This window comes from Canis aureus, chromosome 25 (genome assembly GCF_053574225.1).
Source record: "Canis aureus isolate CA01 chromosome 25, VMU_Caureus_v.1.0, whole genome shotgun sequence".
Classification (NCBI taxonomy): domain Eukaryota; kingdom Metazoa; phylum Chordata; class Mammalia; order Carnivora; family Canidae; genus Canis; species Canis aureus.
Window position 1 is genome coordinate 7,033,172 of NC_135635.1, and position 62,068 is coordinate 7,095,239.

The following is a 62,068-nucleotide window of genomic DNA, read 5'->3' on the forward strand; positions in this document are numbered from 1 at the left end:
TTGGAAAGATTTCCACAGGAGCAGCAAGGGACTAGGAGCGCATCATTTGTGGAGGAAACGTGATGAGCCCAGGGGAGGGAACAGTAAAGCAGGAGGGCACGATGGGAGCAGACAGCAGCCCAGGTTAGCTGAAATAATCCGAAAAATAGCAGCAACTAATATTATTGAGCACTAAGCCCCAGGAGTCAGCGAGAAAAAAAAAAAATAGAGACGGAGATTGAGGGAGAGAGAGAGAGAGAGAGATGTTTGCATAGTGTGCACCATGCTGTGGGAGGGCTCGGGTGGCAGGCGAGGAGTTCGAGGGGGTAAGTTAGCAAGAGCGGAGGGGCTGGGTGGGCCTGCTGCGTGAGCCCTGGGACAAGGGAAGGAACGAAGTGGAAGGGCTGCTGCTCAAAATCCCAGGCCCCAACAAGTGGTGCGGAACGAGGGTCTGTGGCCAGAAGCTGGGCCTTGCCATGGCCAAGCCAAGCCCTCCTAGGCCGCTGCGGACTCTTGCCTCCCAGGTGGCATGGCTCTGCCTCTGGCTCTACCTCAGTTTCTCCTTCTAGAATGGTGAGACTCTTGGGGTCCCTAGGACAGAGGGAGGCAGGCTGGGTAGGAAGCATCCAGCCTTCCGGAGGCAACGCCTCCCAGGGCAGAAGAGCCTAGGGCTTGGGGCTGTGGCCCCCCCCCCTTCCCGGAGCCAGCCCCTCCATCTCCCACCCAGCAGCTTGCCAGAGGCCACGGGCCGACAGGCCAGGCCGGGAAGCACAGTGGTGAGGTCCTCGGCCCCTGACCCCCGCGTCTGACCTTCTGGCCCCCTAAAGAGGGAGGGGGGCCGAGAGCACTGCTGCGCGAGGCCGGCCCGGAGCCGAGTTTATTAGCTGAGGGAGGGCTGGAGGCGGCTGCATTCCGACTCACAGACTGGAACATTTCTGTGATCCGCTGTAATGCACTGGGAGACACTGGGCACATTGCTGAAGTTTGACTCATAGGGACCGGGAGGGGGAAAGCAGGGGGGAGGGTTGTGGGGGGAGAGAGGAATGGGGAGGAAGAGAGGAAGAGGAGAGAGGAGGGAAGGAAATCCCTTGAGAAATTTCTTTAAAAAAAGCAAACTTTCAAAATCGGCACCACCCCCACCCCCTTTTTCTTTTAATAGGAACAGGCTGGACCCTTCTGTTCCCCCTCAGCAGGCGTGGGGCGGGGGGGGGGGGGTGTGGGGTGGGGGGGTGGGCAGTGATTCAAATCAGATCCTGGAACTTTCCTCAGGCAAGTCGCGTCGGGGAGGGGGGTGCGGGGGCCGGGGGTGTCGGTGCGGGAGTCCTCGCCCGGGGCGCGGCGGGTCGGGGTGCGGGGGGCCCCCACGAGCGTGCCGGGGGCCCGTGTGCAGCTGCGCCGCCGGGCCGTGCGTGCACGCAGTCGGAAGCTGTCGGTGCGGCCGACTGCGCCCCCGTGCAAGGGGGCTGTGCGCTCGCGGACGCCGCGTGTGCAGGGCTGCGTGCGCCCAGGTAGCGGGGTTTCCGGGAATTGCGCGCGGGTCTGCGCGCCGCGCCTCGGGCTGGGCGGCCTCGGGCGGGGCGGCCTCGGGCTGGGCGGCCTCGGGCTGGGCGGCCGCGTCCCGCGATCCGGGCTCGGCGCTGCGTCCCGGGCCGCGCGGGGAGTGTCGGCGGCCGCCCGCGCGCCTCGCCGGCCGGGGTGTGCTGTGCGGCGGTGCGTCCCCGGCCGCGAGCGCCGGCCCCCTCCCTCCCCTCCCCCTTGGCCCGCTCGCAGGCTCAGATAAAGCATTTCCTTCCATTGTCATCCTACCCTGCCGGCCGGGCTGCCAGGGCCCTCCCCCTCCCGGCCCCCTCCCTTCCTCTCGCCGTCTCTCAGTCGCTCTGCAGCCGCCGGCGGCCGGGGGGGATGTGAGGCCGGCGCCCCAGCCCCCCGCCCCGCCATGAGCCCCCCGCTCTGAGGGCCCCGGCCCCTGGATGCACAGCCCCGGCGCGGGTGAGTACCGGGCGGCCGCCCCCCGCCGCGCCCGCCCCGCCCCGCCCTGCGCGCGGCACCCGGCGGGCTCCGCTCGGCTCCGCTCGGCTCCGGCTCCGGCTCCGCTGCGGCTCCGCTCGGCTCCGCGGGCCCGCAGCGCCCCCCCCCGCGCCCCCGGCCGCGCCCGCCCCGCCCCGGCTCCGCGGGGCTCGGTGCAGGCCCCCGGCCGGGGCTGGTTCCGGGGCCGCAGGGCTCGGGCCTCCCGCGGGGCGCCCACATCCGCCCGCCCCGGGGCAGCGCCAGGCCCGAGGGCGGGAGCCGGAGGCCCCGGGCCGCGGGCGCGCAGGCCGGGCGCCCCGTCACCCCCGCGGCCGGGGAGCAGCGCGCGGCGGCCCCGGGCAGGGAGGGACGGCGCCGCGGCCCCGGGAGGGGGCGGTGCTCGGGGCGGAAGGTTTGGGAGCGCGAGGGCAAAGGGCAGGACCCAGGGAGTCGGGGCGCGCTCGGGGCGCTGGACATCAGCGCCCCCATCCCGCGGGTCCCGGGAGGGCCGAGCGCCCACCCCTCCCCGGGGGGGTGGGGGGGTCGGGACCGCTCTCCCGGAGGCCCCGGAGGTTTGCCGAGTTCCGCCCCCACCCTGGCTCACCCCTGGGGCGAAGAGACACCTGTGCCCAAGCGACTGCTGAGGTGCGGGCAGCGGCGCGGGAGGGGGACGGGATGCGCGCCCCCAGGCCTGGGGTCTGCCGGCACCGGGGAGGGGGGGTGTGAGCAGGGGGCGAGTGTGGCAGCGCGGCTGGGCTCTGCCGCCCCGAGTTCTAGGCCTGTGGTAGGAGGGAGCCCTCTGAGCTTGCGGGGGGGGGGGGGGGTCCCCCGGGCCCCCCAGCCCCCCAGCCCCACGTCCTCCTCTCTGACTGCCCGGTGGGATGTGACCTCGCCAGCCACGGCCGCTCCTCCCCACCCCCGAGTCCTGGCCGTTCCCTCGTCCCTGCTGGCGTCCTGCGCACACAGGCCTCCTGCTGCAGCTGGACACTGGCTGCCTTGCCGCTGCCCATCCCTCCCCACACCCAGATTCAACATCTGCTTGAGGCCCAGCCCTGCCTGCCAGCTTTTAGGTGGAGAATGAGGCATTGGCCCTCAGCGGCCCTGCTGGGGACTCAGGGTCTGGACTCATCAGCCCGATCGGGACTTGCAACAGGACCCATGGGGACCTTCCTCAAGACCACTGCCCAGCCCCTGGGCTGAAAGAAAGGAGACTGTGGCTCAGTTCCCTACCCCCTAATGGGGTGCTTTGGCAGCCCACATCTCCCCAACAAGGACCCCATAGGCCGGGTCCCTAAAGTGGCTTGGCTGCCCGCACACTTCTCTCCCCACTCCTCATGCCAGCCCTCTTGTACTGCGCCGGCTCCGTCTCTGGCTTCTGCAAGCCACCCTTAGCTCCTCGTTGCTTGTCAGCTCACCCCCCTCACTCTCTGTGTGCCCTCTGCGCACCTCAGTTTATAAGTAATTTTCTTCTTCTCTGTAGTCCCTTTAGAGGGAAACTAAGGCACAAAGCAATCCCGCTGTGTTGTGCCCAGCGAACCTAGACTGGAACCAGGTCTGGACCGGTTGCGACTCCTTCCCTGCCGTTCGTCCCCTGATGTTCCTCATGCTGGGTAGGAACAGGCTCAGAGCTGCCTCTTGGTGTTACTTCTAGAACAGCCCCGGGGCAGTGTTCTCCTGAGGCCTCTGCGTTCTCAGGCTCAGCACCTGGGCAGGTGTCTCTCTGGCCACTTGGTCTTAAGCTGGGATCCTGAAGCTGGCAAGTTTGCGTTCGGGTCTTGCATCGATCATCCCCAGAATCTAGACTGGTCGCTCTGCTTTGACACTGAAGCTCAGTTTCCCCATCCATAAAATGGGGACAACATTTCAGGTGCGCTTCCCAGAGGAAGAGAGGTTGGCTCGAAAGAAATGGACCGGCGTCCAGTGTGGGGGGCCCTTGGACTGCCTCCAGCTTCCTTCAGGGATGATGGACGGACCCCAGCTTTCATCCTTGGAATGGGAGTTGGAACCCTTTCTTTCTCTGTCCTCTCCTCCGTCCTCATTTACAACCCTTGGGAGTGATGAACTCCTGTGTGATGGGGTGGGGAGTGGGGCCCCTCCTGTAGTTGTAGGCCTGCTTGCCCAGCCCAAGGCCCTGGAAGGCAGAAGCTGGTGCAGCCCCAACCTCCTCTTTCTCTTTCTCCTGGCCTTTCATTAACAGCTGGGAATCTTGAAGTTGGCGGGGGCCTGAGAGAAGATGAGCTAATGCAAGGCCCAGGGTCACCCAGCCAGGGAATGTAGGCCGAGTGGGCCTGGAACCAGACCCTCTAACTCTGTTGGTGCCCATTCCCCTGGCCTTCCCCTTCCCTGGCCTGGCTCAGGTCCTGCCCATGCCCACCTGTCAAACGTTGGCCCTGGCCAGACGTAAGACTGGGGCGTGCAGTGACGTGAGGTATTGCTAGAAGCAGGGCCAGAGTAAGGCCTGGGAGCTTGGGTTGGGGGTGGGGGGGCATCTGTCCAGGACTGTGCATTTGTGTATGTTGGATTTGTTCACTAGATGGGGCACTTCCTCTGGGGCAGGAAGCTTTGATTTCCTGTGGTGGGGGCGTTGGTAGGATTAGGAGTGGGGGGCTCAGCTCTGGGCCATCCCTGATGTTGTTGAGAACCGTAGAGGGGCACTTTCTGTCTAAGGCTGCTTCCCCCAGCCCAGGGGAGGCAGGAAGGAGAGCAATGGTGAGGAGGCCCAAGCTGAGGCCAGAGGAGGAGGCCATGAGGGCCGTGAGATGGTGTGTGTGTGTGTGTGTGTGTGTGTGTGTGTGTGTTGGGGGGGGTAGCGGTGGGCAACACAGCAGGAAGCCTGGTCAGCAGGTGACCCTGCCGGCTATTGTGTTTCCCTGTGATATTTCCCCCCTGTTTCTGTGGTAACCTTCCCCGGGGACCCGGGCCTTTGGGCTGCAGGAAGGTGCCCCCAGACAGCCCTTTCCTTAGAAGCCTGAGTATTAGGAGGAGTCCCTAGATCGAGCCACCTCCCTAGCCCTTCTGGCTCCCGAGGACCAGGGCCTGGGAATCTGGGCGAGTGGTTTGAGTGAGCACCAATGGGGGTGCCTGGGCGTAGGCCCCTTTGCATCTCCTGGGTTGGGGGGAGCGGAAGAAGAGGAGGGGCTGCTGGATTTTGGGGAGGACTCTGTACCTCCCCTCATTCCATCTCTCCGCTGTGCTCCTCCAGCAGCCCTCCTTCTACCAGGGGGAGGCAGACAGCCTGCTGCCTGGGGCAAGGGGTAGGAGTGGGGGTGGCAGAGGCGGGAGGGATGTTTTCATCAGCAGAGCATAGCTCCTTTGGTCCTGGACCAGTTCCCAGAGGCAAAATAAATTCAGGAGAGCGTCTGTTTAGTGTGGGTCAGCATGTGCTGGGTGTGTGCGCGCACCGGGTTTGTGGTGGGGGGTCTGTCTGTGTGCCCCCGGGCAGTTCCAGGTGATCCGTGTGGTGGCTCCGTACTGGGTGTTTGGGGAGTGGGCACACGTGTAGTGCAGATGTATGCCAGCCGTGTGGTTGTGCACCTTTGCAGTTTATTGCTCTGTGTGGGATACGTGGACCTGTTTTGGGGGAATGTCTACCTGGGTAAGCGTGGCTTTTTAATAGAAGTCCAGCTGTTTGCTGAAAAGCACGATCTCATCCGCGGTCCTCAAGCGCCAGTTCTTGAACCATTTGCTTCAGTCACCTGGGAGTGTGTGAAAAACAAAGAGCCTTAGGCCCCATTCCAGACCAACCTAGAATCTGCAGGGTTGGGGCCTAGGAATCTGGATCATAGCACGTGCTTCGGGTGATTCTGGCGCAGAGCTGCGTTTGAGGACCCAACGGGGGACCGTCCTTGTCGTTTTTTTTTTCTTTCTGAGAAGACTGAGACCCATAAGGCTTTGTGGTTTGTCCAAGGACACGGGGCCATAAAGAGGAAGATCTGGGACGAAACTCAAGTCTTCCAAGACCGGTCCAGGACTTACCCACGCATCCGCTCTGGGTGCACACGTGCACAGGTCCACACTCGGCATGATGCAGTGGGCCAGATGGGGATGGTTGGTTACTGACTGGGCCTTGACCTTTCCTCGGGGGGTGCCAGCCTTCCTGACCTTGCTCTTCCTGTTACATCCTGCTTTCTCCTCCCTGAGGAAATCCTGGAACTGTCGAGCATCTACTGCAAAGGTGCTGTTGGCAGCCAGGCGGCCCCATCTACCGAGCCCATCATTCAGCTATTTTTTTATCCAGTGGAGGCTTCCTGGCCCTGCTGGGTGCCAGGTACCGGGCACAGATATGCACTGAACACAAAGGCAGAACGTCTGACCTCAGGGAACTTCCACTTGAGGCCAGGAAAGAAATGAGTGTATGTATCTAGTTACACATTGTGATAAGCCCTAAAGAGGAAATGAACTGGGTGCAGCAATAGAGGATAGCAAGGTGGGACACCCTGAGGTAGGGTGGCCAGGAGAGGCCTGCTTGAGAGGGTGACACTGATGCCTTCTGTCACCTGTCCAGACCAAAAGCGAGCCCTCAGAGCCTCTGAGTGTGCCTGGGAGCTGCCTGGATCCAGGTAGGGGACCTGGGTGGAGCACTGGCCGAGGACAAGGCCTGTTTCCTGCCCTGGCAGGCAGCAGGGTCTCTGCTCCCCAAGTAGCCCCCAGAGTTTGGCCGAGGGGGAGAAGAGGAGGGGCAGCTGGACAGGGCTGAAATCCAGGCTGCTCCATTGCTCCGAGTAGCAGGGGCCTTTTCCTTCCAGCCTGGGTGAGTCCAGGGCCTTCCGCAGGCACCAGACACATGTTAGGGAGTGGGGAAAGGCCGGGCCTCACCCCAGGAGCTCTCAAGCACCACCCCATTCCTGACGCTCCAGCCTCACCTTCCTCCCACCTCATCCCCTTCCTCCCCATCTCCCCACCTGGGAACTCCCGTGCCAAGTCCCTCCTCTCTGGGTCTAGCCTGGCTGCCTCGGTAGCCACTGAGATTTATTTGCCTGGCTCTGGAATCACTGTGGAGAGGGTTGAGACTTAGAGAGGACCTGGCCCTGGAAGAGACAACAGACCAGAGAGATCCAGGGCAGGAGCCAGAGAAGACACAGCAGAGGAGAGGGCCGTGGCTGGCCGGATCAGGGGTCCGGACAGGAGAGAAGGCGTGAAGGAGTCCCTTGACCCGGTGTCCCCAGAGCCTCTCCTGGGCCCTTGGAATCTGCTCCCCAAAGTGGGTGAGACTCTCTCAGCCCAGGGCACAGACATCAGCTAGCTCCCCTGAAGTCCTACCCCTTCCCCCTCTCAGGAGGCTAACATGGGGGCAAGAAGCCCTCAGACCCTCTCATCTGCAACCTCTTCCTGCCACAAAGGGAGAGGGTTTTACCTGGGGGGCTGAGAGCTGAGGCTGCAGGGAGCTGGAAGCTGTTCCTTAGAGACCTGAGCCCTTAGAGACCTGAGCAGCAGAGGAGCCCCCAGGTAAGAGGAGAGCCCTCTGCCCAACCCCTTCCCACCCCACTGCCTCAGTTGGCACTCTACCCTGGGCCTCCTTTAGACTGCTCAGTGCCCAAGCCCCCTGGCCTCGCTGCCTCCCAGGCCTTCACTCCCAAGCTTAACCTCCAGAACCTCCACAGCAGGATGGGGAGGGGACTTTTAGTAAGGAGGGCACAGGGCTAAACTCACCATCCCCACCATGCTCCTCCCCACTTCCTTTTTTCCCCCATGTTGCCTGCAGGGATTGGAAACCCTGGTAGCCCGAGCCCTCGGGCCTTCAGGGAGAGCCTCTGCCCTGGGAAGCACGAGGGGTCCCCCATTCCTGCTCGGGAGTGCAGCTCAGCTCCTGCACAGCCCATTCCCAGGAGCCCACCTGGGGCTTCTGCCCTCACTCCCAGGAAGTCTCATTCCTGCCTCCCCCAGCTCCCAGGAAGGCTGGGAAAGGCGGGGCGGCTGGGAGAGCCACAGGTTCGGAAAGAGTCCGGGGTGGGGGAATTCGGCAACTGGGCTGTAACCGTCTTGTTTTGCTTGCCCCACAAACCTGCCCGGGCATCCGCTGCACCCGCCGGGGCGTTCAGGTTAGAGAACTGCTCTCAGAATGACGGGCTGGTGGCACCCGGTTGGGGCAGGGGGTGGGGGTGGGGTGAAGGGGGGAGCCCCAGGCCAGGGGGAGCTGGAGGGTTAAAAATAGCAGCAGCCCGGTTTCGGTTAGCAAATGTGGAGGCGGGGAGCTGGAGGCGGGGCGGGAGGCAGGCAATGTTTGCCCGCAGCAGCAGGGCTGTGTTTCCCCTGGGTCCCAGGAGTGAGTCACGGTGGAGACGCCCGAGGAGGTGCTGGCACAGCACCCCCACCCCCACCCCCACCGGGGCGAGGGGCTGAGCGCAGGCCTCATCTCCCTGGTTCTAGAGGACCTGCGTCTCCCTTCCCGGCCTGCAGAACCATCTTCAGAGATGGGCCAGGCGGATTGTAGGATCTAGGGGAAGACATGAACCCCTCCTGAGGCCAAAGACGCGGCTTGGTTCCCAATGGGCTTGGTTCCCAATGGCCGGGGACCCTTGTGCCAAGCTGCACAGGGCCCTGAGTCTTCAAGTGGGAGTTTCCTCCGATGCGATGCGTATGCAAACGCATGGTAGGCTCCGAGGCCCCCTACAGATGTGAATTACTGCCCTTGGATCCTTCTGTGCCCGTTGCAAGGCCTGGCACCGGAGCCTTCCAGTAAGGACACAGAGGGAGGAATGGGATGCCCCTTCTAGCTTCTGCTAGTCCCTCGTTCTCCTGCAGACAACCTTGGGCACGTGGCTGGCTGTGTTTGCCTCAGTTTCTCCATCTCTGTATGGTGAAGATAATAATAGTTTCAACCTCATGGAGTTGCTGTCAAGATTAAAGTACATAATGTCGGAGTCATGCCCGGTATGAAGCCAGTGCACACAGAGTATTCATCATTATTGATGTTATTGTTCATATTTTTTGAAGGTCAGGGATAGGGAATGTTAAAGACACGAAGAACAGAAACTGGGCCCAGCCCCAGTTCACAGAAGAAAACCAGGCCAAAATCACTGTTCCAGATTCCTCCACCCATGAGGGCCTGGAATAGTGGGAGTCCGTAGCCAGAAGTCACAGGGTGGACCCCTTCTCTCTTTCACTGCACCGCCCCCCCGGCTCCTCCAGTGAGGCAGGATGCAGGAGGACCCAAGGGCCTCCGGGCCAGCTGGCACTGGGGAGGGTCTGGGATGGGACCGCCCTGATGGCCCTATGTCGAATACCTTGCCAGCATCTGCTGGAGTGACCTTTATTTTCGCCCCTCCCTGGCAGCTCTTAAGAGGAGCATGAAGCAGAGGAGGGATGGGAAGTTCAGTGATGTCAGCAGTGAGTATTCCCAGCACTGTGGCCCTGGAAGAGGCAGGAGGCATTTCTTTCAGGAAATGATCATTATTCAGCCTACAGGCATTCATTAAGTAAGACCTGACATGGTGCCCGGCCCTGAGCTAGCCCCTCTGTGTGGTTCAGGAGAGGCAGGGGACACTAGATTGTAAATAATACAGAACCTCAAACGCAGGGAGGGCCCGAGCATATAATGCATGGAGTCCAGGAAAGCCTGTTGTCCTAGCTCCCATGGGAACCAGAAGTTGAGCCTTGACTTCACTACCCATTGTGACATCTTTATCTGTGTGTGTGTGTGTGTGTGTGTGTGTACATATATATTCAGTTTTCCTTTTAAGGTTTTATTTATTTATTCATGAGAGACACACAGAGAGAGACAGAGACATAGGCAGAGGGAGAAGCGGGCTCACAGGAAGCCTGTTGTGGAACTTGATCCTGGACCCCGGGATAACGCCCTGAGCTGAAGGCAGACACTCAACCGCTGAGCCACCCAGGCGTCCCTATATTTTGTTTATTATTATTATTATTATTATTATAGATGTAGGTCTTGTGCATTGTAGATGATTGGACTACACAGACAAGCGAAAATTTAAAAACTGAGAAACATTCCAGCCCCAGCGGTCAGAGACCACTGCCACAATACCTCTTCACACCTCCCTGTTCCCTGGCCTGCCCTTATATGTCATATTTCCTACAAAAATGCGATGACACTGCACATGCTGCCTTTTCAGTGATCTCCACCTCCCACGATCGTACATTTTCATCTCATCCAATTCCCAGTTGGCCAGAAATTGTCCTTCCCAGCTGGTTTGTCCAGATCAGTACCCAGGACCACGCATCTGTTTACTGAGTTCCCTGAAGGCTGTATAAGCACCCTGGCTGGATTTTGTGGTCTGGAAAAACTCTGGCCCACCGAGTCCCAAGGGCAGCCGCAGAACCCTGGCTGCAGAAGGGAATCGTGTCGCTGGGGAAATCGCCCTGATAGTAGACCTCTGCCATCTTCCAAAAAGGAATAGGCCAAACAAGGGGGATACCCAGGCGCAACTGGGATGGGGATCTCTGGGCACTTACTGTCATTAATATTAATGTGGCATCCTGTGAGTGCCAGCATTCATAGCTTATTGCTATTCAGGGACTCCTCTATCTGCGACGCCCCCAGGCCCTGGAGCAGGCCCCGGCCTCTGCGGTGGCCTCTGCCTTCCCCTGCCCCAGGTCCAAGGGCACTGATGGCCTTTGGCTGTGTTCCCAGTCCCCAGGAGTCCGTCCTAAAGGAGGGTGCTCTGTTCTGCACCGGTGGGGGCCTCCATCTCTCCACCTGCTCCGGGCCTGCCTGTGTGTCTGAGGCCTGGAAGGAGGGGGGAGGTGGAGAGAGAGAGAGAGGGAGGGAGAGCAAGCTTCTTCTCCCGAGGGAATTCACTCCCAAGTAGCCGCTCCACGGGTGACTTGCTCTGGTTATGCAACCTGCGTTTTCTACAGTGCTTGACAGCTTCCAGAGTGCTTTCACGCAGCGTTTGATCCTCCATGGCAGCCCTGGGAGGTTGGCTTGTTCGGTTCCGTCCTGCTGGAGGCCGCTTGCTTACAGGAAACAATAAAACGGTAACATGTACATTTAACAAAACAGGGAAAACATAAGATGCAAAAGGAAGTGAAGACGGGTTTGGGAGTGCCTCCTGGAGACAAAAGGCATCTGAAGGGCCCAGGCAGAGATGACTATCTCGGTTTTTATTTTTGTTGCAGGCGCTGTTTTCTGGGTGGAAGAGTAGCACACTGTGGGAGTCCCGCCGGGGCCTTCGGATGCCCCGATCCGCTGTGGCCCCTGGCCCCCCGCTGGCCTCACTCCCCACCTGGGGAGGTGGGTGCACTTGTGCACCCGCAGCCCCAGGATTAGGAGCTTAGGTTCTGGAGCCCCAGAAGCCCACCCACAGAGCTGTGCAGCCTCCGCAATTTCCTTAAAAATGCTGCACCTCAGTTTCCCCTTTGTGAGAGGAGGCTACTAACGGTACCTTCCACTTCCAGACGGGGGTTTTAGTGAGGACCAACCGGGACACAGTGCAGGTCAGGTGTCACTCAGCGGTAACCGGCGCGCAGTGGGCATTCAGGACGTGGCTATGGATCGTTGCTAATCTCATTCATTAGCAATTAGAATAAGATAATAATAAGGATCATTATTAATCTCATGATTTCGGGGCCCCCCGGGCAGCCTCTGGCGCGGACTGAGGGGCCTCCTGGGTGGCACTGGAGGGAGCAGCCAAGGAAGGCCTGACTCCTGGCTCCCGGGCAGGTGGCAGAGGCGGAGCCGGTGGGCGCAGGGGACAAGATGTGGCCCGGCCGAGGAGGGGCCCCCCCAAGCTGAGGGAAGGAACAGGAGAGCTTGGAGGGGAGAAGGAGCAGCCCTGAGAGCAGCCCCGGGGCGGGGACCGTGCTTCCTGTTGGGGCAAGCGCTGGCCCTTGAGAAAGACTGTCTGGGGCTGGCGGCTCAGAGGGAGCAGCTGGTCTAAGCGGGCAGCGGGGCCTGGGGGAGGGCAGGGCCGAGGCCCAGGAGCCTCCCCCCTCTCCCCACCTTGCAGATGGGGCCCCCACCTTGGCTGCTCAGGTCGTCTTGCTTGTGATCGGAGAGATGGTGGTTAGGTATCAGGGCGAACTTCCTATCTCCGGGGTTGGAGCCCCGGGCGCAGGGCAGTGAGGGTAAGTGGGAACCGGGCTCCGAGGGCTCCGAGGGCTCCGAGGGCTCCGAGGGCTCCGGCTCCGGGTCGGGGTCGGGCCGCGCCGCGGGGGCGGGGGCGGGGGCGCGAGCTCAGGGCTTCCCGGTGCTCGCCTGGGCCCGGGGGGGAGGGGGGGGCGCCCGGGGACCGGCCGGCGGGGGACTGGCCAGGGGCCCGGAGCCAGGAAGGGCTCTTTTCCCACCCCCGGGAGCCCGGGCGCCGCTGCCATGGTTACGGCTGCTTCCTGTTTGATTCATCTCGCCCCGCAGGAGGGGAGCCGCCTCCCGCCGGCCGCTGCGTGGGGCTGTTTACAACAGCCGCGTGTGGGATTCCCAGAAAGAGACTCCAAACCGGACATCCTGCGGCTGCAAAATACCCAGGTGTCAGGAGCTAAAAATAGGCGGCCCAGGGCCCAGGGCCCCAGGCCAGGGGAAAGGGGCACGCGCGGCCGGGCGGGGGGGGGGGGGGAGCCGGGGGGGGGGGGGGCGGCGGTGGCCTCCCCTCCAGGCCCCCTCAGCGCTCCAGGGCCCAGGCTCCCCCCCAGGACCGGCTGGTGGCCTCCCCTCCAGGCCCCCCCAGGGCTCCAGGGCCTGGGCTCCCCACCCCCAGGGCTGGCTGGTGGCCTCCCCTCCAGGCCCCCCCAGGGCTCCAGGGCCCAGGCTCCCCCCCCAGGACCGGCTGGTGGCCTCCCCTCCAGGCCCCCCCAGGGCTCCAGGGCCCAGGCTCCCCCCCCAGGACCGGCTGGTGGCCTCCCCTCCAGGCCCCCCCAGGGCTCCAGGGCCCAGGCTCCCCCCCCAGGACCGGCTGGTGGCCTCCCCTCCAGGCCCCCCCAGGGCTCCAGGGCCCAGGCTCCCCCCCAGGACCGGCTGGTGGCCTCCCCTCCAGGCCCCCACAGCGCTCCAGGGCCCAGGCTCCCCCCCAGGACCGGCTGGTGGCCTCCCCTCCAGGCCCCCCCAGCGCTCCAGGGCCCAGGCTCCCCCTCAGGACCGGCTGGTGGCCTCCCCTCCAGGCCCCCCCAGGGCTCCAGGGCCCGGACCCCAGGACCGGCTGGTGGCCTCCCCTCCAGGCCCCCCCAGGGCTCCAGGGCCTGGGCTCCCCACCCCCAGGGCTGGCTGGTGGCCTCCCATCCAGCCCCCCCCCCCCCCCACCCCGGGCTCCAGGGCTCCAGGGCCCGGGCTCCCCTTGGAGGAACTGACTAGGGTCTCCCTACCAGGCCCACCCCCCCCCCAGGGCTCCAGGGCTCCAGGGCCCCAGGCTCCCCCGCCCCAGGGGACTGACCAGGGCCTCCCATCCAGGCCCCCCCCTCAGGGTTCCAGGGCTCCAGGGCCCAGGCTCTTCCCCAAGAAGTGACCTGTGGCCTCCCCCCCCAGCTACCTCCCCAGGGCCCAGGGTCCCCCCGCCCCAGTGCTGGCTGGTGGCCTCCCATCCAGCCCCCCCCCCCCAGGGCTCCAGGGCTCCAAGGCCCGGGCTACCCCCAGAGGAACTGACCCAGGCCTCCATCTGGGCGAGTGGCCCACCCACCTGTGAGCCAAGCCTGTGCCCCAGGGGTAGCTGGGCCCTCGGCCTACAGCAGCCAGGCCAGCTCCGGGATGCCAATGAGAGTCTCAGGAGCTTCTAGAGAGAGGGTGCAGCAGGCAGTGGAGAGCCCGGGAAAGTGAAGCGGGTGCTCTTCCAGGACCCCGACCTGTCACCGGCCCCTTGTTCCCACATGCAGTCCGAAATCATTGCTTGGAATCTTCCAAGTCAGCAGTTGCTCCACATAAGTGACTCTTCAGGGTTGGCCGCATGAGGACCCTGAGATGAAAACAGGCAGCTTTTGCTCTCGAACCTCCAGCAGGCCAGGCCCGGGGTCAGCTGCCCGTACTGGTCTCTGTGGGGCCGGGTGGCTTTTCCATCTTTCTCTGTGCCCCGGGCCTTGTGCTTGCTCCCCACCTGTTGGCCTGTGAAGTGCCCGGGAGGGACAGTGGGGGGCAGTGGTCGAGAATATGGATTCTGGAGCCCGGGGCCTGGCCCAAGCCCCAGCTGAGCCACTTCCACCTTTTGTGACTTCAGACAGGTTACTTAGTACTACTGGGCCTCAGTCTACTGATCTCTATATTAGGGATTTAAAGAAAAAATCTCCTAACTACCTCCTGTCCCAAGGGTTAGATGATTTAGCAAATGTAAGGCACTCAGAACACCTGACCCACAGGAGTGTTTACAAAAGTTCAGATGGAAGAGAGAGGGAGGGGAGTGCCCTCAGGAGAGGAGAGGCCAGGCCTAAGAGATGGGGCAGGGAATGCCTCGGGCAGAAGATGGACTGAAGAGGAGAGGGTGGGGTGGGGGGGACCAGATGCTGAAATGCTTTTGCCAGAAGGGAGGTCACCGCCAAGTTCTGGGACAAGTGGTATTAATCATGACTCCTGAGGGACCCCCTACCACCTACCTACCGTGTGCTGGGCGCTTCACACAGTGCTGCTAATCTCAGATGACCCCTTCCAAGTGCTTAGTCTTCTTGCCAGCCGGGCAGCCGAGGCTTGACCGGGTTACACTTGAGTCCCTGGCTCTCCCTGCCGGTCACTGGGGGATTCAGAGTTTGAACCCACATCCATCTGACCTCAAAGCCTCTGTGCCGTGGAGCCTTGATTCCATTACTTTGTGTGGCAGGAGTTTCTAGCCAGCTTGCAGCCAGCCCCCTGGGTTCTAGGTAAATCTGAGCAACAAGCAGCTTAATGCCAAGATAATGAGCAATCGAATTAATAATGAGCAAGAGAATTTCTGGAAGGTGAGGGAGAGATAAGAAACCATTATGAAAAAAGGGCTGATTCTAGGGAGGTTCCTGGGAGTTGGATGATTGAGAAAGTTTTTGTTTTAACACTTTTTGAGACTCTGAACCTTTTGCAGTATCTGCAAGTAGTCTATTTTTTAAATTTTTTTAAAAAGATTTTATTTATTTATTCATGATAGACACAGAGAGAGAGAGGCAGATGGAGAAGCAGGCTCCATGCAGGAGCCTGATGCAGGACTCGATCCCGGGTCTCTAGCATCACGCCCTGGGCCAAAGGCAGGCACTAAACTGCTGAGCCACCCAGGGAGCCCCCAATTTTTTATTTTTAAAAAATTGTGGACTGTATGTGAAACTCCTTGAAAGTGAGAACCGATTTCATTCCTATGTCCGTCTCCTCGGGCCCTGGAGCAGGGACCTCACATGCAAGTACTGGGTGCCTGCCCTCGGGGTGGCCTTCTTGGGTTTCCCAGCCCTGCTCTGGCCTGGCTGTACCGCTCACCTGCTGGGCCACTGTGCCCTAGCTCTTGCCTCCTCCTTGAAGTGAGAGTGTTGGCCCGAATAAGCTCTAAAGCCCCCTCATCAGCTCCTTATGTTCTCAGATTCTGTGACGGGAATGCCTTCCTTCGAGAAGAGCCTCTCCTTCATGCTCGGCGCTCACTCTGTCAGAAGGGCCTGGCAACCGTGATGTTCTTTCCCGTGTTTATTTATTCTTGGATCTTCCTGAAGCCGTTTCACCCCCAGCTTTCATCTTCTCTGCCAGCCCCCATGCAGAGTCAAGCTTTGTCCTGCTTGTGTCAGGGAAACAGAACCAGAGCCACGATGTGGGGGTGTGGAGGGAGCCAGCCCTGAACCCGGGCCCTGGCCTCCTGCCGCTGCCCGCTTTCCCCTTGCCCGCCAGGGCCCAGGCCTTCCTGCTACTCTGCCTCAGTGAATCAGGAGATCAGAAAGGTGGGGACAGCCTCAAAAAAGGCATCAGAGGCCTCGGCAGGGGGCTTCTGGGTGGCAGTGCTCCCAGGGAAGCCCTCCTCGTGACAGAGGGCCTGAAACACCTGGGAGAGCAGGTGAGCGGGCTGGGCTCACCTTTCCAGCCCCCTTGCGTGTGCCTTGGGGTGAAGTGACATCTGTGGGGTAGGGGAGGCCCAGGCCCACAAAGTAGGAGTGGGAGACCAGCTTGCATAGGTGTTCAGGGGGCCCTTCCGGCTGCCCTGGGGGTTTCTGAGAGCGGGGGTGGACCCACTGGGGCAGTATTTCTGGGGCTCTTTGGTTCTGTGCGAGGTCAGGTGTGCCAGTTTGGGAATATAACTCGGTAGGCCCAGGTGCCTCGGTGCCAAGTAAACAGCCTCTTCAGTCCAACTACAGTGGCTTCCAAAGGTAGAAATAGGGGGCAGCCAAGGAATCCAGAAAGGAGAGCTCTCCACCTTGGCTGGGAGCCATGCAGAGAAGGGTCTAGGCCTAGGTAGTGTTTAGTCCCATGAGTCCATTCACTCCTGATTTTGTCTCTCTGGCCCCAGAGTAGTGGTTAACAGCACCCTGAGAGGGGACAATGAGAAGTGTCTCCCAGATAAATCATTGCTAAGCCTGCACCTGCAGGGTGTTCACCCTGTGGGCTTAGTTCACCCATTAGCTGGGGTCCCTGAGATACGTTTCCTTTCTCTGGGACACAGGAGGTTTTATTTTTGTTGCTTTGGGCTCTTCGGAACTCAAAGGCCGTCAGCACAGAGCCAGGGAGTTGGGGGAGAAGCAGAACTTTTTCCAGGAATTGCTTTTGGAAGCAGCCCCTGTTGGCAACACGCGCACACACATGCGTGCGTGCTCCCAGCTTTTCTGAACACAGTTTCTATCATAGATCATCATCATAAAACAGCCCTTTGGGCTCAGTAATAAACACTCCAGAGTTCAGGGCCATTAGTTTTTCTCCTATCCAGAGAGTGCATGGTGTCCTGAATCCACGGTTACCAGGGGAGCAGGGCTTGGCTCTGCTCCCCAGCGTGGTTGCTGCTGACCAGCCTCAGGCAGGGACCGAGGGCATATAGGACAGAACTCCCAATGGGGCGGGGGGTGGCTGGAGGCGCCAACTCTGGGCCCGACACAGCCCATGGGAGCATAGTTCAGACACCTCTCCTGGGGGACCAGGTCCTGCCGAAGAAAGAGGCGGTCCCACGAGAGTGGGGGTTCCCACATCCCCGGGGAGACGATGCTGCCTCCCCCAACCAGTGTTCCTTGGGGCTCACAAACCTTGAGAAATCTTCATGCCACGTCCTAGGCAGGGGACCCAGCTGGGTGGGGGGGGGGGAGGTCCGTGACACCTGAGTTGCTCATTCCTAGTAGAGCCTGGCATGTGTGCAGCAAGGTGTTAGGAGCAGACGGGCACGGCTGGCGAGTGACCCCACGGAGAGCATCGTTAGTGGGGCGTTGAGGCGGTGGACACAGTGGGTGCTGTGGGAGGGCGCAGTAGGGAGGTCGGGGTGAGCTTCCGGAGGAAGCCAGGGGGCTGGTGCGCGCAGAGTTTGGATAGGTGGAGCCGTCCTTCCCCACCAAACGTCAGCATCTGGAGCTTGGGCACTGGTGTTTGAGGGCAGCCAGGGGGAGGCTCTCTGTGCCTAGAGCTGCCCCCTCCCCCAGCGGTGCCTGCCTGCAGGGAGTTCTCCTTTCTTCAGCTTCTGGAAGAGGAACTGTGGCTGCCCCTAAACACAGACCCAGAAGAGCAGCACCTGCCACTTGCTATTCAGACAGTATCCCTTCTGCCCCAGCGCTGGCTGGAGGAGGTCTTCTGTGTGTCCACCAAGTGCCACTTCCAGGTGACCTTCCAGCCTCCTGGACTCCTGTCCCCTCGGCCCTGAGCTGGGACAGCAGAAGGGAAAGGTGTCCGTCTTGGACAGGGGACCTCAGATCTCGTCTCTGTCCTTCCTACTCCAGTGAGCCGCTGGGCAACCTCGTGCCTCCCCCGCTGGCCGGCTTGCGACCTACCATGGGGTTTCATGGGTTCTGAATGGGAAGAGGGGGGCGGGTTCTGGTCTCGGCCTATGAGCTTGGGAGAGGTGACCATTTCCAAAAGGAAAGACTTCTATTTCAGATGATCCCCCCACCCCTCAAAAAAAGGCCGAGAGGTTCTTTCTTTCTTTCTTTCTTTCTTTCTTTCTTTCTTTCTTTCTTTCTTTCTTTCTTTCTTTCTTTCTTTCTTTCCTTCTTTCTTTCTTTCCTTCTTTCTTTCTTTCTCTCTCTCTCTCTTTCTTTCTTTCTTCTTTTTTTAAGTTTTTATTTATTTATTCATGAGAGAGACAGAGACACAGGCAGAGGGAGAAGGAGGTTTCCTATGGGGAACCTGATGTGGGACTTGATCCCAGGACCCTGGGATCATGACCTGAGCCAAAGGCAGATGCTCAACCACTGAGCCACCCAGGTGCCCCGAGAGGTTCTTATCTATGGGAGCAAGAGGCTGCAGGACACGGGACAGGGCAGCAGGAGGAAAGGGATTCCTTGGCTGTCTTCCAGACCTGCTACTTCACAGCTCCCACCATTTCTGGCTTGACCTTCAGGCCATGATCCAGTCCCTCCCCAACTGTGGAAGGCTCCCCATTCCCACCTGCTCCTATCTGCTCCCACCTGGGAAGCCTCTGAGCAGCCCCCGGCTACCCTTCCCTGGGCCTGCCTGCTTCTCCCCATCTCCCTCCTGGTAGCCTCACCAGCCGCACTCTCCCACCTCTGGCCACCCCTCCTCTTGCCCTTTGGGGTATGAGAGCCCGGGCCCTAGAAGGATGGTATCTGAGCACATCTATGAGGGCTGAAGGCACTGTTGGGTGGACTGGGCTGCAGCAAGGCGGATGCCTGAGTCACTGCGTGAGCTGGATAAAGAAGAGAGGGCTGGCAGGTGCTTTCATAGGGCATGGGAATTTGAGGAAAAGAATGGGGCGCAGTCCTCGCTTTTTGGTTAGTTTCTGATGTGGGTGCTGGGTTTGGGGTGCTGAGGCTGGAGTGGGGCCTCTTGCTGGGGCAGGAAGCCCGTCTGGCCCGGCCCTCTCACCCCTTCCCCACCCCTTCCCTGCAGCCCCTTCATGCCCTCTCTCTTCTCTCTACAGATGGGACCCAGGTGAGCCCGGGTGCCCACTGCCCCAGGTCCCCTGGCACAGGTAAGAGGCGGGCCTGAGGGAGCCCATGGTGGGGAGTGCCACATGAGGCTGCAGAGGACATAGGAAGGGCAAGGAGCTGAGGGGCGAGAGAAGCAGGGTAGCCAGCTGATGGGTCCGAGGGTTGGGAGGTCGGGGTTCCATGCAGGGGGTGTGGTGAGGAGTGGGGTAAGAGGGGGCACCTCTGGGTCTTGGCTGGTCCCACTGCTGGGGAGCACAACAGGAAAAGGAAAGGCAGGATGCTCTTCTTGTCCTTGCTGGCTGCAGTGAAACAGGAAGGCAAGTAGGAAGCTGAAGTTTACACTCAGACCCCCGCCTCGCATCAGGCTCTGGGCGAGGCGCCTGCTTCTTGTCTGTTGGCTGCAGTCCTCAGCCGGGCCCTGCAAAGTGGGCACGGCAGCCCTCGCAGGTGGAAATGCCCCCTGCTGCCCAGGTGGGAGGGGAAGGACCCCTCCCCCTCGTTCTCTCCGTGCCCCTCGCCTCCTCTGCTGATGGGCTGCGCTGGGACTTCGGCTGCAGCCTGGTTCAGGACGTGCCGGCGGGGCTGGGGCTGGAGTGGCTCACGGCTGCCCCTCTTTAACCCCTGCCGGTGTCCACGGAGGGCCTGCTGGCTGCCTGGCGCCTAACGGTTAGGTATGGCAGGGAGAAGCGAAGGCCTGCACCCTCTTTGCGTCACTCCTGGTTGTCCAAAAGCTTATAGGAAGGTTGGGGAGATAGGACACACCAATAAAAAGGGAAACCGGAGTAGAACCCAGAATGTAACCAGTGCCAAGGGAGGGCACAACAGAAATATTAAATTCACACCTGTTGTCGTCATGTAGTCCTCCTACACGTGTAATAACCAAAAAAAAAAAAAAAAAAGAAAAAAGAAAAGAAAAGAAATTGGAAAAAGAAACACTGATGAACCTCCTCTCTGTGCCAGGACACCTTCCTGGGCATTTTAGAGGGGGACGGATACAGCGACTGATTCATTGATTCAACCAGTATTTACTCGGTTCTTGTCACGTGCCAGGTACTGTTCTAGGTGCTGGGATAGTGAGAAATGTACAAACCAGGTTCCTGCCCTTGGAGCTGAACTGCGGTACCTGCCCATGCTGGGCTTACAGGGCACCGACCTGCCAGCGGGATTGGAATCCAGAGGCAGGAGGGACGCGGGGCCGTGGGCCGAGTGCAGGGAAGAGGGAAGATTGGTAGGAAGGGTAGGATATAGAAAAGTAGAATCCGAGTGCCCAGGACGGTCCCGCCGGCGGGGGGTGGGGGTGGGGGTGGGGAGTGGGTCATGGAGTAAAAGCTCACAGGTAAGTAAAAGGTATGTGGGCTTGTGACGGGATAGGAGCTGGTGGCAGAGACGAAGGGCTGTCTTCAGATGTAGGAGACAAAGAGAAGCTGGCTTAGCACCAGGGAGGGGAGACCCCCAAATGCTAAATGATCCCAAGCTGTGTTCTCTGGGGTGCCAGCGGGGCTCCTCCCAAATTCTTGGCAGCCTTGTGCTCTGGAGGCCGTGGCGCCCCGTGCTCAGAGGGAGGGATGGGGCCTCTCACTCTGTGTCAGGCTAAAGCAGCTAGCACCGTGTGCTGTGGCCTGCTTTGGGGTCTCTGAAGTCCCTCTTACATCGTCAGGAGAGTTACCCCAGGAAGCCAGGACACCTAAGACCCTTAGGTGGGAGATCTAAGATCCTTCCTGGCAGGAGTGTGTTAAGGGAGTGTGTTATCAGAGGTCTGGATTCAAGTGGAATGAGAATCCGGGTTCCCCGGGTGGATGCATGAACGAGGGATGGGGACGTGGAAGCCGTGTGTCGCCTGCTGCAGGGCTCATCTGGGGGCACAGCCGTCCCCTCTGGCCTCTTGATATCTGGAGAGTCGTGTGGGCACCTCCCTGCGCGGCTCCTCTCTTGTCTCTATCTCACGATCAGAGAATGTTAGAACGGATGCCCCTTAGCAGCAGCCCACTGCAGACCCCTCTTCCTTTGTCCAGTGAGAACCCCCCATGAGGGGTGGTGACTTCCTGAACGTCCATGGGAAAATGGAGGCAGAGCACTGGCCTTGGCAGGACCAGAACCCATGCTCACTGTGCCTCTCGCCTGGCGGCTTTGGAGAGGTCCCTTCCGCTGAGCCTCAGTTTCCACATTTGGGGTAATGGAGTAGCGATAACCACCTCCCAGGGCCTATGGGGGTTTCAGGGTGAAAGGGCTTTGCAGACGTGCCTGCACCTGTGCTTGCATTTAAGGTAACGGGGAGTAACGGTTGAATTGGGCCCGGAGACTGTTCTCTGGCTCCCCGGCTGGTGCTCCATCACGGTGCCTTCTGGCCGCCCTGAGCCTTGGGTGCAGAGGCAGCCTGTGGCTGCCCTGACGGGGGGTGCCTAGCGTTGTTGGATGAGCTGAAGGAGGCCTCTCCGGAAAGGTTTCCCCAGTTGGGTGCTCTGTCCTAGGGCACCTGCTCTCACCCCCACTGCTTCCCCTTCTCCACGATAATGGCCCTGCAGACACTCTACCTCCGAGCATCTCCAGCTGCTCCATCCAGCCTGCCCAGCTGGCTGTGTGGGCATAGAACCCGGTCTGGTGGCTAGTTATAAATAGCTCCTGCCCCCACGGCCTTGGGAAGGTACTCCTGGGTGTGGGTGCAGGACACTCGAGAAGAGGCGGCTGAGCTTGAGGGAACCCGGAGCAGGCCCCCAGGGCACAGGGACAGTGAGCTGTGCAGGGCTGTGCAGGCTCAGGGTGGTGGGCCAGGGCTGGCTGTAGGTTTAAGGAACTCTCTCTCTTTTTTAAAAGTTTTTATTTATTTATTCATGAGAGACACAGACACAGGCAGAGACAGAAGCAGAGGGAGGAGCAGGCTCCGTGTGGGGAGCCTGATGCGGGGCTGGATCCAGGATCCCGGGATCACACCCTGAGCCCAAGGCAGACCCCCAACTGCTCAGCCACCCGGGTGTCCCAAGGAACTGTCTCTTCATCCTGTGGCCTAGGATTGAGTATGGGAGGGTGGCCACTGGGAGAGCCCCTGAGGCCCTCTGGGGTTGGAGGCTGAACAAAGGGGACTGCTTGCCGGGGGGATGGCTGTCTTTGAGCGTGGTTCATTAGGGGACGGCCTGGCCAAATTCACTCCAGCAGAGAAGGGAAGGAGATGACGGGGCCTAGAATGTTCCCCCATAGGGCTTGCAGCCCATCACCGTATCCTCCCAGCTCCCGCCCTGGAGAGGCAACACGTTTAGTGGAAAAGCAGTGCTCGGAGTCAGAAGGCGCCGTTGGGGCACTACCTCCGAACATGGTACATGACCACGTGGTTACATCACCTCCTTCCACCTGTAAAAGGGAACCAGACTCCCCTACCTCGTGCGTACAGGCGGCCCAGCGGGCCTCACCGTGCCCTCTCTGTGCGCCCGCAGGCCTCCCCAGGCCCCGTGCAGACACGCCAGGCCCTCAGCCCCAGCCCATGGACCTGCGGGTGGGCCAGCGGCCCCCGGTGGAGCCCCCGCCCGAGCCCGCGCTGTTGGCCCTGCAGCATCCCCAGCGCCTGCACCACCACCTGTTCTTCGCAGGCCTGCAGCAGCGCTCAGCGGAGCCCATGAGGGTAAAGTCAGAGCTCCCCGCACACGAGGCGGCCTCGAGCTCAGCCCCCAGCCCCCCGCCCTCCCTCCAGCCTCCCGAGACCCTCAGCTCAGTCTCCAACTCCTTGCCCCTTCCCCGGGCGGCCGGCCCTGCCCACAGCTCCCCATGGACACGCCGGGGCCCCAGCTGCAGGTGGGGCGGCAGGAGCAAGAGCTGCGGCAGCTTCTCAATAAAGACAAGAGCAAGCGAAGTAAGGATGGAGGCCTCCCGGGCCTGGTGTCCCCGGCCTGGCCGCGTGGGCGCGCGGGGGCGGGGGTGGGAGCCACGCAGGCCTGGGCCTCCCTGTGCTCGCTGGGCTCTGCTTGTGAATGGGGGGGGGGAGTCTGGAGGCTTCGAGGAAGGGGGTGGGGCCTCAGGCTTGGCTCTTGCCTGGAACTTCAGGGGTGGATGGGCAATGGGCAGACAGTGTGCCAGGGAGGCCACCGTCCACCCACCCCCAGCCCACTCAGGATTTTCTCCTCCGCCCTCCCGCCCGCCTCCCCCCATAGGTGCCGTAGCCAGCAGCGTGGTCAAGCAGAAGCTGGCAGAGGTGATTCTTAAGAAACAGCAGGCAGCCCTAGAGAGAACAGTCCATCCCAGTAGCCCCAGCATTCCCTACAGGTAACACTCTGCTGTCTTGTGTCCCTGCCATGCCCCCTCCTCCCGAAGTGTCAACCAGTGAGCCCTCATACTTGCTCCCTCTGCCTCCCAGCTGCCCGTCACCAGACCCTTACCCCTCACCTCAAACTGTAATGCTGCCCCAGGCCCTCTCCTCCCACCTGACACCTGCCTCCTTTTCTCCTGTGACTCTCTCCGCACCCCACCTGAAGCCCATCCTAGCTGCCCACCCTGCCACAGCCATACTACGCTTGCTTGCTGCTTCCTATATGAGTCCCTTGTCTCTCTTTCTTTTATTTTTTATTTTTTTAAAAGATTTTATTTATTTATTCATGAGAGACAGAGAGAGAGAGAGGCAGAGACACAGGCAGAGGGAGAAGCAGGCTCCATGCAGGGAGCCTGACGTGGGACTCGATCCCAGGTCTCCAGGATCGGGCCCTGGGGCTGAAGGCGGCGCTAAACCGCGGAGCCACCTGGGCTGCCCTCTCTCTTCCTTTTAAAAGATTTTATTTATTCATGAGAAACACACAGAGAAAGAGAGGCAGAGACACAGGCAGAGGGAGAAGCAGGCTCCCTGCAGGGAGCCTGATGCGGGACTCGATCCCGGGACCCTGGGATCACAGCCTGAGCCAAAGGCAGACTGGACCCCTGGGCCACCCAGGTGTCCTATCCCTTCTCTCTTTATGACTTCCCCTGAGCACAAAAGTATCCTGATCCCTAGAGTAGTTTCCTCCCACAGGAGACAGAGGCCCCAGGGTGACTGGCCCTCACCCCAACCCTGGGACCGTGGCTCCCATGCCTGGATCAGAGGCCTGCACTGCAGGCTGCCGGGATGGGGGGTGGCCCGGTGCTGCCACCTGGAGATGGCCCCTATTCTTGCGGCCGCACGCACAACCCCTGGCCCTGTCAGCTGCTGCCTCCCCTAGCAGGTCCTGGGGGCCCATGCTCAGAAAGGGCCCTTGCAGAGCCCTTGGCTGCCAGGCCTCTGGGCATCCCTGCCCCTCTGAAGCCGGCTTGGCTTTAACTCCACAGAACTCTCGAGCCCTTGGAGACGGAAGGAGCTGCTCGCTCTATGCTCAGCAGCTTTCTGCCTCCTGTGCCCAGCCTCCCCAATGACCCCCCGGAGCACTTCCCTCTCCGAAAGACAGGTGAGTGGGACAGGCAGGTGGAGGCGTTCCGGGGGTGGGGGTTAGAGGGGCAGGACATGGGTGGGGAGTGTGGACGGTCGGAGAGGGCAGCAGAAGGTCGGCCCACAGTGCTTGTCTCCCTGACCCTGCCTTCTCTTGCCTTAACTCGGAGGTGAGCAGGAGGGAGGAGGGTGGTGTGGGGCCAAGTAACGCTGGTGCTCCCGCAGTCTCTGAGCCCAACCTGAAGCTGCGCTACAAGCCCAAGAAGTCCCTGGAACGGAGGAAGAATCCGCTGCTCAGAAAGGAGAGCGCCCCGCCCAGTCTCCGGCGGCGGCCCGCAGAGACCCTGGGTGGTAAGGGGCCGCAGGGTGGGCGGAGGTGGCCCTGGTGTCCCTCTGGGTCAGGTCCCGCCCGCACAGGGCTGCAGTGCGTGGTTCCAGAGGATGTGTCCTACACGCTTGCGGGGGCGCCGAGTTGGGGCTGCAAGCCAGCCCCTGCTCCGCTGGCTACCCTGACGTCTGCCCAGAAGAAGGGGCACCTTAACAATGTGCCCAAAGGCGCTGGAGGCTAGCGGCGGCCTGCCTGCTTCCTGCTGTCCTGGGAAGGGGGACTGGCCCTGTTCTCCGGGCCCTGGGCCCTGACTGCGCATCCCCGCCCCCAGACTCCTCCCCGAGCAGCAGCAGCACGCCAGCGTCAGGCTGCAGTTCCCCTAATGACAGCGAGCATGGCCCCAACCCCGTCCTGGGCTCCGAGGTAAGGCCACGCCAGGCTGGGCTCTGCGGGGGCAGTTCTGAGGCTCAGCCTTCCTCACAGCGAGCAGCCCTCACCGAGCTGGGGCCGCAGGGTGTGGGCAGCCTGGACCTGAGCCTCCTGGGGCTTCTGGGGAAGGCAGGCCTAGGGGTAGAGGTCTGGGACCAGTGACCCCTGCCCTGCTCCCCATGGCAGGCGCTCTTGGGCCAGCGGCTGCGGCTGCAGGAGACCTCTCTGGCCCCGTTCGCCTTGCCGACAGTGTCCTTGCTGCCCGCAATCACGCTGGGGCTGCCCGCCCCTGCCAGGGTGAGTGGCTGAGGCGCCCTCCCCCACTGCGAGCCCCCAGCTTCTGTCGCTCCCTCCTCCTCCCCCCTCCCCCCAGCATCTCCACTGCTCTCTGCGGGGGGGATCGTCCCCCCCCCCATGCCCACTGTGACTCCTTCCTGCCTCTCCGCAGGCTGATGCTGACCGCAGGACCCATCCGACTCTGGGCCCTCGGGGGCCGGTCCTGGGGGGCCCCCATGCTCCCCTCTTCCTGCCCCATGGCTTGGAGCCCGAGGCTGGGGGCGCCTTGCCCTCTCGACTGCAGCCCATTCTCCTCTTGGATCCCTCCGTTTCTCACACCCCTCTGCTGACGGGTGAGTTCCAGGGCTTCTCCAGGGGAGGGGCTGGTCCCTGCATCCTGCTCAGGGCCCAGCTGGGGAAGGGGCCTCCGGCCCCTTGTGCAGCGCCCCATCCTGCGCGTCTCCCTGCTGAGCCCCTGCCCCTCTTCTCCCCACCCCGACCGCCACTCCCCCCTGCCTCTGCTGCCTTCCATTCCTCCCTTTGGTTCCCTCCTTATGCCCCACCCCCACCCCGTTCTTTCCAGTGCCCGGGCTTGGGCCCCTGCCCTTCCACTTTGCCCAGTCCCTACTGACCACCGAGCGGCTCTCTGGGTCGGGCCTCCACCGGCCACTAAGCCGGACCCGCTCAGAGCCCCTGCCCCCAAGCGCCACCGCCCCCCCACCGCTGGGCCCCCTGCAGCCCCGCCTGGACCGGCTCAAACCGCACGTCCAGCTGATCAAGGTGAGGGGAACTGGCTAGGGGAGGTGATGAGGGGTTGCTTCAGTGGGGCCCTAGGGAATGAAAGAAGGGGAGGCTTAGGAAGGGCTGGGACTTGGAGGGCCAGAGAGAGTATATGGCTCCTGAGGGCCAAGAGCTGCGTGGCCGCTCAAGTCCCAGCAAGATGAGTGGCCACCCAGCCCAGGCCACCAGGGCCCGCCACACCCTGCCTTCCAGCCTGGCTTCTCAGTGGGTATCTCCCCTCCCCAGAGGCCAGCCAAGCCAAGTGAGAAGCCCCGACTGCGGCAGATACCCTCCGCTGAGGACCTGGAGACAGATGGTGGGGGAGTGGTGTCAGTGGGGGATGACGGCCTGGAACACAGGGAGTCAAGCCATGGGCAGCACGACACCAGAGGCCCGGCTGCTCTCCAGCAGCACCAGCAGGTAGGGCGGTGCCCGCGTCCCTGGGAGGGTGTAGTCGGGAGACTCTGGGACCTGGCATAGATGGAAGGGGCGGAGCTAGGTTATCGGTGCAGGAGACAACTCTGGGACCCATGGTTGTCCTTCCAGAGCCACACCAAGGTGCAGACACACACGTACCCATGCACACGGGTGCATACATACGCTTACACCCTCTGGCAGCCTGCCAGTCTCAGCGCGGGGAGCCACGTCCCTTGTCCAGTGGTGAGGCTGGCCTTTCACAGAGCGGTGCACATCCCTGCCCTAGTACCTCTCCCCTGTGACTGGTTGTACCGTGTCCAAGAAGGGGGCCGGGACAGGAAATGGGGCAGAGCCAGGCACCAATGCTTCAGCCAAGGTGCTCTCACAGTGTGAGTCAGGCCGTGGGGTATGAGTTTGCGAGGGCTGCTATAACAAGTACTACAGACCAGGTGCCGAAAATGCAGGAAATTTTCTCCAGCTTCTGGAGGCTAGAAGGTGGACACCGGGGTTAGTTCTTTCCGAGAGCTCTTCCGGGCCTCTCTCTTCGGCTGTAGATGGCTATTTTCTCCCTGTGTCCTCACATCATCTTCCCCCTATGCCTGCCTGTGTCCAACTTTTCCCTTTTTATAAGGACAAAAGTCGTATCGGATGGAGGCGCACCCTAATGACCTCATTTTAACTTGATTACCTCTGTAACCACCTGTCTCCAAATAAGGTCACATTCTGAGGTACTGGGGCAGGGCTCAGGACTTTGTTGAATAGGAAGTGGCGGGGACACAACTCAGCCCATGGCACGTGGCAACAGTCCACACGTGTGCAGTGACTCACGCAGGTCCCTGTGTCCCTGGGCAGTTGGCCCGAGGCCCTTTACCTGGGTTCTGGCTTTGGAGTCCCAAGGGTCCAAAGAACTCTAGTGGCACAGGGTGGTCATTCTGGGGTGGTGCCGAGGGTTCCGAGATCAAAAGCCAAAGCCCAGCCAGGAGGCAGGGCTAGAAGCATCCTGGAATCTCTCCCGGAAGGGGCCTGCCTGGAGGTTTCCAAGGTCTTGGGCAGAAGCACATGGAGCAGAATCCGGAGTTCTGGAGACTGAGGCCCCTTGCGTTCATCAGGTGTTCCTGTGGGAGCAGCAGCGACTGGCTGGACGGCTCCCCCGGGGGGGAACTGGGGACTCTGTGCTGCTTCCCCTGGCCCAGGGCAGTCACCGGCCCTTGTCCAGGGCTCAGTCGTCCCCGGCTGCGCCTGCCTCCCTGCCGACTCCAGAGCCCGCCAGTCAGGCCCGTGTCCTGCCCAGCTCAGAAACACCTGCCAGGACCCTGCCGTTCACCACAGGTAAGGCCTAGATCAGAGTGAGGCAGGACAAGGCTGGGAGCACACAGGGGCCCGGGCACAAGTCCGTGTCGTGTCATGACGCCCCTCAGGACGTTCTCGGAGGCTACAGAGCGCTCTCTTGGCCCTGTTAGATCCGCGTGGCATCCACGGCGCAGGCCGAGTGGGTGGTCGTCCTCGTTTTGCAGACGAGGAGACCTGGGTTCGGGAAACCAAGGTGACAGGCTCACGGTCAAAGAGCAAGCTGCCGGTGGAGCCAGGTTAAGAACCCGCGTCCCCTGACCACTAGTTCAGACCTTTAAAAATACTTATTACGGCTGTTCTGTTTGCAAAAAAAAGAGCTCCAGAGCATTTTTGAAACATTGAAAAATACAGAAGTACCTAAGAATAAAATAAAAATCACCAGCCAGCATCCCACCACCCCGGGCAGCCTCTCCTGAAGCTGCTGTAGTTCAGCGCCACCTTCGTCCCCGCTGTACACAGATACTGTGCGCACACTTGTGTGTTGTGCCCCACTTTGTTCTGTGAGATGTTACAGGTGCATCATGATACAATTAACCTTTATTTATTTTTTTATTTTTTTAAAGATTTAATTTATTCATGAGAGACACAGAAAGAGAGGCAGAGACATAGGCAGAGGGAGAAGCAGGCTCCATGCAGGGAGCCCGATGTGGGACTCGATCCTGGGACTCCGGGATCACAACCGGAGCCAAAGGCAGACACTCAACTGCTGAGCCACAATTAACCTTTAAAAGCAAGATTTTCGTAGCGTTTCATCACAGTATTTTATTTATTTATTCTTTTGAAGATTTGTTACGGGGTTGAACAGCTAGGTGGTTACTGATTTTTTTTCTTCCTGGTGTGAATTCACTTGTTCCTAAATCTTCACTCGTTCCCTGGCATTGTTTCCGAGGGCTGCTCTTAAGGAGTGGCATCCCTGGGTCAAGTGATGTGAGCATTTTGAAGATCCCGATGTCCCGAGGCGTGCTGACAGAGACCCACCCGCCTGCGCAGGGCCCTCTAGGCGTCCCGCTGGTCGGGCTGAAACAGTCACTTCCCCAAAACTGCATCTGTCTTGTCACATGGCCCCAGGTCACTGTGGGCTTCCCAGCTCTTGGTTTGGGGGTTTCTGAGGAATTCTCTCTCTTCTCATTGCCTGTTGGCAGCCTGTCTGGGTCATGACATCCAGGGTGAGACCCCGTTAGGCTGTGAGCTCTTGAGGTCTTGGTAGCCATCCCGAGTCATGCGAGGAGGGCCAGTGTGGCAGGAAGGCAGGGGCTGTATGGCAGCAGTGTTGGCTGGGGCATGTGGGGCGGGGAGATGCTGAGGCTGCCCGGGTAAGAGGCTGGGGTGTGTGGTATGAAGGGCCGAGGGGCAGGATGGGGTATGCAGCACTGTGTGTGTGTGTGTGGGGGGGGTTCAGGTCAGCCTGTACGTGGGTGTGAGTGTGTGCAGCCATGCAATGGAGGGGAGGTGCCGGGGCTTCCCCGGGCCTGGGCCCTGAGCTGGGCTCTCGGCAGGGTTGGTCTACGACTCGGTGATGCTGAAGCACCAGTGTTCCTGCGGGGACAACAGCAGGCACCCGGAGCACGCGGGCCGCATCCAGAGCATCTGGTCCCGGCTGCAGGAGCGGGGCCTCCGGAGCCAGTGCGAGGTGAGGATGCAGGGTGGGGGCTGCGCAACTGGACGAGGCAGGCGTGTAATGGAAGGAAGGGGGTGGGAGGCCCCGGAGCCAGTGTGAGCGGCGGGCCCGGCGGGTGGTGGTCACGGCGGGGAGGCGGCGAGCAGGGGCTCAGGAGCTCTGCGCACCCTCCCTCAGTGTCTCCGGGGCCGGAAGGCCTCCCTGGAGGAGCTGCAGTCGGTGCACTCGGAGCGGCACGTGCTCCTCTACGGCACCAACCCGCTCAGTCGCCTCAAACTGGACAACGGGAAGCTGGCAGGTAGGAGCCCAGGGGCGCCTGGGACCTGCACTTGTCCCCTGACCCACCCAGTCCACCCGTGCCCTGTGTTCTCTTGTCCCGGCTCCACGCAGCCTGTCCCTCCAGCATCCTGGGTGTCCCCACCCCTCCCTGGTCCCCCTGCTGTCCCCCACCCTGTGCACCCACCTCCAGCCCTCTTCAGGGCTCTCTGCTCCCAGGCAGGCCGGGGCCGAGGGGCTTCAGCTCACACACACTGGGCCTCTCCCCACAGGGCTCCTGGCACAGCGGATGTTTGTGATGCTGCCGTGTGGTGGGGTAGGGGTAAGTGTGCCCGGGGGGTCTTGAGCGGCCATTGCCATGGGTTCTCGGAGCTTCCCCCTTCTGTTCTCCCAGGCCCGGCCCCTACCTGCTTGTTCTTGTGGTCCTGCCAGACCCACTGGGCCAGGGGCTCTCCCCTAATGCTCCTCTGCCGACTAGAAGCTCCCTATGGACAGGTGTGTCCTCCACCCATCAGTGTCTCCTGAGTGGGGGGCCCTTTGGCTTGCACCTAGAAGGTGTTTGGTAAATGCTGAGTGAGGCTCAAGGAGCAGGGGATCGTCTCCCTTTGTAAGACCCTGGTGGTGGTCGGGATCCACCCTTCCTCACACGCCGGCCTGGCCTCCGGGGATGTGGGGGTGCCTCCAGTGTCCTCGGTGACCCAGGCCGTTCTCTCCCCCAGCCCGGCGTCCCCTCGTCCCCGTTCAGTCTGCTTAGGGGGCTCCCTGCCTCCTCTGGTGGTGCCCCTGCCAGGATGTGGGGGCAGGGGACGGAGGCCTAGTTTTGGAGGGAAGTGGGAGCCGTAGCTGGGGGGCTGTTTGGGAGCCAGTCAGTGCCCTGTTCACAACTTCCCATTTCTTGCCACTTTCTGATTTTTCCAACTGTTGTTGCTTCTGTTTTCTCCTCCCTCCTCTCCCTCTGTCTCTCTCTCTCTCTCTCTTTCTCCAGCCTCTTGCGACTCTCTCTGCCTTCCTCGCCTCTCTTGGTCCGCCTCGCCCTCCCCATCTCCCCATCATGCCCCCCGGCCCCTCCCTAGCCTTGAGGCCCAGGGACTGGGTTTGGGGGGCCTCCCAGCCTGGGCTAGGGGCCCTGAGTGGAAGACAGTGGTGCAGACGGCCCCTCGAGCTCCGACCGTCCCGCAGGGCCTGAGCAGAGTCAGCTGGGGCTTAAAACCCCCTCCCGGTCCAAACCCCAAGTCCCGCCCAGGTAACGCCATGCCCCCTCCTCTGACCGGGGAGGCAGGCGCGATGCTGCCGGCAGAGTGCTGGCCACATACGGGCTGGTGATATGGACTGAAGCTGGGAAGGAGAAGTCATGCTGGGATTGGGGGACACAGGAGGCCTTGCCTTTGGGTGGTGGGGCACTGGGGAGGCAGCACTGTCTGCCCAGCTCCCTGCCCCTGGGGTCCTGGCCGTGGGGTGGGCACCGCCCAAGTGGGCCCTGGCTCCTGTGGGGCGGGCCTCGGATGATGCAGGCCCTGACTCTGGCCCCCACAGGTGGATACCGATACCATTTGGAATGAGCTGCACTCCTCCAACGCAGCCCGCTGGGCCGCCGGCAGCGTCACCGACCTCGCCTTCAAAGTAGCTTCCCGTGAGCTAAAGGTAGGAGGTTGGAGTGGAAAGTGGGTAAGCCACAGAGGACGTAGCAGGACGCGGGGCAGAGGGGAAGGCCAGACCCAGAGCCCTAGGCCTCTCGCTCCTCCTGCCTGGATATCCCCACAGGGTTTTGGAAGGGAAATTGAGAGCTCTGGGACCAAGCTGAGACTCGAACCTTTATGCTTGTCCTGGTGCTGTTGGGTAGGGAGTCAAGCTACTGGTCTGTAAGAGAGCCAGGGTCCTAATTATTCAGGATCACTTAACACACAGACCTGCTGTGTGACCACTGGGAGGCTGCACAGCATCTCTGGACCTTTGTCCATTGGCAGATTGGTCCTTGGCAATCCTGAGGTCTTTCTGGTTTTGTTTTTAAAAGATTTTATTTATTTATTCATGAGAGACACAGAGAGAGAGGCAGAGACACAGGCAGAGGGAGAAGCAGGCTCCCTGCAGGGGGCCCGTTGCGGGACTCGATCCCGGGACCCTAGGATCACGACCTGAGCCAAGGGCAGACGCTCAACCACCCAGGTGTCCTTTTATTTATTTATTTTTTTAAGATTTTATTTATGGCAATCCCAAAGTTTTATAGCTAGGGTTGGTGCCTGTGCGTGTTTGCTCTGGGCTGAGCGCCTTACAGGGGCTTGTGCTGAGGCCCGCACCCCGCACTGTTGAAGTTGAAGAGCTCACAGCCCAGGGTGCTCACCTGTTCAGCGTCCTGGCTCCTCCTCGGGGATGGGGAGGGGGGCATGCAATCCAGAGCTCAGTGCTGAGCTTTAAGGTCGGGCTTCACCCCTTTACAAGTGAGCAGCTTCCCATAGTTATTTCACTTGCCCAAGCTTCAGATTTCTCCTCAGCTGTGAACTGGAGACAGTCACGTCTGTCTTCTGGAGGTGTTGTGAGGACTAGATGACATTTAGCTCAGAGAGATGTCAGGATGAAGTCCTGCGTTTATAGAGTGCCGGGGCCCCGTGCTGGCCGTGTAGCTTTTACCCAACAAATAGTAGCTGTTGGTATGAAGTGATAAGAGGCAGGACACTCCCGGGTGGGGGGTTTGTGTTCACGGCCAGCCTAAAAGCAGAGGATGTGCGGCCTGGGGGGCCAAGCCCCGGGGCGCCTCAGATCCAGCCTGGCCACGTTCAGAGCTGCAGACAGCTAGTGTCCTATGGCCTCTACTCAAGGGATGAGCCTGGGATTGTGGGCAGCTTCATGGAGATGTGGGTCCAGGTGCGGGCCGTTTGGCTGACAAGCATTCTTTCTGTTTCCAGAATGGTTTTGCTGTGGTTCGGCCCCCAGGACACCATGCAGACCATTCCACGGCCATGTAAGGCCGGGGGGAGGCTTGGATGGGTGTGAGATGGGGGGCATTCCCCCTCCGTCCCCTGAGCCCTCTGGGGCTAGGAGGCTGGAGAGGTGGAGACATGAGGTGGGGTAGCGGGGATGGGCTCTCAGAGCCTCTCTCTCCTCCTCCCAGGGGCTTCTGCTTCTTCAACTCCGTGGCCATCGCCTGCCGGCAGCTTCAACAACAGGGCAAGGCCAGCAAGATCCTTATCATGGACTGGGTAGGTCCCGGTTCCTAGCCCCTTCGAATCCGAGAGCCCAGTGGAAAGAGCCCTGAGCCTGGCATCGGAGGGTCTGGCTTCCTGTTTCTAGTTCCACGTTAGCCTCCTGAGCCTCCACTTCCCTCTGTAAAATGAGGGCGAAGATAAGCCCCACATGGGGGGGGCTGCCGGGAGGCCCTCAACCATCACAGACTCCCACAGCAGGAGAGCCTTTCGAATGCTCTTCGGCCTCCACTGGCTTCTTCCTGCGGATATCATAATTGCCACATGTCCCGTCCAATCCCAGTAGTAGCCGGTAACCTCAGCGTGTCCCCAGTCACGTCCAGACACGGCCGTTTGACCTGCGATGTGTTTGATTCTAACTGTAGCCTGGTTTCCGATGAGGAATGTGAGCTCAGAGAGGTTAAGTATCTCACACATAGCCACACATCTCGTAACTCCCGAGACTGGGATTTGAACCCACTTAGCTCTGGAGTCCATGGATCTAACCAAGCCGTAGCACTCTGCACCAACATCTGTAAATGGGGCGTTCCTCTGCAGAGGTTGAAGACAGCGGAGGAACTCTCCACACTTGTGCCCACGCACCATCCTGTGACTTATTACCAAGTGTCGGGCCACAGCTCTTCCTAGGGGCAGGCCTGGGCCTCATGGACCCGCCCCTCCGTAAGCAAGCTGGCTTTCTGGTCACGGGCACCACTCTATGACCTTGGACAAGACACAGTGGCGGAGGTCCCTGGCACGCGTCGTCCTGGACTCTTCTGTCTTGTGCCATACATTTCTTGCTCCCGCTGGCTGGCCGGCCCTTGGCAGGCCTCCTTCCCCCTTCAAGGGTCTCAGGGGATCTCCGCCCATGTCCAGGATTGTGCACACACATGTGCACACTTGGGAGAGGCTGAGGCCCAGACTTGGGAGCCCTTAACAGCGGTCCTTACTCCTGGTCTCGGGACCCGACCCTCAGAAGAGGGCCCCTCAGAACCCTTCCGGCCTGCACCTGTCTCCGTCCGTGTGCTTTCAGGACTTCCCTGACCCTTCGTCCCTCTCCCCGCACAGGACGTTCACCACGGCAACGGCACCCAGCAGACCTTCTACCAAGACCCCAGTGTGCTCTACATCTCCCTGCATCGCCATGATGATGGCAACTTCTTCCCCGGCAGCGGGGCCGTGGATGAGGTAACGACACGCTCCCTTCCAGCCCCGTTGACTCTCCCTCATGGCCCTGCCTCTGCCACAACTAGCTGTGGGACCCTGGGCAGGTTGGTTAGCCTCTCTGACCCTTCGTTTCTCCATCTGGAAGTGAAGAGGCCAGATGGGCTGGTCTCGCCACACCGGCATCCCGGGATTCCTCTCCTGGGACTCTGCCCTCATCTTCTCTCCCTTGCTTCCTCTTTTCCAGGTGGGAGCGGGTAGTGGTGAGGGCTTCAATGTCAACGTGGCCTGGGCAGGAGGTCTGGACCCCCCGATGGGGGATCCTGAGTACCTGGCCGCCTTCAGGTAAGGCTCTGGGTGCCCAGAGGAGGTCTCCCAGCGAGGCTACCCTTCCGTGCCCCTTTGCCCAATGGCACCAGGCCGGAGGTGATTGCTGCCTTGGCAAACTGTCCTCATCCAGTTACTGGACATCGTAAGCCAGTCCTGGGGCGGGCCTTCCAGGCTGAGACGAAAGGAAAAGCCCTGCTATACTGGCCACTAAGAGCCTCCAGTCCCCATGAGAAGACAGGAAACACAGAATGAAAAAGTCAAGGGTGCCTTATAAAGTCACATGTTACCAAGAGCCAGTGCTGAACTGAGTGCTGGAGGGTAGTCAGGGTGGGGGGAGCCTAGCTGCCACATTCAGGCAAGAAAGCTGCCTGGAGGAGGTGGGCTTTGTTCAGCAGATAGGGAGCTGAAACTGTGGAGAAAGAAAGCAGGTGCTGTTGATATTGGAAGAGTTGCTTAAGAAATGGCATTCTAGGGCGGCCCAGGTGGCTCAGCGGTTTAGCGCTGCCTTCGGGAGGGCCTGATCCTGGAGCCCCGGGATCAAGTCCCACGTCAGGCTCCCTGCATGGAGCCTGCTTCTCCCTCTGCCTGTGTCTCTGCACTTTCTCTCTGTCTCTCATTAATAAATAAAACAAAGAAAAAAAAAAAAAAAGAAATGGCATTCTAGAAGAGGGGCTTTGGGCTCAGTTTAGGAGCTCTTATATGTTTCACTCCGGGGCACCCCATTTGGGAGAAGAGAACCCTGGAAGTGGGTCTCAAATACTTCTCTGGAAATACTCTCTGTGAGAGCTAATTCTGTAGGAGCCCTGGACTGGGCTTCCTAGCATCTGTGTACCCCAAGCCCAGGGCTTTGAAACACATCAAAATGAACCCCAGAGTTGGGTGAGGGATGGTGGGAGGCAGCTGAGGGGGATGGCAGGGGCAGAGGATGAAAGAATGGATCTGGATGGCCCAGGACCTCAGGAGAGTCAGCTCGCAGGTGGCGAGGGGTGAGGTGCGGTCAACTCAGTCCAAAGTGGGTAGCAGCTGAGTACCAGTGGTTTCCGGTCCCTGAGGCTTCGTGATCTGCTCCCACTGTGGCGCTGCCCAGTGCCCCCCAGGCACCCCTACCAGTGCCCCCCTACACACACACACTTTCCTTCCCTTTGGTGCCCCATCCTTGATTCCTTCCTGCCTTTTGCCATTGAAGAGCTCTGGGTGGCCGAGTCCTTAGGCTGTGCTAGGGATATGGGTGGCCAGCCAGGTCAAGGAGGTTAGAGGGATCCATTTATCCTGCTGGGCGATCGGGTGTCTTGGGGTCCTAAGAGCAGGGTACCCACAGTAAATCTGGTGGGGAGGGGCCTCTGCCCCTGGCAGCCCTGCACAGAGTGATGAGCCCCCGCATCTGGCACCCTCACAGGATGGTCGTGATGCCCATCGCCCGAGAGTTCTCTCCGGACCTGGTCCTGGTGTCAGCTGGGTTCGATGCTGCCGAGGGTCACCCAGCCCCACTGGGTGGCTACCATGTTTCCGCTAAGTGTAAGGAGAGCCCAGCCTGGGGGGAGATGGAGGGAAGGAGGGGTAGGCCGGGAGGGGAGGCACTGCCAAGTCCAGCGGAAGGTGGCAATGGCCGGCCCAGGGTCACAAGGACTGGCGTGTGGCAGCTGGCCCTGGCATTCCCTGGGCCCTCCTAGCTGAGCCTTACCCAGAACCCTTTGCATGACCAGGGCAGTCACCATGGGAGGCCTCAGCTACCATCTGGGGACTAAGTCTGGTGGCCAAAAAGCTCAGCCGTAGGGCCCTTCTCTCCCCCCCACAAACACCCCAGTTGTGCCATTCCCGGCTGGGTTGGCAGCTTCTCCTGGGGGAGGATGGGGAGGAGCAGTGTTCTTAGAACAGAGGGACTCGCTCAGCCTGCTGGGCCCCAGGGCCCGGGGGCCAAACAGAAGATGGTGAGGCTTAGTGGAAGACTGGCGGGAGTCCAAGCCCTGGCTTCTCGTCCGGCCCTGCCACTTAGTAGCTGTGGGCCTGGTGCAAGTCCCTTAAGCTCTGCAGGCCTTGACTGGGGCATAGGATAGGTTTTACCCAGGAGTCCACGTGAAAGCCCTTGAAGCGGTAGAGGTGTATGCATCTGATCATTATTTATAAAGGAGGACGCCCTCCACCCTGCCTCTCCTGTTCCTCCCCACCGAACCGTCTAGGTTTTGGGTACATGACGCAGCAGCTGATGAGCTTGGCGGGCGGTGCGGTGGTGCTGGCCTTGGAAGGTGGCCATGACCTCACAGCCATCTGTGACGCTTCTGAGGCCTGTGTGGCTGCTCTTCTGGGCAACAAGGTAAGCTGCCCCCCAGCCCCTGCATCTGTGCATCTGTAGGGCAGGGGTGGCAGGCCTAGAACGAGGGGGACCAACGGGGTGCCCCTTTCCCAGGTCAGATCTAGGACCCGGGTTTCCAGCCTTAGGCAGAGCCAGGAGCACATGAGTATTTGTGCCTGGAAAGCCAGGGCCCGTGGCGGTGGGAGAGAGCTGGGCCTGTGTGTCCCTACGGGCTGATAGGCTGTTTTCTATTGTAGGTGGATCCCCTCTCAGAAGAGGGCTGGAAACAGAAACCCAACCTCAACGCCATCCGCTCTTTGGAAGCCGTGATCCGGGTGCACAGTGAGTACAGAGAGAGGGCACCCACTGACCCCAGACTTGAGAGAACCTCCAGGGGCTACTGCCCTCAGTAACCCGGGCCCCATGGCCTCCAGTGCCCACCAGGCAGGGGGCTCCACTGCTGTGCAGCAGCGGGCTTCCTCTGAATCACCCCCACAGTAATGGCGGGACTTCCTCCCTCTCCATGTTGGGTACTCCTGGAGCCCTCCGGGTGGATCCAGTGAGGACCATCAGTCCATCAGGGGGGACCCCCTGCCTCCTCAAGGCAGGACCGGCCTCCCATCCCCAACCTCAGCCTTAGGCGAGGGCCAGGCTGGAGCAATAGACCTTTTGCCAAAAGCGCTGGATCCTAGTTTGACCCTCAGTCCTGTCCATGGGGATCTTGAGAGCTTTGCCTGCTTTGGGGGCTTAGAATAACCCTACATTTGGGGGTGCCTGGGTGGCTTCATCGGTTCAGCATTCAACTCTTGATTTTGGCCCAGGTCTGGCCTCAGGGTCATGAGTTGAAGCCTTGCATTGGGCTCTGTGCCCAGTGTGGAGTCCACTTAAAAATAAATAAATAACCCTACATATGGAAAGCATTTTGAATTTTCACCTTTAACCTCCATGGAGCACTTAATGTAAAGACCCACGTTCACTGCTAGGGATGCAAAAACGAATGAAGTCGATTTCCCCACATCCAGGGCCAGTAGGGGAAGTGTGCATAACAATAAAGATGCTCCACTTTGCGTGGAGTCTTCACCCCGGGACCAGGCTCTGGGCTGGGCATGTCCTGTGGACGTTATGTGCCTACAACAGTAGGCAGGATGGTCATGTCCATGGCTAGCGGGGGTGGTGGAAGCCCAGGGCGGGTAGGTGACTTGCTGGTGGCTCCACAGAGCAGCCGTGGTGGCAGTCAGCTCTGTGCCATGTCCCTCCCACGTCCCACACTGTCCTGTCCTATGTGTTGGGCTGAGCATCACGTGGGGGCTGTGCATGAGTGACACCCTGTGTTCCAGGAGGCTGGGGCTCGGGATCTGTGAGGTGGTCTGAGATAGACTCCATCTAGGAAAGAGTGAGCTCTACTGGTGCTCTTAGGGACCCCATGCTGTGGGAATGGGTCAGAGGTGGGCTCTCGCCCGCAGGCGTAGGAGAGTGGCTCGGGCACCTGCTGGGGCCTCTTCGTAGCCCCACTGGGTCTGGTCTGCTCACCCTGTCAGGGCTGCGGGGGGCCAAGTGAGGGAAAGTGTTATGTTGAGGGTAGAGGCAAGGGAGAGCGCTGACCCCAAACTGAGGATACGCCCATACGCCCACTGACGGGGGGCCCTTGGCCTTGAGAGGTCCAGCCTCATATCATCAGTCTAGGATGCGCGGTGTGGCAGGGTGGAGGGGCTTGTTTCTCTAACCCTTTCTGACTCTCGGCTTCTTGGCCCAGGTAAATACTGGGGCTGCATGCAGCGCCTGGCTTCCTGTCCAGACTCCTGGGTGCCCAGAGTGCCAGGGGCCGACACAGAAGAAGTGGAGGCAGTGACCGCACTGGCATCCCTGTCCGTGGGCATCCTGGCTGAAGAGCGGTAATGCCCGGCCCCCGGCCCACAGCCTCTCCACCCCTCGGACCCTCCCTACCTGATGACCCCAGATCCCAGCACGGCCACCCCAGCCTTCCCCGGCTTCCCGGCATGCAGCCCCCGGCCCCCTCCAGCATCCCCACCCTTGTGTCTCCCTCCTCCAGGCCCCCGGAACAGCTGGTGGAGGAGGAAGAGCCTATGAATCTCTAAGGCTTCACAACGGATTCGCCTGCCCACCCCTGCCCTTCGGACCTGGTTCTCCTCTAGCCTCTGGCAACAGTACCCAGTCCCCGGGTCTACAGAGGGCCTTCGGGCAGGTAGTTGGGGCCAGAGCACAGCCCCTTGCCAGTCACCCCAAGGAGCCTGAGCAGGGCCCTGCATCTAGGATAGGGACCAAAGAGGACCCGGGGAGGAGGCCAGCTGGGCAGCCAGCCCCACCTCAGTAGGGCTCTCTCAAGAACAGAGTCGACCCCTTTGGGGTCCAGGCCCCTGGCTGGGCCCCATCCCTCAGGACTGCACAGAGGAGGACTAGCTCGGTCGGGCCCACCGATAACCACTATTCTTCATGGCTCCGTAGACCCTGGGCTTTGCACACGGCCCCAGGCTCCACGCAGAAATGTGAACTTGGCCTCAGCCAGGGTGGCCCTCCCTAGGCTCTGAGGGCTGAGCTGGAGTATGGGGGCGGGGGGAGGGAGGGGGAAGTCAGGGAGTCCCTTACCCCTGAGTGCAGGGGCATCCCTCTTGCCTGCTTCCTCAGATGACTCTGGAAGCTTCCCCCCCCTGCCCACTCCCCCCCCCCGCCGCCACTGGGCAGGGAGACAAAGCTCCTTCCGAAAGAGCAGTGGTCGGCAGGCCTCCCATCGGGTCCCAGCCCCTGCCACAGGCCCCCCTCCATCAGCCATCTCAGTGCCCTGGCGGAGCCGACAGGTGCTCTGGGAGTTCCGTGCTTCCTGAGCCGATGGTGCCAAACTCTTCATCTCCCCTCAGCGGCACAGTGTGACCGCCAGGGGCCCCTCGGTCACCGCCCCCCTCCGTGAGCCCTCTCTCTTTCTGGGGTCTCCCTCACCCAGCTCTCACTCCTGCCCCACATAGGACTAGCCTGGCTGAGGGGAAAGGGGTGGGAGAGTGGATGCAAGACACAGGGGAGGGGAGGCTGCCCTGGCAAAGTCTTCAAGGCTTCTGGGGTCCTGGCCTGGGGCCAAGAAGGAAAGTGTTTGTGTGCGTGTGAGAGAGAGTGTGAGAGTGTGTGTGTGTGTGTGTGTGTGTGTGTGTGTGTCTTCCCCAGGACCACCATACCCTGTGTATGTATGCATGTTTTTGTAAAAAAGAAAAAAAAATAAGAAAAAAAAAAGGAAAAAAAATCTGAACAATAAATGTTTTATTTGCTTTAAAGATGCCTGTGAAAGGGCCTCTGGGGAGGAGGGGTGTTCGGTGGGTGAACAGCTGTACCTCGTGCGCACGCGTCTCGTTTACTGTGGGAAAGGGCCCAGCCCCCCTCCAGCCCCCCTCCAGCTCCCCCCCTCCGTGGCAGCTCCCTTGCAGAAAGAATCCCTTCTGAACACACCCTGGCCGTCCCCACTTGCCCCACCTGGGGGTAATAGAGCGGCAGCCGCTTTGGGCTGAGTCCAGAGAGAGCAGGCCTGCCGAGAGGGTGGGATGGAGACGCGCAACCTGGAAGGCATCCCCCGAGGGTGGTGAATCCGACCTACCTGGGTTCAGGTCCCAGCTGGGAGCTCAGGTAAGTCACGTCACCTCCTGGGACCTCTGTTTATCAGCTAAAGGCTCCAGAAATAGACTCTGTTATGGCCCCTTCCTGCTCAAATGCATCATGACTTCCTAACATATAATGAGCCTAGAAGAGACGATGCATGAGGCAACAGGCCGGGACAAGCTCCTCCAATCACCGGAGAGGAAGGTGCCAGGCTGCCGGGGCCTGTCTTTACAGTTCTGAGCCAGCCAGGCTTCTCCGACCGGCAGGAAGAGCAGCTTCATCACCTCAGACCTCGCCCCAAGCCCACAGCCTAGGAGACTATGAAGGGGAACAGGTTCAGCTCCCTTCCCGTCTGTCCTAGCCTCTTGGGTGACTGACATGAAATGCCACTGGTGGTGCTGAGGCTGTGCCTCTGCCTCTGGGCATGCCCCCGACCCCTGGCTGGGGTGAGCTGAGAGCCAGGCTACTGGGCTCCCTGATGCCAAGAGGGGCCAGAGGGAGAGGGCCTCCAGCCCCTGGGGCAGTGGTCCCTCCTCTGCCCTCCAGGGCACCAGTGAGCTACGGAGATGGGTTTCCCGAGGCAGCTAGAGACCCACCACCACCACCCTTCCTGCTTCCCGCTCCCCCAGCACCCCCAACCCCCACCCCACAAGATTCCCACCCCCCAAGGAACCACCAGAGGCTGTCTGGTACAAATGGCCGCTGTATTTCTGCTAAAGTGACAGTGACACAGATAAGGCAAAGAGCTGAAGGGCAGGACACATCAGGTGGGAAGAGGGTAGACCGTGCAAAATGGCAACCTAACGTAAAAAGGTAACAATAGCTCCCTCCCTCCCGAGTTAGGTGAGCCCTTGTGCCAGATGGCAGAAAAGCAGATTTTTGTCCTGCGGAAGGGAGATTTAAAAAGATGAAAGCTCTAGGCGGAGGGCAGTGAGCAGGGGAGCGGGGGGACGTCTCGGGGCTAGGGGTGATGCATGTGAGAAGTGACAGAAATGTAGGGCTGGAGGTACACGGGCACGGATTTGCAGGTTTCCTGCCAGCCTACACCATGGTGGGGGGCAGGGCACCTTCCCCAGACGTTCAGTCTGGCTTCATTCAGGGAGTCCCGCTTTGTTTGGGGTGTGTGGTGTGTGTGTGTAAAACAGAGGGCTTGGGGATGCTGAAGGAGATGACCGGCTCTAGCACACTCACGGGAGACCCGCTCTGGGAGGGGACACTACACTCTCCACTCCGGTCCCCAGGCCTCGGGGAAAAGAGAGCCAAGTGTTGCCATCCCTGGGACTGAGGAGTTAAGCTATCCGGCCCTCAAAGGACAATGGGATGGGGGGTTGGGGTCGGGGCTGAGAGGTCTCTACTTGAACTGACCTCCCAGGTTCTCAGCCTGGCCTGAGAGACAGCGCCCCCAGGCAGAGGTCAAGGCTCCCTGCCCTACCGCTTGACTCACTGCCCTGGCCCCGCTTGCTTTCTCACTGAGTGCTAAGAAAATAGATCCATCTGAAAAGGTCTAAAGCTGCCCTCCAGCCAGGCCGATGGGGAGCCGCGTGGCAGGAAGGACCCGTTTCCACCGCACCCGCGTGTCCCACAACGCGTGTCCCACAAAGGGGGCAGGACAGCTTCCTAGGAGACGGCAGTCCTCCTGCTGTGTTTCTTCTGCCGCAGATCTAGGGCCTCCGGGGGGGTGGCAGGCCTGCCCAGTACCTCAGAGGCCGAGTCCAGGTCCTGAGGACCCCCAGGGGACAGAAGCCTCACCCCTTGGGTCAGAAATCGCTGAGGATGCTGATGTCGGCGAAGTCAGCCCGGTAGCGGTGGGCGTAAAGGCTCAGCAGGAAGGCCCACTTGAAGGAAATGAAGCTCCAGACGCAGGAGAGGTAGTAGCTGTTGGGGTCTGTGAGGCCTGCAGGGGAGAGGAACCCCACGGTGACTTGAGCCGGCTTTGCCCTGGACCCCTGCCACCAGGCCGCAAGCCCAGGGCCACCCCTCCCCACAACCTCCAGGAGAGGTGGCCCGCGCTAGCCAGTTTTAGGGCCTTCGGGGTTTGCAGGCAGGAGGCCGTGGGGACGAGGGAAGGTCAGGGCTGGCCAGTGACAGGCCTGGATGGGCGCTCGGCCCTGGGTTACCCAGCGCCCCTGCACCCTGCTTCCAGCCCTAGACTCCTGGGGCCCGGAGGGCCTTTGCCCACTTGCTGGCCGCAGCCACCAGGGGGCGCTCCCACCCCAGAGCCGGGCTCGAGGACTCCCCCCAGGGGCTCTATCCAGGACACCCCTGCCTGCTGACCTGCAGAGGACACCGGGTTCCCCGAGCCCTTTCCAACCCAGGGGGCTGGGTACTCATTACCCCCTCGGTGAGAACCCCCAGGCACGGGCCTCCCAAGTTCCTTGGACACAAGCTTTGGAACCAGGACGGGAATCCCAGGTGAACCCCCAAGTGCCCCAACAGCGCTCACTCTGGTGTCGGGTGACAGCCAGCATGAGGAAGGTGCAGAAGGTGGCCACGGACACGGCCGAGAAGAGGACGCCCACAAAGAAGAAGCCACGCAGTCCCTTGAGCCAGGTCCTCCAGTAATCCTGCATGTACATCACGTGCGTCACCAGCACCCACAGCGCCAGCACACCTGCCGGGGGACAGGCTGGTCAGCTGGGGAGGCCGCCCTTCCCCTCTCCCCCTCCCGCTGCCTTCAGCCCAGGGGCCTCAGGGGCCCCTGGGACCCTTGGGTCCCCGAGGCCAGGGCTGCTAGCTGACTAATGCTGAGATAAGGTGGCCTTCCACTCTCGCTGCTTCCTGACTGCGGAGTGGAGTGTTCTGGAGGCTACGCGGCCTCTGGCATCACAGCACTTGGAGGCAAACGCAGATAAGAGAATCTAGCTGTCTTCTGGTAAGCCAGATACTAAAGTGACTTGCAAAAATTGGGAAGCATGCCATTCTTCTCCCTCTTTTTTTTTTTTTTTGTCTTAAACATGACTATTTCTTACACGGGGATGTTATTTTATGCTAACGCAATGTTATTTTTTTTTATTTATTCATGAGCGACACAGAGAGAGAGAGAGGCAGAGACCCAGGCAGAGGGAGAAGCAGGCTCCATGCAGGGAGCCCCATGTGGGACTCAATCCTGAGAATCCAGGATCACACCCTGACCCGAAGGCAGGTGCTCAACCCCTGAGCCACTCAGGTGTCCTGCAATGTTATTTTCAATATTTACTTTGGAATGCTTGACAATGTTCTGGGTCTTAATTTCTAGTGTGGTACAGATCAATAGATATAACCCACATCAACAAAATTTCCTTGGGGCTTCACTACTTTCCAGGGGTGTAAAGAGGTCCTGACATGGGAAGGTCTGGGCATCACGGCAGCCAGCCTGCTTCCCAGGACCTGCGCCCACCTACCGAGGGCCCAGAGGTGGGAAGCGGCGGCCTCCCGGGATGCTCCGGTTCTACGTGGCCCTCAGGGGCCTGGGGCTGAACTCTTGGCCAGCGGGGCCCTTTCAGAACCCCACGGACTGGTCTTGCAGAGTGAAGAGGCCCAGAACTGAGACCCCCAAGGCCACCCAGCACCCAAGTGGCCTTGCTCGTCACCTGACCCCATGTCACTCCTTCCAGTTTTAAGAGAGGGCAAACCAGACGCCCCCCGCCTCTCCAGGGTCTGCCCTCTGGGCCTGGCCGGGCACTTCCCCTACAAAGCCAGCTGCCACTCAGCCAGTACAATGATGCCCTCTGTGCCAGGCTGTGCCTGCCGGCACGGCCCCAAGAATAGAACAAATACCAGTCCCATTGGCAAGGGTCCGGAGCAGGGCCACAGGGTCCCAGCAAGGGAGGAAAGAGGCAAGAGGCAGGGCCAGCTGCAAGTGGTCTACGTGTGGGGGGGCTACACGGGCTGCTGGATCCCAGGAATCAGGAGATGTCTCAAAGAGGCAGCTGCAGAGTGGCTGGGTGGCTCGGTCAGTTAAACGTCTGCCTTCGGCTCAGGTCATGACCCCGGGGCCCTGGGATCAAGCCGAGCCAGGCTCCCTGTTCAGCGGGGAGCCTGCTTCTCCCTCTGCCTGCCACTCCACCTGCTTTCTCTGTCAAATAAATAAATAATTTTTTTTTTAAAGGCAGCCACACACACTAAACGCAGCGTAGCATATGTGTATAGCAAGGGTGGATATCTGGATGGGGAAAGTGGTTTTCTTGGGCAAGGGAAAGACGGAAGGAAAGTAGATGGGAGATTGGCGGTGGGAGAGTGCTCTGACTGAATCTGTGAGTTTATTTCTTAGGCCAGGTGCTAAGTATAAGGGAGTTCATTAAATCACCTGTCCTTTTTTATATGCCCCAAATACTTCTTTCCTTTCCTTTCCTTTTTCTTTTCTTTTTTTTTTTTCTTTTCTTTTTTTTTTTTTTTTCCCAGTTAGGAGGGAAAAAGAGGTTGGGTGGGCGGCATTATCACAGAACCCTGCTCTGGCTATCAGCTCAGAAGCTGTCACAATTTGGGCGGCCTGGCACAGGACCGTGAGCCACGGGACTATGAGCCAGGAAGTCTGGGGCCTGGCACAGCTGTGCTGCTCGTGACCTCTTACAACCTTAGTACTTCCACTTCTAGAAATGGGTGAGCCCAAGGGTCCTGCCAGCCTGGAAACGTGACCACCTCAGGGGTTCCCCGCTAGCGAGGGTTCGGGCCCTGCCAGGCCCAGGCCCCATCCCACCCTGTTGGACCCATACTCTCCAGGCTTTGCCCGTCCCCACCCCAACTTTCTGCGGGTCAGGGGCCTGGAACCTGGGTCCCTCCACCCCTGAGGTCAGGGTGAGCCAGAACAAGCATCTCCATCCCTGCCTAGACAGGAAGCTGGAGGTGGACAGAGTTATAATCTCACGGCTTCTGCTTATATCTTCTACGACCCGGAGCATGTGGCAGCGGCCCTTCTCAGAAGCATTTCCCAAACCCCCCACATGCATCCTAAGTGCTCATCTGGGCATTCTGTTTGGGTTCTTAAAGGGCCCTAGGAAGAAGGCATATTGTTCTGAGCGCGTCCGAGGAACAGTCGGATGGGCATCTGCCTGGGATGGCTCCACGTGCCCCGTCTCCCCAGTTGGCCATGGAGGGCTGGGGGACATGAGCTCTGGGATCCTTTACCGCTCCAAGATTCTGGAGCCAGCTTAGGAGAACACTAAGGAGGTCAGAGTAATTCCTCTGTGACTCAGCAATTTCTGGGTTAGGAAATGCTGAAATAGGGGCCTGCGCAAATGCCACATGTTAGTCCACTGGCCGTGCTGCAGCTGTGCCCCCAGGCCCTCCCGCCCCGGGCGTACACCCACGTACCAGGAAAAGGGAGATGGCCATTTTGGGGGGTTCCACATACCAGTTCTTCGTTAATAAGCAGGCACAACCTTAACCACCTCTCACTTCCCCTGTGCACAGGCCTTGCCTCCAGATAAACACAAGCCACTTCTGGAAGCAGGCCAGTTCCCACCGGCCCGGGCTCCCACCACCTTCCTTCGAACAGGGACCTCCCCACAGGTGGTCGGTGAAGGAGCAGGAGCCCCAGCTGGTCCCCTCCCACACCTCACGCCAGAAGCAACGGTGTCGGGATCCCTGGGTGGTGCAGGGGTTTGGCGCCTGCCTTTGGCCCAGGGTGCGATCCTGGAGACCCAGGATCGAATCCCACATCGGGCTCCCGGTGCATGAAGCCTGCTTCTCCCTCTGCCTGTGTCTCTGCCTCTCTCTCTCTCTCTCTCTCTCTGTGACTATCATAAATAAATAAATAAATAAAATTAAAAAAAAAAAAGAAGCAACGGTGTCTCAGCTTCGCTCTCTTCCTACGACATGCTGGGCTATTCAGGGCAGAACGGACAGCTCCGCAGGCCCACCCGGCTGCATGGCCACGCCAGCCCTCACCCCACCCACCCCACCGCTTCGGTGGGCTCGCAGCTGGCAGACCAAGGGCAAGGACGGAGCAGAGTTGGTCGGTGAGCGTCTCACCAGTGGCTGGGTTGGAGGTGAGGAGCCGGGGAGGGGCCAGAGGAGCCCACAGAGACACTCAGACAAGTGGAACCCTGGTCCAGGGCCCCACTCTGTTCTTGAACCCCTGCCCTCTACACCAGCCCTGGGGAAAAGCAAGGCCCGGAGCCCCAGGACCCCTCTCCCTCCCAGAGGGAGAACACAAAGCCATTTAGGCCTCTGGGGCAAATTCTCTATTCTTTCCGGGATGCCTTGGTGACTCAGTGGTTGAGCATCTGCCTTTGGTTTAGGTGGTGATTCTGGGGTCCCGGGATCGAGTCCCACATCGGGCTCCCCACTGGGATGTTGCTTCTCCTTATGTCTCTGCCTCTCTCTGTGTCTCATGAATAAATAAATAAAACTAAACATTTTTTTCTATTCTTTCCACCTTTCTTTGGTCTACTAGATCTGGAGCGAGAGTCCGTGTTTCCCCAGGATTCCCACAGCAAAACTATTTTCTCTGCAAGTGGCTTTCCTCCAAACCAGACGCCCATGAGGATGGGAGACAGTAGGTCTCCACCCAGGAACACTCTTCCCATTGGCCCCAGGGACCCCAGGGACTCCAGGGCTGACCCTGCCTCAGAAACCAGCACCCCCGTCCGCCCCTGCCTCATTTGCAGGGGAGAAGGAGCATGCTGGGGCTGGCTTCTGGTGACTCAGCAGCTTCTGGGCTGGAAAGTGCCAAGTCAGAAGTGGGGTGCTCACAAGTCAGTAAATCTGCTGATGCTTCACCCCTAAAAGAGGAAGGAGGCTGCCTGGCTACAGACTTTCCCAGAACCCACTCAGGGTGGAGAGGGCCCGTGGCTCTGACCTGGCCACCCCTCCGCCCGCCCGCTGCACCACCACCACCAAGTGGCTTTGCTCTTCCATTGCCACCTCCTGGTTGTCTGGAAGGCCAGACTGTCAAGGAGGCGTCAGGACCCTGCTTCAGCTGCTTGCTGCCCTCACACCTCTCCCTGCAGGTGGCTCGGTGGGCCTCAGGGGCTAAGCGAAGCCTTCGGGGAGGAAGAGAGAGCAGAGTCTGGGTCAGAAGGACCCTGGAGCCCTAGGTACAGGGCCTTTACCACAGCCTCCTAGGAGGCAGCTGTGGGATGAACGCCGCAGAGCGTTCTAGACTCACTACTGCCAACCTGGAGGGGCTCTCCGAGATCATCTCTTTCAGTGGTATCTCCTCCCGCTCCTTACAGCGAGGAGGAAACTGAGGCCCGGGAGGCATGGACGTGCTCAAGGTCGCGTGGCTAGGAAGGGCTCAGCTCTACCCGGCCAGACTCAAACACACCAGCTCTGATCCCAGATCCCAGGGACGGCCTTCCCTCCTCGGCCCCAACCAGCCCCTTCCTCTCAGGCGGCAGTACAGCCACAGGACGTCGCCTGAAGACACGGCCTTCCCAACAGAAAGCAGCAGGGCCTACGGGACTACAACACAAAGCCACAAGGAGAGACCCCTGAGGAGCACAGTAGCAGCAGGGGGTGCGGGGACCCCTGAGGAGCACAGTAGCAGCAGGGGGTGCGGGGACAGGGGACCAGGGGTCTGTAGATATCGGAGCAACCCTGGGCTGGCTGTCTCCAGGGAGGACAGGAACCCACAGGTGGGGGGGGCAGGAGAGCATCCCAGCCAGGGTGCCCCCCAAGGTCTCTGGTGTTGCTCAGACTGTGGCTATGCACACCCCTCTTTTAAGAGAAATGCCACCTCCCATTCCTGCTTTACCCAGGGAAGGCACTCAGGAGGCTTGGGGGCTATGAGGAAATCCAGTTATTTTCAGCGAGTCCATTTAGGGCTTCTTTTGGGCAGAGGATTTTTTGTAATGGAATGGGATCTCCATATGTACAAGTAATACCCTTGCACGTATTTTTTCCCAAAGTTCTTTTCCCACGCATGTTATTTCAGGTAGCTGTGTAACCCTGGGCAAGCCATTTATTTACTCTAACCCTCAGTTTAATGCCTTATCCGTGAAATGGGCACGACAATAATGCCTACTGCTTAGGACCCGTGCAAAGATGAAATAAGATGATGGAAATAAGATGATGATGACACACAGAAAGTATTAGGGGGGAAAATGCTAGCGAGTAGGAATAATGTTTTGTCTTCACCCGATTCTACAACACAGAGAGGCCCATGGGTGCCCGAAGGTGCACAGTGAAGACACAGCATCGGGGAGGACCCCGCCTCAGGCAGCACCCTGGCGCTCTCTCACTCTAGCACTTGCCTCCCTTTGCGCTCCCCCCCTTTTTTTAAAAAATAAGATTTTATTTATTTATTCATGAGAGACACAGAGAGAGAGAGAAAGAGAGAGAGAGGCAGAGACACAGGCAGAAGGGGAAGCAGGCTCCCTGATGTGGGACTCCATCCCCGGGGGACTCGATCCTGGGGGACCCGATCCCGGGGACTCGATCCCGGGGGACTCGATCCCAGGTCTCCGGGATCACGCCCTGAGCCAAAGGCAGCCGCTGCACGGCTGAGCCACCCCGGCGGCCCCCCTGTGCCCCTTGAAGCCCAGACGGGGCAGCGCGCGCTGGTCCCGCACACCTGGGCCGGGAGCCCCCTGGGCCGGGCGCAAGGGGCACGGACGCGGGGGTGGGGGTGAGGGTGCCCGGGTGGTTGGGCTCCGCGGGGCCTCGGCAGGGGGTGGGTCCCGCCCTCCTCCCCGGGGACCCCCGGCCCCCCGGCCCTCCGGCCCCCGGGGGAGGGCGCTCGCGGCGCCGAGGTGCCCGGGCACAGGCGCGGTGCGGCGGGCGCGGGGAGGACGCGGTCGCGGGGCGGGCACTCGCGCGGGGCCTGCGCTGCCCACGGGCGGCCTGGGGCCAGCAGCACCCCCACCCCGCGCCCCGGGCCCCGCGCACGCGCCCCGGGTACCTGCGAGCCCCCCCATGGCCGCGGTGCCCGGCTGCCTGTACAGCACGGTCCAGACGAGGAAGATGGAGAAGCCGGCCGCGGAGCTGAGGCCGGAGTAGGCGGCGCGGAGGCCGAGCTGCAGGCGGGACGGGGCCATGGGGCCGCGGGCGCCGGGCGGAGGGCGAGCGCCGCGGGGTCGCAGGTGCAGGGCGGGCGGGAGCCGGAGCGGGAGCCGGAGCCGGAGCCGGAGCCGGAGCCGGAGCCCGAGCCCGAGCCCGAGCCGGGAGCCGCCGCCGGCCCGCGCTCCGCTCCGCCCCGCGCCCGCCCCCGCCCGCCCCCCGCGCCGCCGGCACAGCGCCCTCCCCGGCCGGAGGCCGCCCGCCGCCCGCCCGAGGGCCGAGGTGACCTCCCGGGGCCGCCGCGCCGTCCGGGATGGGGAGGGGCGGGGGGGTCCCTCGCAAAAAAAAAAAAAAAAAAAAGCAGGTTCGGGGGCGCATCCCCAGACTTACCGGGTCACGACCTTCGGGGCTGGGCGGGGCCCGGAAACCGATATACACACGAGCCACTTGCGGCCCCGGTGACTTGAAAATGTTTCTCTTTGAATACGATTCTCGTTTAAAATGTAAATTTCTCGGGGGCACCGGGGTGGCTCGGCGGTTGAGCACCTGCCTTCGGCTCAGGGCGTGACCCTGGAGACCCGGGATCGGTCCCGCGTCGGGCTCCCTGCAGGGAGCCTGCTTCTCCCTTTGCCTGTGTCTCTGCCTCTCTCTCTGGGTCTCCCATGAATACATAAATAAAATCTTAAATAATAATAATAATAAAACTTAAATTTCTCGATATAAAAATTAGGAAGCACGCAAGTACACAGCGAATAGGGTTCCTGCCACCCTGCGCCCACCCACCAGATTCCCTCCCCCAGACTTTTTTTTTTAATTTTTTTTTTTTTTATGATAGTCACAGAGAGAGAGAGAGAGAGAGAGGCAGAGACACAGGCAGAGGGAGAAGCAGGCTCCATGCACGGCGAGCCTGACGTGGGACTCGATCCCGGGTCTCCAGGATCGCGCCCTGGGCCAAAGGCAGGCGCTAAACCGCTGTGCCACCCAGGGATCCCCCCTCCCCCAGACTTTACAGGCTCATCTCCGAGGATCCTTCCCACTGACCGATGTTTGAGAACCCCTGAGCTGAGACCACCCCCGCGGAACCTCAAACACCTCTTCCACGCGGACACCTTCCCCTTCCTTCCGGGCCTATACCCTTCATCCCCCACCCCAAATCCCTACCAACCACCTGCCCCACTCTCAGAATCTATAGCAGGAGTATATTGAGCTTCCTCTGTGAGCCCAGCTTCATACCCGGAGCTGAGAGGGAAAATCAAACAGAACACAGAGCCCTCAAGCACCTGTAATCTAGTGAGGGGGGGGGGGGTCCATCACATACCTGCACAAAATAGGTAGCCAGTCTCTGTATCAGTTTCCTTTTGCTGCTGTAACAATCACCACGAATCTAATGGCTTAAAGCAACACCTATTTATTATCCCGCAGTTCTGCGGATCAAGGTCCAACAGTGGGTCTCACTGGGCTTAAATCAAGGAGATGGCAAGGCTGCCTTGCTTCTGGGGGGCTGGAGGGGAGAGTCTATTTCCTTGCCTTTTTCCAGCTTCTATAACCACCCACATTCCTGGACTCATGGCCCTCTTCCTTCATCTTCAAAGCTAACAATCACATTACTCTGACCTCTGCTACTGTTGTCACCTCTTCTCTACTGATGATTCCATTGCCTCCCTCTTCCCTCGTAAGGACCCTCGCAACTGAGGATCTGGACCATTTGGGACACCTGGGTGGCTCAGTTGTTTAAGTGTCCGACTCTTAGTTTTGGCTCAGGTTATGATCTCAGGGTCTTGAGATTAAGTCCCTGAATGGGGCTCCATGCTTGAGATCCTCTCTCCCTGCCTCTCCCTTTCAAGAATTCTCCGTCTCATGAATAAATACATAAAATCTTCTTTAAAAAAAGATTTTATTTATTTATAAAAAAGATTTTATGTATTTATTCGAGAGACAAACAGAGAGAGAGAGGCAGAGACACAGGCAGAGGGAGAAGCAGACTCCATGCAGGGAGCCCAATGTGGGACTTGATCCCAGGACTCCAGGATCACGCCCTGGGCCAAAGGCAGGCGCTAAACTGCTGCGCCACCCAGGGATCCCCAAGAAATAAAAAAAATCTTAAAAAAAAAAAAAAACCCTGGAAAATCCAAGCTAATTTTTCCACCTCAAGATCTTTAACTTAATCACATCAGCAAAACCTCTTTTGCCATGTAAAGTAACATATTCACAAATTTTGGAGACAAGGATATGGACATTTTAGGGAAGCACTATTACAGAATGTAAACTCTGAAAGGACTGTACCACTTTGGTTCACATGAACCCCTTAGAAACGTGCCTCGTACCTTGTAGCCCCTTAATGAACATTGTTGGATAGATGAAGGCGGTGAATGAGAGGTAAGCATTAAATAATGACAAAGGTGATCGTCATTAGAAGTCCGAGCAGGGCATGATGGGTTGCCCAAGGAGGGTTGTAAACCGGTGTAATCCACACTTGCCTTACTTTAGAATAGTCAGGGAGCTTCTTAAAAAAAAGAGAAAAGAAAAAAAAAATAAGAAAGACCCCAGACTCCACCCATGGCTTATTAAATTTGAATTTTGGAAGTGTATTATTTAATGAGAAGTAATTTTCATGTGATGAGCTCAGCACTCAGGCCTTCTTTAGAAGCCAGTGATGCAATCAGAAAAGGGAGTGAGCCCCATGGTCCAGAGCCCAGTGCCACGGATGGCTTCAGTGCTGCTGGCTGGGCTAACACTCCAGGTGGTGGGAACAGCATGTGTGCGGCCCAGAGGGAAGAAATAACATGGCAGATTAGGGGAAACTGTAAATAGTTTGTGGTCTGTGGGTGGAGTGGTAGGTTCCAAAGTTAAAAATGTTCTGAACATAAAGGGCCTTTGTGCTCTGCTAAGGGGAGGGGAATAAGGGCTCTGCATTCTAGAAATGTGGCCAGGGTAATAGCCTGAGGATGCGCTGCCTGAGAAAAGACTAGAAGCAGAGAGCTCATTCGGACGAGTCCATGCACTCGCTGGGCCTTAGTGATCTCATCTGCAAAATGGGTACAGCAAGGATAGCTACTTCATGTGTTGCGACAAGGACTCAGTGCTTAAAAGAGTGCCTGGCACATAGTAGGTACTCAGCTGGTATGATTAGCTGCAGCAGTACAGCTGCCGTGGCAAGAGACGCAGGGGGGCTGAAAGGTGGTTGAGGCTGAGAGAGTGAGAATGGAAAAAAAGGGGGATCCCTGGGTGGCCCAGCAGTTTGGCACCTGCCTTGGGCCCAGGGTGTGATCCTGGGGTCCCGGGATCGAGTCCCACGTCAGGCTCCCTGCATGGAGCCTGCTTCTCCCTCTACCTGTGACTCTGCCTTTCTCTCTCTCTCTCTCTCTCTCTCTCTGTATCTCTCATGAATAAATGAATAAAATCTTAAAAAAGAGAGAGAGAGAATAGAAAAAAAGGAACGGAACTGACAAATATTGCAGTTATTTGAACCTTAAAGGTTATATAGGAATTACTTAACTGGGCAGACAGAAACGAGGAGAGTGAAGATATTATGAGTGAACATAGGGGGAGGACTGAGCAAATGCGTCACTGTGCAGTAGGAGATCGTGCAAGAAATTAATGAGACTAACTGTAGCTGGCCTGGGTCGTAGGAAAACGTTAAGGGCAGGCTGAACTTTCTTCTTGGTTGTAGAGGCAATATGGAGCTGTTGAAAGCCTTTACACTCCGATGGGGTCACCACTTATTGTGTGACCCCCAGCGGGTTCTCGTAACTCACCAGAAATTTTCTGACTTTCTGCCAAGAAAATACTCCAGGTCTGTGCTCTCCAAAATGGTAGCTACTACACACATGTGGCTCCTGAGTGCTTGGTATGAGGCTAGTGTGACGGAGGAGCTGAGTGTTTAATTGTTTTTCATTTTAATTGAAATGGCCCCCCTGTGGCTAGTGGCTCCTGCAATGGCCCAGGAGGCTCCCGGCCCCTGTTGCTCTGTCTGGATAATGGGAAGGATGGTGATAGCTTGTAGGCTTGTTGTAACCATTTGGATAGATTGACATACTGCAGTGAGAGCACTCAACACAGTAACCCCACAAGGTATTTTCACTGTTCTTAAGACTGTTGTTGTTGTCCTCATTGAACAGGAGTAGCATGACATAAGCCAGGTCATAGGAAGACTATTGAGACTGTGATATCCAGGTTAGATTTGACGGGACAAGAAAATTGTAGAAGAGGGACGCCTGGAGGTTCTCAGCGGTTGAGCACCTCCCTTGGGCTCAGGGCATGATCCCGGGGTCCCAGGAATCGAGGCCTGCATGGGGCTCCCTGCAGGGAGCCAGCTTCTCTCTCTGCCTCTCTCTCTGTGTCTCTCATGAATAAATAAATAAAATCTTTTTTTTTTTTTTTTTTTTTTTTTTTTTTAAGGAAAATTGTAGAAGAGAGAGCACCCATGAGACTGTTTCAGTGGTAAGGTGTGAGATAACTAAGATCCTGTCTGGAGAAAGATCATGACAATGGGAAAGAATGGGAGGATTCTTTGTGTTCTGCACAACATATGAGTGTGCCCGCATATACACGTCCTCCCACATCAGCTGTCTTTCCGAGGTGCTTTCAGAGAGCATGCTCCCATCCCAAGCCAACACAGACATCACTGCCCACTCCCCCCACAAGACAGATAGGCACTGCCCCTGCTCACTAATGCTCACCATTAGGGACTCTTCTTCTGGCACATTACCCACTAAATTTGCACTTGGAACACGACCCAGTGTCCTTGCAGTCAAACTGATGCCATGGGATTGAGCTCTGGACAATGGAATGGAATCAACGCAAAAGCAATGCGTTTCCAGGCTGGACCTATAAAAATCTTCCATGCGTCCTCAATTCCCTATTTCCATCCTGTCATGATTTAGGAGACCACATGTCTTTGTTTTTTTGGGTTTTTGTTGTTGTTGTTGTTAAAGATTTTATTTATTTATTCATGAGAGACAGAGAGAGAGGAAGAGACACAGGCAGAGGGAGAAGCAGGCTTCCTGCGGGGAGCCCGAGGTGGGACCCTGGAATCACACCCTCAGCTCAACCGCTGAGCCATCCAGGCGTCCCATGAGGTCACATGTTGAAGATGGCAGCACTACATGATGGAAGGAGCCTGGGACCCCTGAATGAATGAATGAATGAATGAATGAATGAATGAATGAAACAAAACCACTCTGTCCTCCTGGAGTGAAAAATGCAAACTTTGTTGTGCTAAAAACCCCTGAGATTTGCAGGTTGTATGTTACAGCTAACCTGATTACCCTAAGACACCATCCCTCATCCCAATTCAGCTCACGTAAACATATCCCATGTGGCTGACCCGCCTGAACTATCAATCCCTCAGGAGTCACTTTATTTTTATTTTCATTTTTTTAAAAGATTTTCTTTATTTATTCATGAGAGACACACAGAGAGAGGCAGAGACATAGGCAGAGGGAGAAGCAGTCCCCATATGGGACTCGATCTTGGGACCTGGGGGTCACGACCCAAGCTGAAGGCAGATGTTCAACCGCTGAGCCCCCCAGGTGCCCCAGGAATCACTTTTAAATTGGGCCCCACCAGCATGAAGACAGACTCTCCCTCTCACCTGCAGCGTCTTGCCTCCTAAGACATTCCTTCCTCGCTCCCCCAGAGCGGGCGCATTCCAGACACATATCTCCTCCGACAAAGCTGTATTCCAGTGGACTGAGTTTACTGGACTTGTCAGGGCTTCCTCCTCTCTGCTCCCTACTCCCACCCAGAGTGACCTCGCCTGCCCTCTGGGGCATGACCTTGCTTAGGGCTGTGTGGCATATGGCTCCAGGCCCAAACCCCAGCGTCATTTCTGAGTCCTCCCTTTCCTTCCTCCCCACTTCCAACTCCTTAGCAAGTCCATTGGGGCTGCCCTGTCCTTCTTCTCCTTCTCCCTGTCACCACCCTAGTCCAGCCACCGTCATCACCACCTGCCCATGCGAGGGTCTCCTAACTGGTCTTCCTCGGCTCCCCCTGCCCCCGAGTCAGCGGCTGGCACAATCTTTGAAAAATAACAAGCAGAACAAGGGGCTCCCCTGCTTACTCCCTCCGTGAGCTTCCCATCTCTCGTGGGGTGAACTGATTGGGGCCTCGCCAGCTCCAACTAGTCTGACCGTTCATTCCGATTCTGGCACACGGGCCTTCTCTCTGTTTCTCGAATGTGTCAAGCTTGTTCCTGCCCCCGGGGTTTGGGGGCTTTTTTTTTTTCTTTTAAAGATTTTATTTATTTATTCATGAGAGACACACACAGAGAGAGGCAGAGACACAGGCAGAGGGAGAAGCAGGCTCCTTGCAGGGAGCCCGACACGGGACTCGATCCTGGGACTCCAGGATCACGACGCCCTGGGCCGAAGGCAGACGCTGTAAACTGCTGAGCCATCCAGGCGTCCCTTTGAGGGCCTTTTTGCCTGGAAATCAATCTCTTCTCTGAGTGCCCATAAGATTAATTCCTCATCATCATTCAGCAGCTCAGACTGTGCTTCCTCAGAGGCGCAGTGCTGTCCTTCTCGTCTCAAGCACAACCTGCCACACAGTTTGGTGTCTCTCATGACACCCATCACTGGGTGAAATTGTGTTCATTTATCCTTTAACCCCCACTCCTCCTAACCCTTGGGAATATAACCTTCATGAGGGCAGGGGCTTTACTTGTTAGGGATCAACTCCTCTGGCTTTGCCCAGGACAGTCCTGGTTTTACCACTAGAAGTTCCACATTCCAGGAAATCCCTGAGTCTAGGGCGAGCCGTGATAGTCATGTTATTGTCTGCCTTGACTGCTTCCATGTTCCCAGTACCCAGTCAACGGCCAGGTGCAGGGGGAGGAACTCCCTACAGATTTGTACAATAAATATAACCACGGCCTGCTGTCCATAAAGAATTCTTTGGTCCTACCTCTAGGGGGTAGCCTTTTCCAGCCTTCTCCATCTTTCTCCACCCTCCAATCTCTGCCTTGAGACCCAGCTTTACAAGGTTGGGCCAAAAAATCTCCCGGGCTTGAATTTCGGTGGCTAGTTCCACAGGATTCTCCCCAGACATCACACGGGCCCTTTGCTCACGCCCAGCTCCCGTGGAGTTCAAGGCTGAGGATCCAGAATTGGATCATCCCCTCACTCCAGCCCTGCATCCTGCTACTTTGTCTTCCTCCCGAGGCCAGACAGACCAGAGCAGAAAGGCCTGTTCTAAGAGGAGGAGCCACCGAAGGGACAATCTGGCCCCATCATGAGCATCTCAGTTGTCCAGGGGGTAGGAAAACATGTTGAGTCGAGGACTCCCCAGAGGAGGTCACTTTGCACCCCTCCACCCCCCTGCCTCACCTGTCCCCCACCCCCCCTTACTCCTCCCCAGGGCTGCGGCTGCTTTTTGCCCCTAGAAGGGGTTGTCTCTGCCTCTTAGGGTGAGAGTGAAACTGTTCTGAGTCTGCCTTTTCGGTGAGACCCCACTTCCTCTGCCTGCCCACTGACAGCCTAGGAGTCCACATAGTGGGCAGGGTGCCGTGTGAGAAGATGCTGAGCACAGGCAGCAGGTCTTTGAACTCAAGTGCTAAGTGAGTATCAGAGGCAGGGGGTGGGCAGGGGGAGTGTGTGTGTGATCACAGCCGCAGCCCTGTGCAGTAGAGCAGCGTGGGGCCCGGCGGGTGTCCTGGTGACCTCCATCTTCTGCCCTGAACCTTCAAGCACAGGTACCTACTCCAACTCTCTTTCCCTTTCCCCATGGGGTTGCTGTTGGCTGGGGGGTGGGGGTGGAGGTGGGGAGAAAGAGCCTGTACCTCACCTCCAAGGTGGACTTAGTCTCTGAGCTGTGGGGAGTGAGAGAGCTCTGGGGCTGAGGGCAAGGAGGGGAGGGTGCTGACGTTTCCTACAGGACAAAGCCTGGCTCGGGGCGGTGGACAGCCTGTCTTTTTGATTCGAGTTTGGTGACCGGATTGATTAACTGAGGAAGTCATCACAGAGGCTTAATCGATACATGGGGGTCCTGCCCTGGTCCAGCTGCAAGGACACTGGATGAAGTAAAGGGATAAGAAACAGGCTGTCACCTGTGCCCAACCCAGAGCATGGGACTCAAGGATCTGAGGGTGCTTCCTGGAGGAAGGGAGGGGCGGGCTAGCGATGGCCCGCTGCAGGGTGAGGAGTGGAGTCAAGTCAAGACCTGGCTGGACAGGTACCAGGAAGAAAGACAGATTTGGGGGAGGCATGAAGGAGGTGGAAAAGGGCTCATACAGGAGAGGGGGCAGTTCTTTTACCTCAAGAAACCTCTCTTGAGGACCTTTGGCTCACAAGGCCCGGACTGTGCAGGGCGTGCAGCCGTGAACAAAGCAGGGCCAGGGCCTGCCCTTCAGGAGCTCACATTCTCTCGGAGGAGGCATCACTGGTAATGACTAGGAAGTGGCTTGATGTCAGCTGTGGTGAGTGCTGGGTGTGCGGCCCTGCAGGCTGTGGGGCACCCCGGCAAGCACCTGCTTCCAGCTGAGGCCCGAGGAGGAGCCTGGGGCCTAGGGAGAACCAAAGGCATCAGGGGAGATTAAATCGGAATTCAGGCCTCTAGAAGCCTCTGTGGAATGAGAACAAAAACGCCAAGGGGGTTCCCTATACCTGCCCCCCACATCGTGTTTAGGTGCAGTACACCACCCTCCATTTCTCTGGACGTGAGGTCTCTAGAGGAGGAGGCGCCAAGCCCAAGAGCAGGAAGGACTTCCTGAGGCCCGGGGCCTGGCGCGGGAGGTCTGGGCGGCTGGTGCTGCCTCTCTATCCTGGTGGTGTAGACTGACACCAGGGGTGGAGGGAGCCACCCATGGCTCTCTCTCTCCGTCGGAAGTATAGACCCCTCTCTTTTCTGTTTCCCTCGCTGGACCCCATCTCTGTACCCTCCTCTGGGCTGTTACCGTGTGGTCTCAGGAGAGAGGACAAGGGGCGGCGGTTCTGGTGCTGGCAAGTCTTCGGACTCTTCAGCTTCTCCTCTGGCCCTAGCACTTCCTGACTGGGATTTGTGGGCAGGATTGAGGTCGGCTCTGAGGCTAGGAAGGGGTTCCCCACCCTGGCCTGCTTGCCCGATCACCCACATCTTTGGCCCTCCTCAGCCAGTGTTCTGGACGCAGAGAGAAGTGGGCATCTCACAAGCAGGGGCTGGAGCCCTCCTAGGAGCCCTCCCTCGGGCTCCTGCAGCTGCTCCAGCCAGGTGTCTAAATCGGGAGGGTCAAGTGCGTGCAGAGTCTGAGTCCTGAACAAAGGCCACAGGCCCAGGACAGGTTGGAAGATTGGAGCATTTGAGAGACTAGGCTTCTGGAAAGGCCGGGAATGTTGGGAAGAGGCAAGGGGGAGGAGGTGGCGTGGGTGGTCAGCCTCAAGGAAGGGCTAGGAGTGGGGTGGGCTGGGGCAGAGGCAAGTGTAGGCTGGAAGTTCTGACAGAGTGAGGGAGAAGGAGAGGCACCTGAGCCCGAGCCACAGTGGCTACAACTAGACTGGAGCTGCCACTTCTGAACACTGATCACTCAAGGTCAGATGCAGAGTCTCCTGGGTATTTGGAATACACACACACACACACACACACACACACACACACACACACGGAGCCCTCGAGAAGCTGAACCTTGGGCGGAGAAAGCAGCTCCTACTTTATGCACATTCATAGAACAGCACATTTGCCTGCTAGGCAGGCCTGTTCCCTCCCACACAGCTCCAGACCTGCCCCTGCCTCTCCTCCTGCTCTCCCAGCCTCTCCTTACCCTCCGGCGCCACCACCGTCACCACCACCGCGGGCCTGCTCAGTGATTGTTTCCTTGCGTCTGTCACACATGACTAGCTTGAGCACCAGCCAGGAGAATGCGCCTCCAGGAACGTGTGGGGTCCCTGCCCTTGCCTCAGTCATCAGATCCCCACTGGTCCCCAGCCCCGGCCCGCCTTCCCTCCCAACCTACCGACCTCCCCCACCTGGAGGAAGCAGGATCCCATTGCTCTTCTCCTTTGGTGGCCTCGCCACTGTCGAAGTGGCCCATGAGCAGCTGGCTCTGACCTGCTGGTCCTGGGAAGGTTTGGCTCTGTGCCCCGTTAGCGTTCCAGCTCCCTGCCTCTGCCCCCCACCCCAGGAATGGGCAAGGGAGGAGGGGGTGGAGGAACTGAACTGGAACCACCCTCAGGGGAAGGTATCTGGGCAAGCACTGGAAGACTTTAAACCTTCCAGAGCCAGGAGGTAGAGCCCCGATGAGGGCACTGGGCTCTCGTCCCCCTCCCTTGTGGGCCAGCCATGGCCAACGTGGAATCCCAGAGATGCTGAGGGAGGCTACAGCAGGCCGGGGTTCCCAGGCAGAGCCCTTCCATCCTTTGGTTTCCAAGTTGGTCCTTTTCTGCAGTCCCACTGGAGGCCCCTTAGTTAAAGCTTCCTCTAACCTCCCACTGTCCCACCAACCAGCAACAGGACAGGGAACAGAGGAGGAGGTAGGGAAGCAGCGAGGAGGGAGGGAGATGGAACCAAATGCCTTGGAAGCTGGGCTACCGGGAGCTGGAAGAGCAGCCCCTCTCCCTCCCCTGGTCCCCAGGGTATAGGCCCTCCGTTGGTCACCAGCTGGTCTCCCACAGTTCACGTTCATTTTGTTTGCACCGTTAATCTTTACATCAGATGCTGTGCTGGGCAGGGAGGCCTGACCAGATGGGTGTGTTAAGCAGATAAAGAAAAATCTGCTTGGCCCTGTAGCCCTGCAGCCGGGGGTCTGCTCAGTTCTGGGTTCCTAGTTTTTTTAAAATTTTTTTTTTTGGGGGGGAGTGTTCCTAGTTTTGAGCAGCGTTCCTGGCACTCCCATTCCTACAGCAGGATAGGCTGAGGAGGGCGAGGCCTAGAGCAGCAGCGGGGAGGCAGTAGCAAGAGGGGTGATGTGAGCCCAGCAGTCTGGCTGCCCAAGGTTGGCTCTACCAAACGCCCTTGCGCGGCTGTGGGCAGCTAACTTCACCTCTCTGTGCCTCAATGTCCTCACTTGCAAGAAGAGAGCGTTCTGGGATGAAGACTTGCAGTCTACAGAGTGACATAGCAACCCCCCCACCAACAGCAAGTGCTGGAAGAGGCCACCACTGCGCCCACCCACCCACCGCCCACCGAGGGCTGAATGTAACACATTATTCCTCCGTTGGCTCAACCGGAGCTGGTGGCTGATTGGATGTGGGGGAGAGATGGAGGGATCTAGCCGGTGGCCTAGGCTGCGGTGGGGCTCCTGGGGCAGGAGGAGGGAGTACAGACACGCCTACCTGAGAGGCACCCAGTGAAGATCCAGGAAGCTGTGGGCCAGGCAAGTAGACAGCTCAGCAAAGAGGCCCTGTGGGCAGAAGAGAGCCAAGTCCAGGCCAGGGGCCCAGAAGCTCTCTCTACCCAGAGAGCTCATCGCGTGGGTAGACCATGTCAAGGGGCCCTGCACTTCAGCCTACATCATCTGCCTCTCCCTCCGCTTCCCCCTGGAGCCTGTGCACCCAGTTATGGGGGAAAGGACTCTGGATATGGGTTTTTTCTCTTTCGTGGGAACTGTCCATGTATTTGAGAGGCAGGGTTGCAAAATGGCAAGCACATGAGACTCCTGATGGCTTGGGTAGAAGCATTCTCTGCTCTACATCTTCCTAGTTAGGGGACCTGGGGTCGGCCATCTGACCTTTCTGGTGTCTCAACTTCTGTCATCCGTGAAATGGGATGACAATAATACCTATCTGTAATGATTAAAAAAGTGAATGTATGTAAAGGATCAAGAGCAGGGCCTGATGCTGGGTAACTGTTATTATTTGTCTATCTTAACACGCCCCCAGGCATCTAATGACAGTCAGGACAGGGTGAAGGGTGCACCAGGGCAGGGCAAGATTGTTCCCCAGATGCCTCACCATCTGTCTTGGGGTGTCTTTCTCAGACACACTCCCCTTGTCCCCCACCACCTGCAGGCCTCTGCTCTGATTAAATATCTGTTGAGTGGCCATTCTGCTAGGCAGCCTTCACCCAGGAATCCTGAGCAAAACCCGGGGCCCATCATCTGCCTCGGTGGGAGGCAGGGGGCTTGCCTGCCGTAGTAAGAACAGGACAAGGGGGAGGTCCAATGCCTATGGTCCGCCCTGGCTGCCAGCGAACAGGCAATCACCTGGGCCAACCTCTCGGCCTCCCGGGAGAAGGGGAATGAGAAAGAGCCGTGAGAAAAGAAAGGCAAGGAAAAAATAGTGTTGAGAGAGAACACAGGTGGGGGGAAGGTGGGTTCGAGACACTTTGGTTTGCACTGATGTGAATGACTTTCTTTGGACGCTTGTACCTCCCACCCCAACCCCTGCACACACACTCAATTGCCCTTTCCATAGCTTTCTCTTTTGGGCATATGGTCCAAATTAGGAGAATGAATATGATGTAAAACAAGACAGGATAGCATGGTGGTTGAGTGGAGCCTGGCAACCCGGGTTGAAGCCCCAGCTCATCATTTGCTAGCTGGGTGACCTTGGCATGTCACTTAATACTTCTGAGCCTCAGCCTCCCCATCTATATAAAGTGGGAATAATGGCAGTGCTGCCTCACAGGGGAGCGAGGGGCAGCGATCACGAAACGCTTGGAACAGTGCCAGGCTCTTGTGGGCTACGGTGGCTTGCTGGGAGGTCTGCGGGCCCGCAGATGTCCTACTCCATTTCCCAGCTCCTTTTCCACCTGCCCAAGTAAGGGCAAGTATAAAGACGGAATGGGGGGGGGGCCTTTCTGACCCCTTTGCCAGTCCCCTGAAACTCCTCTGTTAAACCTTCCAGATCGGGTCACTAATCCCAGCAACCTAAAACCTCAACTCTCTTCTGCATGCACCCCTGTGGCCCCAGCCTCTTTTTCTTTCCTGCCAACAATTAAGCTGTTCTCCCTT

At 59.1% G+C, this 62,068-nt stretch overlaps 2 protein-coding genes and 1 long non-coding RNA gene across 15 annotated transcripts; 1 reads left to right on the forward strand and 2 right to left on the reverse strand.

Moving 5' to 3' along the window:
• The first annotated feature begins 1,230 nt into the window (after positions 1 to 1,230).
• HDAC7 (histone deacetylase 7) lies at positions 1,231 to 39,968 on the forward strand. Of its 10 annotated transcripts, none has more exons than XM_077870320.1 (26): positions 1,231 to 1,248; positions 18,873 to 18,923; positions 22,308 to 22,492; positions 22,630 to 22,720; positions 23,019 to 23,130; positions 24,160 to 24,275; positions 24,482 to 24,607; positions 24,916 to 25,007; positions 25,200 to 25,310; positions 25,462 to 25,642; positions 25,873 to 26,069; positions 26,316 to 26,489; positions 27,596 to 27,815; positions 29,333 to 29,466; positions 29,632 to 29,752; positions 30,003 to 30,052; positions 31,264 to 31,371; positions 32,631 to 32,686; positions 32,837 to 32,924; positions 33,975 to 34,094; positions 34,318 to 34,415; positions 35,797 to 35,915; positions 36,578 to 36,711; positions 36,948 to 37,032; positions 38,444 to 38,582; positions 38,741 to 39,968. In XM_077870320.1, the coding sequence occupies exons 3-26, from the start codon at positions 22,355 to 22,357 to the stop codon at positions 38,784 to 38,786; spliced, it is 2,856 nt and encodes a 951-aa protein (XP_077726446.1). In that variant the 5' UTR covers positions 1,231 to 1,248; positions 18,873 to 18,923; positions 22,308 to 22,354; the 3' UTR covers positions 38,787 to 39,968. The 10 variants fall into 10 exon arrangements, with proteins under 10 accessions (XP_077726446.1, XP_077726448.1, XP_077726439.1 ...); XM_077870322.1 differs by lacking the exon at positions 1,231 to 1,248 and adding an exon at positions 1,468 to 1,487; XM_077870313.1 differs by lacking the exon at positions 1,231 to 1,248 and adding an exon at positions 1,797 to 1,968.
• On the reverse strand, positions 5,525 to 14,246 carry LOC144296929 (uncharacterized). Of its 4 annotated transcripts, XR_013363857.1 has the most exons (6): positions 13,962 to 14,246; positions 13,551 to 13,823; positions 11,908 to 12,394; positions 11,331 to 11,446; positions 9,210 to 10,902; positions 5,525 to 5,681 (listed from the first exon to the last, which is right to left on the reverse strand). It is a non-coding gene; the product is annotated as an uncharacterized LOC144296929 (long non-coding RNA). The 4 variants fall into 4 exon arrangements; XR_013363856.1 differs by having other exon boundaries at positions 13,551 to 13,978; XR_013363859.1 differs by lacking the exon at positions 5,525 to 5,681 and adding an exon at positions 8,302 to 8,775 and having other exon boundaries at positions 13,551 to 14,245.
• A 1,004-nt stretch (positions 39,969 to 40,972) lies between the features above and the next one.
• Positions 40,973 to 49,342, reverse strand: SLC48A1 (solute carrier family 48 member 1). The gene is made up of 3 exons (XM_077870323.1): positions 49,109 to 49,342; positions 42,731 to 42,898; positions 40,973 to 42,181 (listed from the first exon to the last, which is right to left on the reverse strand). The coding sequence occupies exons 1-3, from the start codon at positions 49,242 to 49,244 to the stop codon at positions 42,045 to 42,047; spliced, it is 441 nt and encodes a 146-aa protein (XP_077726449.1). The 5' UTR covers positions 49,245 to 49,342; the 3' UTR covers positions 40,973 to 42,044.
• Positions 49,343 to 62,068: the final 12,726 nt, after the last annotated feature.

Coding starts and splice junctions, on each gene's coding strand:
- HDAC7 (XM_077870313.1), top strand. Junction 18,924..22,307: donor CCCCAGGTCCCCTGGCACAG/GTAAGAGGCGGG, acceptor GTGCGCCCGCAG/GCCTCCCCAGGCCCCGTGCA. Junction 37,033..38,443: donor AGCCGTGATCCGGGTGCACA/GTGAGTACAGAG, acceptor TTCTTGGCCCAG/GTAAATACTGGGGCTGCATG.
- SLC48A1 (XM_077870323.1), bottom strand. CDS start 49,244: ATGGCCCCGTCCCGCCTGCAGCTCGGCCTCCGCGCCGCCTACTCCGGC. Junction 42,899..49,108: donor GGCCATGGGGGGGCTCGCAG/GTACCCGGGGCG, acceptor GTCCCCCGGCAG/GTGTGCTGGCGCTGTGGGTG. Junction 42,182..42,730: donor GGCTGTCACCCGACACCAGA/GTGAGCGCTGTT, acceptor TCTCCCCTGCAG/GCCTCACAGACCCCAACAGC.